The following is a 52,917-nucleotide window of genomic DNA, read 5'->3' on the forward strand; positions in this document are numbered from 1 at the left end:
GGCTTCATGTTTACATCTGTTTTCCGTGACACTGCAGCTGAATGAGTTGGATGTCCTGTCTCCGGGAGGAGGGGACTTCTGTCTGTAGCTAGTTTATGTCCTCCCACCCTTCATGAGTGCTTTTCAGTGATTTTTACATCAAAATACGCCCAGTGGATAACCAGAAAACCTAGCCAAAAAAAAAAAAAAGACCCAGAAAAAACAATTTCGTACAAGTACGTTAAACAGTGTCAGAGCTGGAAGAGACCTTCGAGATGTAGCCTCACTGCCTTTTATAGATCAGAAAACAGAGACCCAGAGAGGTGACCTAAGTCGCCTCCGGTCACACAGCCCAACTGAAGGATGCGGACCCGTGATCACATCTCATTTACAATCGCACTGGCGGCGTTCCCCCTAACATTTAACGTCTAAATGAGATCCAGCCGCGTCACCGCTTCTACCCCACCGTCCTTCTAGTATTCATTCCACGCCGGTCTTTCTCCAAGAGTCAAGTCGTTAAAATACCAAGTGGAGGTATTCCACAAACAGGTGTCCAGACCACGGCCACGCGGACACGGAGTCGGGGAATCTGGATCCCCACATGCCAGCCGACAACTCTCCAGCTCCCGCTTACAAAGTTTCCTCGCATGGTACGTTCATCTTTCCGATGCCCAGCTGCGAGGCCGAGATGCTTTCTGTTGTGGCCTCCGACGAAGTTCGGAGATGCCCTTTCCTTGCGCAAGCCGGGCCGGGGCGCGTCGGCCGCGGGGCCCGGCGTCCTAGGGCCTGGCGGGCGGCGAGGGAGCGCCGGGCGCCGAGCGGGGCGGCCCCTAGGCGCGCGCTGCCCGCCCGAGCTGCGAGAGCCGCGGGCCCGCGAGCCCCAGCGCGGAGAGAGAGGCGCGCGCGGGCCGTGGGGGCTGGGCCGAGGCGGAGCGCGAGGCGGCGGCGGCGGCGGCGGCGGGAGGCGCCGCGGGACTAGGCAGCGGCCCCCGCCCCCCGAAGCCCGTCCCCGCGCGGGGCTGGGGAGCTCAGGGCGGGGAAGCCGCGGGGCCGCGCCACGTCCCTCGCCCGCCCCAGAGCGGGTTTTGCAGGCGGCTCCAGTCTGGGGGCTTTTGTGTCTGCGACTCGAGAGCGGCGAGAGAGCAGACCTCCTCCTCAGAGGGCGCTGTGAGTGCGCCGCCAGGGCCGGGCCGCCCGCCTCCTGCCTCCCCTGTCGGCGGCTCCCGAGGCGGCGGCGGCGAAGAAGAAGGGGTGGGAGGCGGCGGCGGCGGCGCACTCGCCCTCAGCACATGCCGGCCCCGGGCGGGGGGCCGCCCCCAGGCCGCGCTCCCGGCCGCCGCCGCTGAGCCCCGCCGGTGCCCGCACGCCGCCCCGCAGCCTCGAGGCCTCGTCCTCCTCCCAAACTTTGCAAAGTCGGCCCGCGTCCCCGCCGCCCTCGGCCGTGCCTGGGCTCCGAGGCTCGCCTCGCAGCCGCAGCGGCCCCGCGAGGAGGAGGAGCCGCCGCCGCAGCATCAAAGAGACCGAATTCCCGCGGCCTGGGGGGGAGTCATGCTTCGCGGTCTGTAATGTCAGCAGAACAGGAGAAGGATCCCATTTCGCTGAAGAGAGTTCGAGGTAACCGAGCAGGGCGCCGGATTGGGGGGACCGGGGTGAATGAGGTACGCGGGGCCCCGTGCCCGGCCGCCGGGAGGCCATGGGGCTCTGTCCGGGCCTAACTCCGCGCAGCCCGCGTCCCGCCCGCGCCCCGGGGCCGAGGCTGAGATCCGAGCGCGCGGCCCGGGCGCCCGCTGGCCCCCTAGACACCCGCGCGGATCCCTCGCCTCCCGACTTTGTGTTCGGAGGCAGTTGGAGCCGCACACAGCATCCCTTCTTACCCCCTCCTCGCCCACCTCTCCTCGCTCTCGAGACACAGCACAATAGGCACCTCAAAGGGTGAAAAACAGGCACCCCCTAGCAGAGACCTCGAGCGATGCCCACCCCCTCCGAAAAGTAAGTTGGACTGCACCAGAGTTGATGCTCTTGAAGAAGGGCGCCTGGGCTTTCACGTCTCTCCTGGCCCCCTTCTCACCCCCCGGCAAGGGCAACAGATACTCAGTTTATTTTCCTTAGGTTTAAGAGGAGAAACTGTACAAATTCAAAAGGCATTTTCTCTGTTGGTTTATGGATAAGAAGTCATCTAAAATCAGTGTTACGCATGATTGGTTTTCTTCTTTCTTGCATACTGGTTAGGAATTTTCCTGTCGTCTTACTACTCTCTAAGAAAAATCAGAGGGAACCATGTGTCAAACAAAAGATAATGCATATAAGTTCACAAAAGTCAGATGCCACCCGGAAATTGGGGGACATCTTGTAGCTCTTAATAGAGTTAAGACTGAAAGTCCTAGAGTTGAAGTAATGCTCATTGTTCATTACGCAAATATTTATTAAGCATCTACTATGTGCTAGACACTGTTCTCGGTACTGGGATACAGCAGTGAAAAAGAGCAGATAGACGATCTTCACCCAGAAGGAGTTCACTCTCTTGTGGGGTAAACAGATGTTAAACAGTAGATACCGAATGTCAAATCGTAGGTGGTGTGGTGGACAAGAAAATAGGAAAAGAGGAGAGGAAATATGCGTGGGGGCGGGAGGTATGGATTGTATGGTGATGATGAAAGGGTTCACCTGGAAGATGATGTTTTAGCAAAGACCCAAAGGAAATGATAGAGCAGGGCCAGATGGATTCACGTGGGAAGAGCAAAAGCAACAGTAAATGCGAAGGCCCTGTGTCTGGAATATGCCCAGTGTATGCAATCAACAGCAAAGAAGCTCTTGTAACTGCAGCAAAGCGATCAAGGGAAGAGTCCTGTGACCGGAGCTGAGGGATGGGATGATTGTGTTATTAGAGGCCTGGTGTGCCATTTAAAACACTTTGGCTTTTACTGTGAGAAAAGGTCTGCAGAGTTTTGTCTGTAAGAGTGAATGATCTGATATTTTAAACGGTATCTTTGGCTGCTGTGCGGAGAATAGACTGTAGAGAAAAGGCGAAAACAGAGGAGACTAGTAAGGAAGCTATTGCGAACAGGTAAACGGGGTAAAATCAGTAAGTAGTAAAGTAAATTTCCGGCTTACTTAAGTGATGCAGAGATGAAGGACCACAAGGCATTCATTTTTGTTTTTGTTCAGTGTGACTACAAATTAAGCATGTATAGAACTGGCCTGTGACACACAATCCAAAAGATAACCACTCAAGAGTATTTTGGTAGAAAATGATTTTCTTAGTCATTGAAGCAAAAACATAATTTAGAGCAGAATATCGTCTTTACAGGCTCAATATCAGCACAGCCTTTCATTTGGTGAAATATTTTAATTGTCTTTTCTGTTTGTGGTTGTGGGTTGGCAAAGCCTTTAAGGAATACTTCCTGAGATACAACTATTCCCCTGATATTTTTGCTGTATAATTTTGCCTACTATTATAAATTGTTATGAGGTTGAAGGAAAAGAAAAAGCTATCAAGTTTATACCTTTGAACTGAATTATCAGTCCTAATCAAATGTTATTCTAAATAAAATAGATGAGTGTTTTATTGTGGATCAGGAGCACAGCTCTATCTTCATTTTGTTTCAACTGCTGCTTTTAAGTTCTATGCGTAGCTATTCGGGTTGGCTCAGGTGTCAGCTCAGTAATATCCTGAGAGTTAAGTACCAGAGTAAAAGACAAAACACTTTTTAAAATAAGTCAATATTTTTACGTCATGGAGAGGATTTTCATAATGCCGTTTTGTAATAATTAGAAAATTAATTTAAAAAACTATTTTTGGATTATTTTATAGTGTGCTCTTCTGAAGCACAATTCTGCCCAACCTCATTGCCTTGGAACTTTTTGTTATTCAATGTAATTTATGTCATGAAACTGCATGCAGGATGTGGTGCTTGCAGGGCATAAACTTCGGAGCAGTGCTTTTCAAACTGTTTCCCATCCACTGATGTAACAGAGACAGATCCTTTTAATGGTTGTGTATTATTTCCTATGTATTAAAACAAAAAAGTCATCTAATACCTTGCTTATGATAAGGCTAAGATACATATTTCTGTGTATATATTTACACATATAGCAATTTAAATGAATTAACACACATAGCAATTAAATGAATTACTAAGAAAATAATATTATAGGTGGACCTCAGATATGGTAAAATTATAACATGAATGAGTTAGGACTTTACAGTAGTATGCTCTACAGACCAAAAGCATCATAATCACTTGTGATGCTTCTTAAAATACAGATTTGTGTATCTTTGGAATCAGGACTTCTGGGATCCGCAGAATCAGACTTCTGCATCTTTAACAAGATCCCCAGGTGCTTCTTATGCATACCAAAGTTTGAGTACTGCTACTAATGGACCTAAATTACAAAGGTGAGTAGTAGACCAGAAGCAGCTGGCTGTAGACTTCCAAATTGTCCCTATATTTGAACGTTAGATTTAGAATTACTCTTAAGTGACATAGTATCTTACTCCTATTTTCTACCAGTTCTTAACACTTCACCCCAAACCTTCACCTTTTGATTATAAGACAGATCTGTGAGGACAGGCACTATGTCTTGATTATCTTATTTGGCTTGCTCATAGTAAATGTCGAATGAATGAATGAGTGAATACATGAATTACACTGTTTTTTGATAGTCTGTTGCCTGCCATACTACTTTTACTTGCCATTTTCCACTAAAATGTCAACCGTCATCCTTATTTTAACCAACATTCTCATTCTCCAGTATTCCTAGAACTCTTTTAGGCATTGATCTGATGGCAATATTCATTTATTCAATAAATATTTATTAAGCAGTCACAGTGCCGTGTAGTGGGATTACACTGATTAAGTTATGACTGTGGCTGGGTATCGTGGCTTATGCTTGTAATCCCAGCACGTTGGAAGACTGAGGCAGGTGGATTACTTGAGTCCAGGAGTTCAAGACCAGCCTGGGCAACAACCGGTCTCTACTAAAACTACAAAAAATTAGCTGGACATGGTGGCATGTGCCCATGGTCTTAGCTACTTGGGAGGCTGAGGTGGGAGCATCACCTGAGCCCAGGGAGATTGAGACTACAGTGAGCTGAGATCACACCACTGCACTCCTGCCTGGGCAACTAGAATGATACACTATCTCAGCAACAACAGCAAAAAAGGATATGATACCTATCTTCAAGAAATTGTTAAGTCTAGTACAGGACAATGACAAATAAATGGCTACAAATAGCATGATAAGGGTTGTGATTATTTATAGGAAATAAAGGAACTTACCTTTGCAAGAATTAAGGAAGTCCTCCTGGAGAAGAGTTCTAAGAAGCAATGAGTGTTCTTCTGTCTTAAGTGATATACAAAGAGCTGCAGAGGAGATAAAATGTGAGAAAGGGTCTAGAAGGTCTCTTGGGATTTTGAGAAGGCAGTTTTAGGAGGAAACCACATTTCAAAGTGTCGAAGATTAACGTGGGGCCAGGTGTGGTGGCTCGTGACTTTAATCCCAGCACTTTGGGAAGCTGAGGAGAGAGGATCTCTTGGGCCCAGGAGTTTGAGACGAGCCTGGGCAACTTATGGAGAACCCATCTATACAAAAAAATTTAAAAATTAGTGGTGGTGGGCACCTGTAGTCCAAGCAGCTCAGGAGGCTGAGGTAATGTGGTAAAAGATTAAATGATGAAGATGTGACTTAAAAGAAGTTTGGTGGTAGACAGAAAGACATAGGAGAAAATACGAGTCTTTTTTTTCTTCATTGGAAAAAGACTTAAACATATTTGTAGATTTACAGAAGAGCCCAATGTAGAAGGAGAGGGGAAAAACTGGAAAGGCATGAGAAAGAGAGGATAATTCATGAATTACTAAAGCATTCAATACATGTTTTAAAAATATCTGCCATGTGCTATACACTCATTATTCCAGTAGCTGGGGGATGAGACAGACAAGGTTCCTATTCTCATAAATCATGTCTTTGCAGATAAGGGAACAGGATTAGCATCAAGTATACACATGGAGGTTTAGACTTGGGGAAAAAAAGAGACAATGGAGAAAGAAAGAAATTTAGAGAAGGAAGTTGAGGTCATTTATTTAAGTGCTTTTAATCGGTTAGAAATAACATAGAAGGGATAAGGATGTATTTTAGAATGGAATGATAACAGAAATATGAAAGTTACTAAAAATGGACTTTACAAAAAAATGCAGACTGTCTTGATGGGATGCCTCTATGGAGGATTTGGATTAAGGTTGGAAAAGGAGCGTAATTTATGCAGTCACAAATTGGGGATTGGGGAAGAGGCTGTGAGAGAAAGTCTGAAGGAAAAGTTTTTTGTTTTTGTTTTTAAAATTGGTCCATGTAAGAGCTAGGCAGATTATCAGGAAAGTGAGTTTGGTTTTAGACTCATTGAATGAATGTCCTCCTGGGATATTCCAGTGTATGAAGTAGATGTACATGGTTTGGAACTGGGCTGAGTAGTCCAAGACAGAAGTAGAGATTTGAAAGCCGTCAGTAAACAGTTGAATACAAATTAATGCCTTGGGAGTAGATGAGCTCTCCCAAGAGAGAGTGACAAGTACAAAGAGAAAAGCCTTGAAAACACCAACTTTGGAAACACTAACATTTCAGAGACAAGCGGGGAAAGAGATCCTCAAAAGAAGACTCTGACGGAGTAGTCAGAGAGGTAGGAGAAAAACCATGAGAGAGTAGTGTTACACATAATGAAGGAAGAATGGGTTTATGAGGGCCAGATACATGAATTTTAACCTGTTGAATAAAAAGTTCCTATCCATGAGATGTCTTTGATGCTTTTTCTCCCATATTCCCTGTCTTGGGGAACATGGCCATCTTTATCCATCCCCTATTCCCACACAGCACTGTCCTAAGTCTTATTTTTTTTTTTTTTTTTCTTGAGACGGAGTTTCGCTCGTTACCCAGGCTGGAGTGCAATGGCGTGATCTTGGCTCACCGCAACCTCCGCCTCCTGGGTTCGGGCAATTCTCCTGCCTCAGCCTCCTGAGTAGCTGGGATTATAGGCACGCGCCACCATGCCCAGCTAATTTTTTTTTTTTTTTTTTGTATTTTTAGTAGAGACAGGGTTTCACCATGTTGACCAGGTTGGTCTCGATCTCTCGACCTTGTGATCCACCCGCCTCAGCCTCCCAAAGTGCTGGGATTACAGGCTTGAGCCACCGCGCCCGGCTGTCCTAAGTCTTAGAATTACTGTCTCCTTAATGTTTTGAACCCATTGACTTCTTGACCTTTCCACAGCCACTTCTTTAGGTTTTGCTTATCACTTTGATTATTATAGTAACCCTCTCTTTAGTTTCATGGTTTCCTGTTAGTCCCTCTTAATCCATTTCCACATTACCACTGATAGTGATGAATAACTTAGTACTTTGCTGAGTGTTTAAAATGGATCTTCCTGCTTAATCCTCTCAGTAAATCTGTGAATTAGATGTTATTATTTTTGGTTTATGGTTGAGGAATTGATGTTCAGAGAGGTTAAGTAGTATGTGCTTAAGTAACATACATGAGTTTTCCCAGTGAATAAATGGCAAAGCCAGAACTCAAAATCTAGGGCCCAAGATCTTAGCTACTGTCTGCATTGCCATAGTGTTCCCCAAACACAATTGAGTCACATAAAATTAATCTGTGGTTTCTCATTACCTTTAGAGTAAAAATCAACCTTTCTTATGTTGGCCCTTTTTTATTTGGCCCGCGTCTACCACTTAGTTCTCTCTTCTTCAGAATCCATGAAGTGCTTTGCCTGTTTCTTATGCTCCAGTCTTATAATATTCACTCTTCCTCTCTAAATGTTGTCGCGGTCTCTCTTGCTTTTAAAATTTCCTTTGCATATTCTGTCCCTTCTGCTAAGCGTGCTCCCTTTTTCTCCTACCTCTGGAAGATACTCATCCTCAAAGTTTCAGCACAGTTGAAATCTCCCAGGATGTTTTCCTGAGCTCCCCCTGCCCAGTCAAGATTAGGTGAGAGTTTGTTATGTTCCCTCAGTATCCTGTGCTCATCTCTATCAGTGTTGATCACATTAAATTTAAGAGATTCAAAAGAAAAAGATTATTTCCTATAGGTTATAAGATCCTTACAGGGAGGAATTACTACTTTTATTTCTTTTCTACTTCCATAAGCTCAACAGATGTTTTTGAAATCCATTTTGATGAACATTAATGATGAAGTTTTAGTAATTTTAAGGCATCAGTCTTCCTGGATTGCTTTTCCCAGGTGTGTAGAGAAGTTACCACTGGGGAACACAGTTCTCTCTTCCGACATTCTTACTCTAGGCAACCCGAGAGGTCTAAATCATCTTTAACATCAAAATTAGCCTTAAAATATGGTCAAGCATGATTTCAGATCTTTTTTTTTTTTTTTTTTTTTGAGATAGAGTCTTGCTCTATTGCCTAGGCTAGAGTGCAGTGTGGCGTGACCTTGGCTCACTGAAACCTCCGCCTCCCAGGGTCAAGCAGTGCTCCTGCCTCAGTCTCCCGAGTAGCTGGGATTACAGGCACCCGCCACTGCGCCTGGCTGATACTTGTATTTTTAGTAGAGACAGGGTTACACCACGTTGACCTGGCTGGTCTCAAACTCCTGACTTCGTGATCCATCCATCTCGGCCTCCCAAAGTGCTGGGATTACCACTGACCCCAGCTAGGTCTCCTTTTTTTTTTTTTTTTTTTTTTTTGAGGCGGAGTTTAACTCTTGTTACTCAGGCTGGAGTGCAATGGCGCGATCTCGGCTCACCGCAACCTCCATCTCCTGAGTTCAGGCAATTCTCCTGCCTCAGCCTCCTGAGTAGCTGGGATTACAGGCACGCGCCACCATGCCCAGCTAATGTTTTGTATTTTTAGTAGAGACGGGGTTTCACCATGTTGACTAGGATGGTCTCGATCTCTTGACCTTGTGATCCACCCGCCTCGGCCTCCCAAAGTGCTGACATTACAGGCGTGAGCCACCGCGCCCGGCCAGGTCTCCTTTTTTCATTCCTAATTTCTATAGCTGTGCTAACTGCAATAGTGAGAAACAGTACAGCATTGTAACTGTGAGCCTGACTGCCAAGGTTTTTATCCCTGCTCAGCCATTTGTTAGCTATATGGTTCTTGGCAAGTTACTTAACCTCTCTGCATCGGTTTCCTCAGCTGCAAAATGAGAATAATAATGGTACTTATCTCATGGAGTTGTTTGAAGGATTAAATTGGTTAATATGTATAAACCACTTAGAACACAGTCTTCTGCATTGTAAGTTATCTGTTTGCTATTAACATCAGAAATAGGTCTAAGATACACGTTCTGTTTAAGTGATGTGATCAACATTTACTTTTAGGTATATTTAATCAGTCAGACAATAAGTGTAAATAACCTACAGCAGATTACTTTGTTTACGAGTGGGTATGAAGAGAACAGAAATGTTTTCTTCCTACGTAAAGAAAACAGTGAACAAAAATGAAATTTTTAAAGCAGAAAACTCTGAGGTTTTACTGTTTTGTTGAAAAAGACAAATAGAAACTGTTTATTGAATAATATTTGTGAATATCTGCAGCTTTGTTCTCCATTTCTAAAAATTTGCCCGGCTTTGTTAAAGAAAGAAGTTCATTATCAGAGATATTATTGTATAGTTATCTTTGTATGTGAATACCATCCACCTATTCTCCTAAGCTTTACCTTTCTAAGCAATCTTAAAAACCATGGACCTCAGTAACACAAAGAGGCAAGTGGGAGACCAGTGGGAGTTTGAAGATTTGTTTTATGGAGGGAGATGTTAGATTCTTAGATATAAAATTAATACCATAAAACTCAATTTTCAAAAAAGAATTTTAGGGATTTTGCTCACAGATTGCTTGAAAATAAAGAATTTATTTAAATGATTCCAAGCCTCAGAGTTTTGCTGTATGGTAATTATAAGCAATTATTTGATTCTTGAAAAGTGAGCAAAGATGATAGATACCATTAAGAGTACATTTTGTCTGTTTTTAAATTATAGCATTTTAATTGTAAAATTACAGTTGTTCAGTAGTCTTCAGAATGCTGTGGGCTGGACTTGGTGGTTTATGCCTATAATACTAGCATTTTGAGAGGCTGAAGTAGTAAGATTGCTTGAACCCAGGAATTGAAGGCTGCAGTGAGCTGTGATGGTGCCACTGCACTCCAGCCTGCATGACAGAGCAAGACTCAGTCTCTTAAAAAATAAAAAAAACAATGCACCTGAACGCGGTGGCTCATGCCTGTAATCCCATCACTTTGGGAGGCCAATACGGGTGGATCACAAAGTCAAGAGATCGAAACCATCCTGGCCAACATGGTGAAACCCCGTCTCTACTAAAAAATACAAAAATTAGCTGGGTGTGGTGGTGTGTGCCTATAGTCCCAGCTACTCAGGAGGCTGAGGCAGGAGAATTGCTGGAACCCGGGAGGCAGAGGTTGCAGTGAGCCAAGTTTGCACCACTGCGCTCCAGCCTGGCTCCCATTGACAGAGCAAGACTGTCTCAAAAAAATAAAAATAAATAAATAAAGAATGCTATAATAATTTAGATGTCCTATATTAGATATTGGAGATGAATTTATTAATAATTGTTTTATTTTTAAGAATTACCTTTATACTTTTGTTAAAATGATATACTCATCACATGTTAGGAAAGACAGGACTTTGAAGTTTGGCACCTTTATTTATTTATATAACCACTTTATTATTTGACTGCCGTGGCCATTGCTAATTATTTTTCCATATTAGACTTATCACCATCTCAAGGTATTCAGATTCAGGGACATCACATTTCTCTATTCAGTATGTGGGTATATGCTGTTATAGAAAAACTGCATACAAGCTGGGCACGGTAGCTTGCCTATAATTCCAGCACTTTGGGAGGCTGAGGCAGGTGGAACACCTGAGTTCGGGAGTTCAAGACCAGCCTGACCAACATGTAGAAACCCCATCTCTACTTAAAGTACAAAATTAGCCAGGCGTGGTGGCACATACCTGTAACCCCAGCTATTTGGTAGGCTGAGGCAGGAGAATCGCTTGAACCCAGAAGGTGGAGGTTTCAGTGAGCTGAGATTGTGCCATTGCATTCTAGCCTAGGCAAAAAGAGTGAAAATCTGTCTCAAAAAAAAAAAAAAAGAAAAAATGAAAGCCGCCTGCAAATTATTAATCTGGAATCATCAGTTCATTTTATTTGGACTACTGAATAATTTTAAATTGGTGAAGATTTATTCAAACAATCAGATTTGAATAAAAATGACCTTAAGAAATGCACTGGCGCCTCCTGGGTTCAGGCAATTTTCCTGCCTCAGCCTCCTGAATTGCTGGGATTACAGGCACACACCACCATGCCCAGCTAATTTTTTGTATTTTTAGTAGAGACGGGGTTTCACCTTGTTGACCAGGATGGTCTCGATCTCTCGACCTCGTGATCCACCCGCCTCGGCCTCCCAAAGTGCTGGGATTACAGGCTTGAGCCACCGCGCCCGGCCCCCAGTTCTTTATTTATCATCTTCCCAAATGGGATTACCACATCAAATTAAAATATAGAAGTTCTTTTAATTTGAACTAGAAGTTTCCATTTTTGCCTTCTGTGAGTCACTGAGGAAGATTTAGTGTATGTGTAAGATTTTAGGGAGGCAACTACTATCTTAGAGGTAGATAAGCCTAGTTTTACTCAGTTAACCAAAGAAGAAATAGATAAATTGGACTTCATCAAAATTTTTAAATTATGAGTGTCAAAGGGTACTATCAGTAAAAAGACAACCCATGCAATGTAAGGACATGCTTGCAAATCTTGTAGCTATGAGTTTAGTATCCAGAATACATAAAGATTTTTGCAGTTTAATAACAAAATACAATCTAAGAAATGAATGGCCAAGGATTTGAATAGAAATTTCTCCAGAGAAAAGATATAAATTGTCCATAAGTACATAAAAAAGATGCTTGGCATCATTAGTCATTATGGAAATGCAAATCAAAACCACAATGAGATATCACTTTATATTCATTCACTAGGAGGCCGTATTAAAACAAAAACAGAAAAATGTTGGTGAGGATGTAGAGAAATTATAACCCTTATACCTTGCAGATGAAAATATAAAATGGTATAGCCACTGTGGAAAAAAGTTTGGCAGTTTCTCAGAGTTAAACATAAAATTGCTATATGACCCAGTGATTCCACCTCTAGATAGATAACCAAGAGGATTGAAAACATGCTCACACAAATACTTGTGCAGTAATGTTTATAGAAGCATTATCCATAATAGTCCAAAAAGTCTAAGTAACCCAAATGTCCATCAACTAGTGAATAAATAAACAAAATGTGGTATATTTATATATTGGAATGTGAATCAGCCATAAAATGGAATGAAATACTGATACATGCTACAACATGGATGAACCTTGAAAATGTTATGTTAAATCAAAGAGCCCATATACAAAAAGCTACATATTTTATGCTTCCATTTATATGAAATGTCCAGAATAGGCATATTCATACATAGAAAGTAGATTGTCTCCAGCGAGTGGATCACTTGAGGTCAGGAGTTTGAGACTAGCCTGGCCAACATGGTGAAACGCTGTTTCTACTACAAATACAAAAATTCACCAGGCGTGGTGGCAGCCACCTGTATTCCCAGCTGCTCGGGAGACTAAGGCAGAGGAATTGCTTGAACCTGAACCTGGGAGGCAGCGGAGGTTGCAGTGAGGCAAGATTGTGCCACTGCATTCCAACCTGGGTGACAGAGCAAGACTCTGTCTTAATAATAATAAAAAATAAGAGAGTTATTGTCAGGGGGAAGAGAAATGAAGAGTTACTGTTAATGAGATAGCGTTTCTTTTGGAAATGATGATAATGTTCTGGAATTAGATGGTGATGGTGGTTACATAACGAGGTGAGTAAAAATCACCGACTATACACTCAAAACCAAAACCTAGTTTTAGATTTCATTGCTTCATTGGACAGACTGTATTAGATGGGGATGGTTGTTACATAACCAGTTGAGTAAAAATCAGTGACTGTACGCTTAAAACAAAAACCTAGTTTTAGATTTCATTGCTTCTTTTGACCAATGGTATGACTGCTTTACATTTGTTTTTCTTAACTTTTAAAAAATTGGGGATGACTTGCTATGTGAACTCAAGTATCTGAGACAGATCCCAGTCAGTTTAGAAAGTTTATTTTGCCAAGGTTTAGGATGCATCCATGACAGCCTTAGGGGTTCCTGACATGTGCCCAAGGTGGTGGGGGATACAGCTTACTTTTATACAGTTTTAGGTAGACATGAGACATCAATCAATGTTGGCACATTGCTTTGGTCCAAAAGAAGCAGCGGGGTGAAGAGTGGGGAGACATCCAAGTCATAGGCAGATAGGAGACAAAAGGTTGCATTCTTTTTTTGAGACGGAGTTTTGCTCTTGTTACCCAGGCTGGAGTGCAATGGCGCCATCTCGGCTCACTGCAACCTCCACCTCCCGGGTTCAGGCAGTTCTCCTGCCTCAGCCTCCTAAGTAGCTGGGATTACAGGCACGCGCCACCATGCCCAGCTAGTTTTTTTGTATTTTTAGTAGAGACGGGGTTTCACCATGTTGACCAGGATGGTCTCCATCTCTCGACCTCGTAATCCACCGGCCTCGGCCTCCCAAAGTGCTGGGATTACAGGCTTGAGCCACCACGCCCAGCAAGGTTGCATTCTTTTGAGTCCTTGATGAGCCTTTCCTGAATACACAGTTTAGTCTGGCTCAGTGAATCTCCATTTTTACATAAACAACAGGGCAGATCAGTTGATCAGATAGGCCTTTGTGTCAGGTGAGCAGAGGGCTGAATTTCTGTCCGCCAAGATAAGCTGTCAGTTTACATTGCCAGGGTGAAATGCAACAGAACTATTCCTTGTGGGCAAATTGTGAGGGAGGTATGTAGCTTCCTTATCTTTGTTGCTATCTTACTTAGGAATAGAATGGGAGGCAGGTTTGCCTAGCTGTGTAGTTGTCAGCTTGGCTTTTCCCTTGGCTTAGTGATTTTGGGGTCCCGAGATTTTCACTTTCACACCTATCTCGTAGGTTTATGAAGGAAAAGAACATGGATGTGGTATCTAGCAGACTTCTAAGTTAAGATGATGGAACAAGCCTGCTTTACAGAATCTTTTTCCCACTTCTTTCTCTCTCTCTTTTTTTCCCCCAGTCTGGAGTACAGTGGTGCCATCTCAGCTCAAGGCAATCTCTGCCTCCCAGGTTCAAGCCATTCTCCTGTCTCAGCTTCCCGAGTAGCTGAGATTACAGGCATCTGCCACCATGCCATTTTGTATTTTTAGTAGAGACAAGGTTTTACCTTGTTGGCCAGGCTGGTCTCGAACTCCTGACATCAGGTGATCCGCTCACCTTAGTCTCCCAAAGTGCTTGGATTACAGGCATGAGCCACTGTGCGTGGCCTCTCTCTTTTTTAAATTAAAAAACCTTAACAGCTTTATTGATGTTAACAGTAATGATTGTTTCTGGCTGATGGGACTTGAAATGTTGCTTTTATACATTTTAGGTAGACAGGATAGAGTGATGTGTATGAACTTGAAATGTTGCTTTTATACATTTTAGGTAGACAGAGAGGATAGAGTGATGTGTATGAACAGGCACAGGGTGATTGATTTTTTTTCTTTGTTTGTATATGCAGTGCTTATACTTCTTTATAATTTATTTCCTATAGCCAGGATTTGGTCAGGAAACAGAAACCACACCAATTATTTTTAAGAAAGAATTTAATATAATATAAAGTATTGTTAACAGAAATTTAAGTAGCAAAAGTAAGATACTAAAGTTTTCACAGAGATAGCAACTGTGGGAACTAGCTACCATTCCTAAGTCTGTGGAACAAAGGAATGAGGTTGGAGTTATTAAATTATATAAACTCAGAGGGGGAGCCCTGTGGAGCATAAACTCAGATCTCTGAGAAGGAATACTGCTTAAGCTGGTCGTAATGCCTCTGGGCTTGGAAGAGCAGCTCTGTGGGCCTGGGACCCATACTCCTGGTGCAGGCGTCTCTGAGGAATGCACAAGGCTGTTTCTGCAAGTGTTGGAAATACTACAAACTGAATTTACTGCAACTGCTGTGACTGAAACAAACTGCCAATGCAGGGGAGTAGACATAAGGCCAGGGGTGCCATGGAGAGGAACAGAAGGAGCATATTCATTTCTCTCCTCCAGCCTTCCAGTCTCCCTGTAGCATCCCCTATTGGCACAGCCTAATAGAGATCAAGCAGAAAGGATAGAATGATGTGTATGAACAGGCACAGGGTGATTGATTTTTTTCTTTGTATTTATATGCATTGCTTATACATCTTTATAATGAGCATGTCTGTTTCCTACAAAAACAGTGATTTTTTTTTAAAAAAATGCTGACTACAGTATTTGTCATAAGGTTAAAAAGCAAAGTAGTGTAGCCTAGTGGGGGGAGAATTGTACATTGCTACTCATTGTGTAGTTGTTGACAGACCATCAACATCTATATTACCTGGGGATTGTTCGAAATCCAAGTTCATGGGCTTTATCCCAGAACTGCTCAATCAGAATCTCCGGGAGTGGGACTTAGAAATCTCTATTTTAACAAACTTTTGGAGTGATCTTTATGCATGCTAAAGTTTGAGAACCACTAATACATAGTTTAAAACTTCCTACATAGGCTTTTGAGTCAGAAAGACAGAACTTTGTAACCTTGGGCAAGTTAGTTAAATCTGAGCCTCTGTTTTCTCATCTATAAAATTGGTATAGCCATATAATTCTTTGAGGATCAGATGAAATAATGTATATGAAGTGCTTATCCCAGTATCTGACATACAGTAAACATTCACTAAATTGATATTATTTAATGGTAATCTTCTTCCCTTTAATTTTGTAACAATCTGGTGTTGCAGAAATTGTCTTAGTTTTTATCTTTTAATTGTCATATCAATTAACTCTTAAAATATACTATAGCAAATGAAGGAACAAAAAGACACTTGGACTCAACTTAATTCAACATTTATTGCCTATGAATAAGGTCATATACTGTGGGTAGATAAGAAATAAATGACATTAGCTGTCCTTATAAAGATATCATTATATATCATATATATAAACACACACATATACAGTATACCTTTGAACAACATGGGTTCAAACATGGAGGGTCCCCTTATATATGTGGATTTTTTTTTTTCAGTAAATATATTGGGAAATTTTTTGAAGAATTGTAACAAATTGAAAAAACTCAAAGATGAACCATGTAGCCTAGAAATATCAACAAATTAAGAAAAAGTTAAGTATGTCATGATTGCATAAAATACATGTAGATACTAGTCTAATTTGTTGTTTACTACCATAAAACTATACACATCTATTATAAAAAGTTAAAATTTATCAAAACTTACACAAGCATTTACAGACCCTACATGGCACCATTTGCAGTTGAGAGAAATGTAAACATTGATGCAGTATTAAATCATAACTGTATAAAATTATACTTACTGTATTACTGTAATAATTTCATAGCCATCTCCTATTGCTATTATGGTGAGGTCCAGTGTTGCAAGTAACTGCTTAAAATACCACATGGTGCTGATCATCTCTATGAAAGCAGTTCATCGCTCCAGTAAGTTGCACATCACAGTAAAAAGTAGTATCTTTTGGTTCTCACGTATTTTTCATTATCTTTAGTGCTGTACCAATAAACCTTAAATAACACTATGGGACCCATACAGAGTGCCACTGGTGATGCTGAAAGTGTTCCCAAGAAACAGAGAAAAGTCAGGACATTACCAGAAAAAGCTGAATTGCTTGATATGTACCATAGATTGAGGTCTTCAACTTCGGTTGCCTGCCATTTCAGACAGATGATTCATCCTTTAAATAATGAAAACATATAGTGTGATAAATACAGTACTATAAATGTATTTTCTCTTTCTTACATTTTTAAATTACTTTTCTGTAGCCTACTTTGTTGTAAAAACACAGTATGTAATATATAACATACAATATAAATGTTAATCAACTCTTTATGTTATCCATTAAGGCTTCCAGTCAACAGTAGGCTATTTTAGTAATTTAGTTTTGGGGGAATCAGAAGTTATATATGGACTTTTGACTGCACAGGGGATCAGAGCTTTTAACACCTGCATTGTTCAATAATCAACTATATCACAGTATATGTAGTTCAAGGATCAACTGTATCCATTCATTGTTGACAGATGCTTATGTTGTTTCCATGTCTTAGCTCTTGTGAATGCTGTTGCAACAAACATGGGAGTACACATAACTCTCTGAGGTACTGATTTTATTTCCTTGGGATGTATATCCAGAAGTTGATTTACTGGATTGTAAACTAGTTCTATTTTTAATTTCTTGAGGAACCTCCAAGCTTTTTTTTAATGGCGGTACCAATTTACATTCTCACCAGCAGTGCATGAGGCTTCCCTTTCCTCCACATCCTTGCCAACACTTAATATCTCTTGTCCTTTTTTTTGAGATAGAGTCTTGCTCTGTTGCCCAGGCTGGAGTGCAGTGGTGCGGTCTCAGTTCACTGCAAGCTTTGCCTCCTGGACTCAAGTTATCCTCCTTCCTCAGCCTCCCTAGTAGCTGGGATTACAGGTGCCTGCCACCACGCCCAACTAATTTTTTTGAATTTTTAGTAGAGATGGGATTTTGCCATGTTGGCCAGGCTGCTCTCAAACTCCTGACCTCGTGATCCACCTGCCTGGCCTCCCCAAGTGCTGGTGTTACAGGCATGTAATGTGCCTGTCCTTTTTTTCTTTTAAAGACAGGGTCTCACTATGTTGACCTGGCTGGTCTTGAACTCCTTACCTCAAGTGACCCTCCCACCTTGGCCTCCCAGTATGTTGGGATTACAGACATGAGCCACCACACCAGGCTTTTTTTTTTTTTTTTCCTTTTTGATAATACATCCTAACAAATGTGAGGTTATTTCTCATTGTGGTTTTGATTTGATTTCCCTGATGAGTAGTAATGTTGAGCACCTTTTCAGGTACGTTGGTCATTTTTATGTATTCTTTGGAAAAATACATATTTAGGCCCTTTCTCCATTGATTAAGCATTGTTTTTGTTTTTAGATGAGTACTGGTATATTTTGGGTATTAACACCTTATGAGATATATAATTTGCAAATATTTTCTCCCATTTTTGTAGGCTGCCTTTTCATTTTGTTTCCTTTTCTGTGCAGAAACTTTTTAGTTTGAGGTATTCCCACTTGTTTATTTTTGCTTTTGTTGCTTGTGCTTTGGGTCATATTCCAAAAATCATGGCCAAGTCCAGTGTCAAGGAAGTTATTTTGTCTGTTTTCTTACAGGAGTTTTACAATTTTAGGTCTACATGTAAATCTTTTTTTTTTTTTTTTTTTTTTGAGACGGAGTTTCGCTCTTGTTACCCAGGCTGGAGTGCAATGGCGTAATCTCGGCTCACCGCAACCTCCGCCTCCTGGGTTCAGGCAATTCTCCTGCCTCAGCCTCCTGAGTAGCTTGGATTACAGGTGTGTGCCACCATGCCCAGCTACTTTTTTGTATTTTTAGTAGAGACGGGGTTTCACCATGTTGACCAGGATGATCTCGATCTCTTGACCTTGTGATCCACCCGCCTCGGCCTCCCAAAGTGCTGGGATTACAGGCTTGAGCCACCGCGCCCGGCCTACATGTAAATCTTTAGTTGACTTCCAGTTAATTTTTGTGAGTAGTTTAAAATAGGGATCCAGTTATCATTCATCTACATGTGGATATTCAGTTTTTCAAGCACCATTTATTGGAGGGACTAGACTACCCTTTCTCTATTTTGTTCTCTTGCCAAATATTAGTCATATATTTGTTGGTTTATCTCTGGGTTCTTGATTGTGTTCCATGGTATGTGTGTTTTTATGCTGGTATTACTGTAGCTTTGTACTGTAGCATAAAATCAGAAAGTGATTTTTTTGCTCACTTGTTTCTCAAGATTGCTTTGGCTATTCTGGATCTTTTTTGGTTCTATATGAATTTTAGGATTTTTTTTTCTTTTTCTGTGGAAAATGCCATTGTAATTTTGATAGAGATTGTATTGAATCTGTAGATAAAAACTCTTTTAAAATCCTATTAAGGGACACAGAGAAAGACTTCTAATAAATGGAATAGTATTCCCTGTTGCGGCTAGCTGTCTGGGACAAAATAACATTTTTTTTTAACCTCACATATTATCCCAAAATAAATTCCAGATGGAGCAAAGATATAAAAATATGGTATATTTTGAAAAATAACTTGATAGTTCCTCTTAAAATTGAAAATAGGATGTATTAGTTCATTTTCATGCTGCTCATGAAGACATACCTGAGACTGGATGCTTTATAAATAAAAAGAGGTTTAATAGACTTACAGTTCCACATGGCTGGAGAGGTGTCACAATCATAGTGGAAAGTAAGGAGAAACAAGTTACATCTTACATGGATGGCAGCAGGCAAAGAGAGAGCTTGTGTAGGGAAACTCCTGTTTTTAAAACCATCAGATTTCATGAGATTTACTCACTATCATAAAAATCGCCTAGGAAAGAGCTTCCCCCATGATTCGGTTACCTCCCACCAGATCTCTTCTACAACATGTGGGAATTCAAGATGAGATTTGGGTGGGGACACAGTCAAACCGTTTCATAGGATATACTAGCCAACAATTTCACTTCTGTTTATATATCCAAAAGAGTTGAGAATAGAGTCTCAAAGAGACATTATAACATGTACGTTCCTAACAGCATTATTCACAACAGCTAAAAGGTAGAAACAACCAAGGTATCCATCTACAGATAAATAGATAAACAAAATGTAGTACAGGTATTGATCAACTTACGACCTATGCAACTTACGACCATTCAACTTTACGACCACAGTTGCTAGCCACGATTGCTGTGCGTCTGGCAGTGCAAACGTTGCCCAGCTGGGCGTACGACAGTGCGGACCAGCTTTTGGCAGCACTACCACCTCCGCGTGCACCATTTCAACTGTACATATAACCTACTCGATTTACAACCAAATCGTGTTACGACTGTTCCGTGGTCCCGACCATGGTCGTAAGTCGAGCACTAGCTGTATATATATACTATATATGGAACGTTATTCAGCCACAAAAAGGAAGAAAATTCTGACACATGCTACAGAAGCTTGAAGACATTATGCTTAATGAAGTAAGCCAGTCACAGAAAGACAAATACTGGATGATTCTACTTGTATAGGATATCTGGAGTAGTCAAATTCATAAAAACTGAAAGTAGATGGGGATCTCAGGGGATGGGGAAGTTGATGGGGATCATAGAGGATGGAGAAGGAGAAAATGAGGAGTTGTTGTTTGATGGATGTAGTTTCAGTTTTACAAGATGAAAGCATTCAGGACGTTGGTTGTGCAGCAATGTGAGTATACTTAATAGTACTGAATTATATACTTAAAATGATTAAGATGGTAAATTATATGTATTTTACTACAACTAAAAATTAAAATTAAAAAAATTAAGCCATAAAAACAAGAAAAAAACCTGAGAGAATTATTTTTATTCTCTAAAAATGGGGATCTCTCTTCTAAGCACAAGACAAAGCCCAGAATTAAAAAAATAAAATAATAATGCATCTTATTACATAAAATTATTTTTTGAAATTTTGGATAGCATTATGGAGGAAACTGGGTGTGGGGTATGTGCAAATTCTCTTTCCTATCACATTTTTATATATGTGAAAATCTAAAATTTTAAATGTATAAAAAATTTTATAACAAAACAATCTGATGAAAGTATTTACAGTTTAAATATGTTCAGTTTTTTTTTTTAGTGTATGAAGAGCTTCTACAAATCACTAAGAAAAGGATCAAACACTCACTAGAAAAATGGCAAGGAATATTAGCTCCCAGGGGATTCTAACATGCAGCCAAGACTGGAAATGACTGGTTTAGATATTTTTGATAAATCAGAGTAAAATTTGAAAAAAAAAAAATATTAAAAACAAAAGCAAGTTTCTTTTTGCTCAAGATGGCAGATTAGAAAGGCTTTTGGTGTGCCTCAGCCACCTGGAAATAGCAAGATAATACATGAAGATCAAATCTGTGAGCTTTAACTCAAAAAGAAAAATGAGTATCCACTGGAATTGTGAAGGACACCCTCGATCCCAGAGAGAATGCTGACCGACAGCCCTCATGATGAGATCCAGTTGATAAAAGTGAGTGAAGCCTAAGTATGTGAGAGAGGTAGAAGGCCCCTCTCTGTGACTCACCTTTCCCCTCGGGATCTGCGCAGCCCAGGCGGAGGGAAAGCATTTTGTTTCTCCCAATCCCTGGAGCTAATTTGGGGAATATCTTGGAGACACTGTGAGGGAAAAACACTGGGAAAAGCTGCAGGCATTTTCCCGGATCCTGATAGCAGGATGCCATTTTAAATGTGGGTTCATAAAAAAATCAGGAATTCCTTGGTGACCTCGCATTGTGGCTACATATTTTAGTCTCAGGCTAGAGATTGGAGTGCCCACTGTGGAGTGGTAGGTATGTCTACAGGACCCCGATAGCAGGCACAACCACCATCCATCAACCACAGAATATGCGTTCTTCTCATCTGCACGTGAACATACTCCAAGACTGACCACATGCTTGGCTGTAAAGCAAGTCTCAATAAATTAAAAAAAAAAACAAAACATCGAAATCATACCAAGCATACTCTTGGACCACGGTGGAATAAACCTAGAAAGAAGTATCAAGAAAATCTCCCAAAACCATATGTTTGCATGGAAATTAAACACCTTGCTCTTGAATGACTTTTGGGTAATGAAATGACAATTTGGGTAGTGAAATCAAGGCAGAAATTTTTAAAATTCTTTGAAGTAAATGAAAACAGACACAATATACCAGAATACCTGGGATACAGTGAAAACAGTATTAAAAGGAACATTTATAGCACTAAACACTACCTCAAAAAGTTAGATCTCAAATTAATGATCTAACACCACACCTGGAAGAACTAGAAAAACAAGAACAAACTAACCTGAAAGCTAGCAGAAGAAATGAAATAACTAAAATCAGAGCTGAACTGAACAAATTGAGACACCAAAATTCATACAGAGAATCAGTGAAATAATAACAACAACAAAAAGCTCAGGATCAGGTGAATTTATAGCCGAATTCTACCAGAAATTCAAAAAGAGAACAGCTGTTACCAATTCTACTGAAACTCTTCTAAAAAACTGAGGAGGAGGAACTCCTTCCTTATTCATTCTGTGAAGTCAGCATCATCACAATACCAAAACCTGGCAAGGACACAACGAAAAAAACCTACAGGCCTGATGAACATATATGTAAACATACTCTACAAAATATTAGCAAACCAAATTCAATAGCACATCAAAAAGTTAATTCACCATGATTAAGTAGGTTTCAGTACTGTGATGCAAGGTTGGTTCAGCATAAGCAAATCAGTAAGTGTGATTCACCACATAAACAGAATTAAACATAAAAATCATATAATCATCTTAATAAACATGAAAAAAGCTTTTGATAAAATCCAACGTCATTTCATGATAAAAACCCTCAGCAAACTAGGCATCAAAGGAACATACCTCCAAATAATAAGAGCCATCTATGACAAATCCACAACCAACATCATACTGAATAGGCAGAAAGTGGAAGCATTCCCCTTGAAAACTGGAACAAGGGAAGCATACCCAGTCTCACTACTCCTATTCAACATAGTACTTGTGTTAGCCAGAGCATTCAGGCAAGAGAAAGAAATAAAAGGCATTTAAATAGAAAAATAAGCTAAACTATTTCTCTTTGCTGACAGTATGATTCTATACTTACAACACCCTAAGGACTCCACCAAAAGGCTATTAGAACTTATAAACAATTTTAGCAAGGTTTCAGGATACAAAATCAACATTCAAAACCAGTAGCAGTTTGATATACCAGTAACATACAAGCTGAGAGCCACATCAAGAATACAATCCCATTTACACACACAAACACACATACACACAATATCTAGCAAATATGTGTAACCATTGAGGTGAAATATCTCTACAAGAAGAACTAAGAAACACTGCTGAAATAAATCATAGATAACAGAAACAAATGGAAAGACATTCCATGCTCATGAATTGAAGGAATCGGTATCGTTAAAGTAGTCACACTGCTCAAAGCAGTCTACACATTCAACACTATTTCTGTCAAGCTACAATGGAATTTTTCACAGAATTGGAAAAAACTGTTAAAATTCATATGGAACCGCAAAAGGGTCCAAATAGCCAAATCAATTCTAGGCAAAAAAAAACGAAGTTGGAGGCATCACATTACTTCAAATATAAGGTTGCATATCCAAAACAGCATGGTACTGGTACAAAAACAGACATTTAGGCCAATAGAACATAGTGAACCTAGAAATAAAGCCACATACCTATAACCATCTGATTTTCAACAGAATTGAGAAAAGCAAGCAATACTCAAAGGCCCAGTAAATGATGCTGGGATATCTGGCTAGCCATATGTAGAAAATGAAACTGGACCTCTGCCTATCTCCATATACAAAAATTAGCTCAAGATGGATTATATATTTAAATCTAAGACCTCAAACTATAAGAACCCTAGAACACCTACGAAACACCATTCTGGACATCAGCCTTGGGAAAGAATTTATGACTAAGTCTTGAAAGCAATTGCAACAAAAAACAAAAATTGTCAAGTACCACCTAATTAAACTAGAGAGCTTCTGCATAGCAAAAGAAACAACAGAGTAAACAACCTACTTACAGAATGGGAAAATATATTCACAAGCTGTGCATCTGACAAAGGTCTAATATCCAGAATCTATAAGTAACTTAAACCACTGAACAAGCCGAAAACAACCCCATTAAAAATTGGCAAAAAAAAAAGTTTGAGACCAGCTTGCGCAACAGAAAGAGACCCTGTCTCTACAAAAAAATTAAAAAAAAAAGTTAGGCAGGTGTGGTGGCACAAGCTGCCCAGATATGTGGGCAGCTGAGGCAGGAGACCAGGAGTTTGAGGCTGCAGCTAGCTGTCTTCACACCACTGCACCCAGCCTGGGTGACAGAGCCAGACCCTGTCTCAAAATAAGAAAAAAAGTGGGCAGAATATGTAATCAGACGTTTCTCAAAAGAAGCCATACAGGTGGCCAACAAACATGAAGCAATGCTCATCATCATTAATTATCAGAGAAATGCAAATCAAAACCACAATAAAATACCATCTCACGTCAGTTAGAGTGGCTATTTTCATAAAGTCAAAAAACTGCCTGGCATGGTGGCTCATACCTGTAATCCCAGCACTTTGGGAGGCTGAGGTGGGTAGATTGCTTTAGCCCAGGAGTTCAAGATCAGTCTGGACAACATGGAAAAACCCTGTCTCTATTCAAAATACAAAATACTAGCTGAACATGGTGGCCCACACCTATAGTTTCAGCAACCTGGTAGGCTGAGGTGAGAGGATCATCTCACCCCACGAGGGCAAGGCTGCAGTGAGCTGTGATCAGGCCACTGCACTCCAGCCTGGGCAATAGAGTGAGACCTTGTCTCAAAAAACAAACAGACAAAAAACTCCGTCAAAACCAGATGTCGATAAGGCTTGTGGAGAAAAGGGAATGCACATAGACTGTTAGTGAGATTGTTAATTAGTTTAGCCACCGTGGAAAGCAGTTTGGAGATTTCTCAAATAACTTAAAACAGAACTACTGTTCAACCCAGCTCTCCCATTACTGGATATATACCCCAAAGAAAACAAATCGTTCTACTAAAAAGACATAATTGTGCGTACATAGCACCACTATTCACAATCACAACAATATGGAATCAGCCCAGATGTCCATCAGTGGTGGATTGGATAAAGACTATGTGGTACATATACACTATGTAATATATATTCCTTTTTTTATTCCATAGTGTATATGTACCACATACAAAGAACATGTACATATATACTATGGAATAAAAAAAGGAATGAAATCATGGGATTTTTTTGTTTGTTTGTTTTGTTTTTTTTTTTTTTTGAGACAGAGTTTCGCTCTTGTTACCCAGGCTGGAGTGCAATGGCGCGATCTCGGCTCACCACAACCTCCGCCTCCTGGGTTCAGGCAATTCTCCTGCCTCAGCCTCCTGAGTAGCTGGGATTACAGGCACGCGCCGCCATGCCCAGCTAATTTTTTCGTATTTTTAGTAGAGACGGGGTTTCACCATGTTGACCAGGATGGTCTCGATCTCTTGACCTCGTGATCCACCCGCCTCAGCCTCCCAAAGTGCTGGGATTACAGGCTTGAGCCACCGCGCCCGGCTCGAAATCATGGTTTTTTTGTAGCAATATGAATGTAACTGGAGGCCATAATCCTAAGCAAATTAACATAGAAATAGAAAACCACATGTTCTCACTTGTAAATGAAAGCAAAACATTGGTTACTCATGGACATACAGATGCCAACAATAGACCCTGGGGACTGCTGAAGGGGAGTGCAGTGCAGGGCAGGGGTTGAAAAACTGTGCTCAGTACCTGAGTGAGAAGATCATTTCAGACCCCAAACCTCAGCATCATAAAATATACAATCATCAGTATACATCATAGGATATACCCAGGTAACATGTACTCCCTGAATGTGAAAAAAAGTTCAAAACAAAATGAAGAAAAAAATGACGACATAAATAGAAAAGGAAAAAAAAAATTTTTTTTTTTTGAGACTTGCTCTGTTGTCCAGACAGGAGTGCAGTGGCTCAATCTTGGCTTACTGCAAGCTCCATCTCCCGGGTTCAAGTGATTTTTGTGCCTCAGCTCCCAATTAGCTGGGACTGCAGGTGCCCACCACCAGCCCAGCTAATTTTTTTTCTGTTTTATATTTTTATTAGAGATGATGTTTCACCATGTTGGTCAGGCTGGTCTTGAACTCCTGACTTCAGGTGATCCACCTGCCTCCGCCTCCCAAAGTGATAGGATTACAGGTATGAGCCATTGCAGCCAGCAGAAAGACATAATTTTTAAATATACATTATAGAGAAATTAAAATTTAAATATACATTATAAGGTAAATGAAAGTGGATGAAAATATGACCATTTTGCATCCTCTGGTGAATCAGTGGATCTAGGCTTTGATTATCAGTGGTAGTTTATGTAGGGGCAGCATTCCATGGTGACCACCAAGGTGTCCCTGCTGTGTACCTCCCTGTGTAATGCTCAGTACTGTGAATTTGATGGATTTTAATCCTTTGATTGGGTTGTATCATATGGCACAGTTCTCCTGGAGATAGGGAGATTAACTGGGTGGACCTGATATAATTACATGAATCTTCTAGGAGCAAAGAGTTCTCTATGGCTCGTTCAAGAGGAAATCGGAGACGTGAAGCACAAGGATTTGATACCCATTGAAAGTTGAGTGAGTCATGAATCAAGAAATGTGGGTGTTTTCTAGGAGATTAGAGCCAACAGCCAGCAAGGAACGTAGGATGTTATTCCTACAACTACAGGGAACAGAATTTGGCTACAAACAAGAATGATGAACTTGGAAGTAAATTTCCCTCAGAGCCTCAAGATAAGAACTCACCCTACTGATACCTGGATATCAGAGAACCCAGCCCAATTTCTGATTTTTGAACTACAGACTGAGAGATTATATATAAATGGTTTTAGAGTTTATTTTTAATTCAGATAAAATTTACATAATATAAAATTTACCATTTAAACTATTTTAGGGTGTACATTTCAGTGGTTTTTAGTACTGTGCTTAAAAGTCACTACTTTCTTTGTTTTTCTCTTTTGCGACACCTGTGCCTTGTGTGGCCTGGGACAGACATGGCCCCCAGAACCTCTGGGCTGCAGAGCTGCTCCAGCTCTGTTCTGGCCACTAGGAGCAGAGAAGCTCTGAGCAGACAAAGCTTTAGAGGACTTAATCATTACTTTCCAATTCTGTATTACTTTCCATTGCCTCAAAAACATACCTCGTCACTCCCAGTTTCCTCCTTTTCCCAGTGATTTGGCAACTACTAATCTGTTTTTTGTCTCTAAAGATTTTCTCATTCTGGACATTTCCTATATATGGAATCATGCAACATTTGGCTTTTTGTGTCTGGCTTGTTTTATTAGTATAACTTTGTCAAGGTTCATCTATGTTATAGCATGTGTCAATATTTCATTCCTTTTTATGGCCTAGTAATGTTTCATTGTATAGGTATACCACATTTTGTTTATCCATTCACTTGTTGATGGATATTTTGTTTGCTTTCTACTTTTTTGGCTATTACAAATAATACTGCAATAAATGTTATACAAATTTTTGTGCAAAGAAATTTTCTGTTGTCTTGGGTATATACCTAGAAGAGGAATTACTGGATCATATAACTTTATGTTTTGCTTTTTGAGGAACTTCGAAACTGCTTTCCAGGATGGCTGTACCATTTTACATTCCCACCTGCAAAGTATGGGGGTTCCATTTTCTCTATATTTTTGCCAATGATTGTTATTATTTGTCTTTTTGATTACAGCCATCCCAGTGTTATCTCATTGTGGTTTTAGTTTGCATTTTTATAATCACTATTGATGCTGAGCATCTTTTCATGTGTTTCTTGGTCATTTGTATATTTCATTTGGAGAAATACCTGTTCAAAAACTTTTGGCTGGGTGAGGGAAAAAGACTACACATGGGGTACAGTGTACACTGCTTGGTTGATAGGTGCACCAAAATCTCAGAAGTCTCCACTGAAGGATTTATTCATGTAACCAAATACCATCTGCTCTGTAAAAACATACTGAAATAAAAAAATACATTTAGAAAAAAAAAAGAGAGACCAAAACAAAAAAACAAAACCTTTGGCCATTTTTCAGTTAGGTTGTTTTCTTTGAGTTGTAAGAACTAGTTATATTTTCTGGATGCTAGACTCTTACCAGAGTCTTACTGTTTGGAAATATTTTCTCACATTGTTTGGGTCATCTTTTCACTTTTGTAGTAGTGTTCTTTGATGTATCAAAGTTTTTAATTTTGATGAAGAGCAATTATGTTTTTTTTTTTTCTTCTGTTTCTTGTGCTTGGTGTTCTGATTAAGAAACTTGGCTAGGGCCGGGCGCGGTGGCTCACGCCTGTAATCCCAGCACTTTGGGAGGCCGAGGCGAGTGGATCACGAGGTCAGGAGATCGAGACCATCCTGGTCAACATGGTGAAACCCCGTCTCTACTAAACATACAAAAAATTAGCCGAGCACGGTGGCGCGTGCCTGTAGTCCCAGCTACTCGGGAGGCTGAGGCAGGAGAATTGTTTGAACCCAGGAGGCGGAGGTTGCAGTGAGCCAGATCGCGCCATTGCACTCCAGCCTGGGTAACAAGAGCGAAACTCCGTCTCAAAAAAAAAAAAGAAACTTGGCTAATCCAAAGTCATGAATATTTATTCCCTTTTTCATTCTAGGTGTTTTATAGATAATTGTAGTTTTTACATTTAGGTCTTCTATCCATTTGAAGTTAATTTTTATATATGTTGAATATCTACTTGTCTCAGCACCATTTGTTGTGGAAGTTATTATTTTCCCCACTGAATTGTCTTGGGATGTTTGTCAAAATCAATTTACCATAATTGTATGGGTTTATTTCTCTACTCTCAATTCCATGATAGTACATTGATCTATATATTGTTCCTTATGCCAGTACCACACTGTTTTGATTACTGGAGCTTTATAGTAAATTCTGAAATTAGGAAGTGTGAATCTTCCACATTTGTTCTTCTTTTTCAAGGTTGCTTAATTATTCTGTATCCCTTGTGATTTCCCTGTGAATTTTAGAATCAGCTGGTCCATTTTTACAAAAAAGACAGTAGAACTTTGATAAGAATTGCAATGAATTTGAAGAGTATTGCTATTTTAATCTTACAGTTCTTGAACACAGAAAGTCTTTCATTTAATTAGGTCTAATTTTTTTCAACAAAGGTTTGCACTTTGCAATGTAGAAGTCTTTCACCTCTATAGTTAAATTTATTCCTAAGTATTTTAATTTTTTTGATGTTATTGTAAATAAAATTATTTTCTTAATCTCATTTGCTGATTACTCATTGTTAGTTTATAGAAATACAATTAAATTTTTTTGTTTTTTTTGAGACGGAGTCTCTCCCTGTCACCCAGGCTGGAGTGCACTGGTGCAATCTTGGCTCACTGCAGCCTCCGCCTCCTAGGTTCAAGCAGTTCTCCCACCTCAACCTCCCAAGTAGTTGGGACAACAGGCGCATGCCACCATGCCCAGCTAATTTTTATAATTTTAGTAAAGATGGGGTTTCACCGTTTGGTCAAGCTAGTCTCAAACTCCTGACCTTGTGATCCACCTGCCTTGGCTTCCCAAAGTGCTGGATTATAGGCGTGAGCCACCGTACCCTGCCACAATTAATATTTTATATTGATCTGATCCTGTAACTTTGCAGAATTCATTTATTTGTCCTAATAGATTTTTTATCTATGAAATGCAAAATCATAACATCTGCAAATAGATATAATTTTCTTTCTTCCTTTCCAATCCAGATGCCTTGTATTTTTTTCTCTTGCTGAATTGTTCTGGCTAGAACTTCTAGAACAATGTTGAATATTAGATAACCTTACCTTCTTCCTGATCTTAGGGCTAAAGCTTTCAGTCTTTTACTTTGCAGCATGCTATTAGCTGTGGGATTTTCCTAGATGTCCTTTATCAGAACGAAGAACTTCCCATCTTTTTGTAATTCGTTGAGTGTTTTTTAAAAAATCGTGAAAAGGTATTGGATTTGTTTAAAATATCAGATCATAGATATATTTTTAATATATGGAAAGTGGAAACTCTAATCTTCTGAGTTAGAAGGTGACCCATACTGCCCTTTCTACTTAATCTTGTTTATCCTCAACTCTGAGGTACTTCTTCCTTTTTTCCTTCAACATTTATTTTAAGTTCTGGGTTACATGAGCAGGATGTGCAGGTTTGTTTCCTAGATAAATGTGTGCCATGGTGGTTTGCTGCACAGATCAACCAATCACCTAGGTATTAAGCCCAGCATTCATTAGCTATTCTTTCTGATGCTTTTCTTTCTGTTCTTTCCCTCCCCCTCTGACAGGTCCCAGTGTGTGTTGTTCCCCCCAATATGTCCATGTGTTCTGATTGTTCAGCTCCCGCTTACAAGTGAGAACATGTGGTGATTTGTTCTTGGTTTTCTTGAATTAGTTTGCTGAGGCTAATGGCTTCCAGCTTCATCCATGTCTCTGCAAAGGACATGTTCTCATTTCTTTTTTTGGCTGCACAGTATTGCATGGTATATATGTACCACATTTTCTTTTCCAGTCTACAATTGAGGGGTATTTGGATTGATTCCATGTCTTTGCTGTTGTGAATAGTGCTCCAATGAACATACACGTGGATTTTTTTTTTTTTTTTTTTTTTTTTTTTTGCGATGGAGTCTTGCTCTTTCACCCAGGCTGGAGGGCAGTGGTACAGTCTCTACCTTCCAGGTTCAAGTGATTCTTCCACCTTAGCTCACTGCAACCTTCACCTCCCAGGTTCAAGTGATTCTTCCACCTCAGCCTCCTGAGTAGCTGGGATTACAGGCACCTGCTACCATACCCAGTTAATTTTTGTAATTTCATAAAGACAGGGTTTCTCCATGTTGGTCAGGCTGGTCTTGAACTCCTGACCTCTGGTGATCTTCTCGCCTCAGCCTCCCAGATTGCTGAGATTACAGGCATGAGCTACTGTGCCCGGCCAATGTGGATGTATTTTCGTGGTAGAATGATTTATATTCCTTTGGGTATATACCCAGGAAAGAGGTTGCTGGGTCCAATGGTATTTCTGCTTCTAGTTCTTTGAGGAATCACCACAACTGTCTTCCACAATGCTTGAAGTAATTTATACCTCCACCAACAGTGTAAAAGCATTCCTTTTTCTCTGCAGCTTCGCCAGCATATGTTGTTTCTTGACTTTTTAATAATTGGCATTCTGACTGATGTGAGATGGTATCTCATTGTGGTTTTGATTTGCATTTCTCTAATGATCAGTGACGTTGAACTTTTTTTCATGTTTATTGGCTGCATAAATGTCTTCTTTTGAGAAGTGTCTGTTTCTGTCCTTTGCCCATTTTTTAATGGTGTTTTTGTTTGTTTGTTTTTTTGTTTTTGTAAATTTGTTTAAGTTTATTATAGACTCTGGATATTAGACCTTTGTCAGAAGGCAAAAATTTTTTCCATTCTGTAGTTTGTCTGTTCACTCTAATGATAGTTTATTTTGCTGTGCTTTAGTTTAATTAGATCTTATTTGTCAATTTTTGCATTTGTTGCAATTGCTTTTGGAGTTTTCCTCATGAAATCTTTGCCCATGCCTATGTCCTGAATGGTATTGCCTAGATTTTCTTTTAGGGTTTTTATCATTTTGGGTTTTACATTTAAATTTTTAATCCATCATGAGTTAATTTCTGTACAAGGTGTAAGGAAGGTGATGTGGTTTAGCTTTGTGTCCCCACACAAATCTCATTTGAATTGTAATCCCCAGGTGTTAAGGGAGGAACCTGATGGGAAGTAACTGGATTATGGGGTGGTTTCACCCATGCTATTTCTGTGATATGAGGCAGTTCTCAGGAAATATGATGGTTTTATAACTGTTTGGCAAGTTGTCCTTTACTCACCCTTCTCTCGCCTGCCACCTTGTGAAGAAAGTGCCTGCTTCCCCTTCAGCCATAATTGTAAGTTTCCTGAGGCCTCCATGGCCATGTGGAAATGTGAGTCAATTAAATCTCTTTCTTTTATAAATTACCCAGTTTCAGGGAAGTTCTTTATAGCAATGTGAGAATGGATTAATACAGAAGGGGTCCATTTTCAATTTTCTGCATATGGCTAGCCAGTTTTACCAGCACCATTTATTAAATAGTGAATCCTTTCCCTATTGCATGTTTTAGTCAGGTTCATTGAAGATCAGATGGTTGTAGGTGTGCAGTGTTATTTCTGAGTTCCCTATTCTGTTCCATTGTTCTGTGTGTCTGTTTTTATACCAGTACCATGCTATTTTGGTTACTATAGCCTTGTAGTGTAGTTTGAAGCTAGGTAATGTGATGCTTCTACCTTTGTTCTTTTTGCTTGGGATTGTCTTGGCTATTTGGGCTCTTTTCTGGTTCCATATGAATTTTTAAATAGTAGGTTTCTTTTGTTTTTGTGGGATTCTTTTTTGAGACAGAGTCTTGTTCTGTCAACCAGGCCAGAGTGCTGTGGCGTGATCTCACCTCACTGCAACTTCCACCTCCTGGATTCAGACAGTTCTGCCTCAGCCGCTGAGTAGCTGGGACTGCAGGCACGTACCACCACGCCTGGCTAATTTTTGTATTTTTTAGTAGAGATGGGGTTTCACTATGTTGGCTAGGCTTGTCTTGAACTCCACCTGCCTCTGCCTCCCAAAATGCTGAGATTGCAGTCATGAGCCACCACGCCTAGCCAGTAGTGTTTTCTAATTCAGTGAAGAATGGCAATGGTAGTTTGATGGGAATAGCATTGAATTTATAAATTGCTTTGGGCGATATGGCCATTTTCACAATATTGATTCTTCCTATCTATGAGGATGAAATGTTTTTCCATTTGTTGGTGTCCTATCTTATTTCTTTGAGCAGTGGTTTGTAGTACTCCTTGAAGGAGTCCTTCACGTCACTTGTTAGCTGTATTCCTAGGTATTTTGTTCTCTTTGTAACAATCGTGAATGGGAGTTCATTCGTGATTGCATTCTCTGCTTGCTTATTGGTGGTGTATAGTAATGCCAGCAAGTTTTGCACATTGATTTTATATCCTGAGACTTTGCTGAAGTTGCTTATCAGCTTAGGAAGCTTTTGGACTGAGACGATGGGGTTTTCTAGATATAGGATCATGTCATCTGCAAACAAAGATAATTTGACTTATTCTTTTCCGATTTGAATACACTTAATTTTTTGCTCTTGCCTGATTGCCCTGACCAGAACTTTCAATACTATCTTTTAGAGGAGTGGTTAGAGAAAGCATCCTTATCTCGTGCCAGTTTTACAAGGGGAATAATTTCAGCTTTTGCCTATTCAGTATTATATTGGCTGTGGGTTTGTCATATATGGCTATTATTGTTTTGAGGCATGTTTGTTCACCTGGTTTACTGAGAGTTTTTGACATGAAGGGGTATTAAATTTTATCAAAGGCCTTTTCTGCATCTACTGAGATAATCATGTGGTTTTTGTCTTAGTTCTGTTTATGAATTACATTTATTGATGTGCATCTGTTGAACCAAACTTGCATTCTCAAAGAGTAAGCCAGATTGATCGTGGTGGGTAAGCATTTTGATGTGCTGCTGGATTTGGTTTGCCAGTATTTTATTGACCGTTTTTGCATCGATGTTCATCAGGGATATTAGCCTAAAGTTTTCCCTTTTTGTTGTATCTCTGCCAGGTTTTGTTATGAGGATGATGCTAGCCTCATAAAATGAGTTAGGGAGGAGTCCCTCCTTTCACTTGTTTGTAGTAGTTTCAGTAGAAAATAAATCCATCTGGTCCTGAACTTCTTTGGGTTGGTAAGCTACTTATTACTGCCTCAATTTCAGAACTCATTACTATTCTGTTCAGGGATTTAATTTTTTCCTGGTTCAGTCTTGGGAGGGTGCATGTGCCCAGGAATTTATATATTGATTCTAGATTTTTCAGTATATGTGCATAGAGGTGCTTATAATATTCCTTGATGTTTGTATTTCTGTGGGGTCAGTAGTGATATCCCTCTTTTCATTTCTGATTGTGTCTATTTGTCTATTTGATTATTTTTTCTTCTTTATTAGTCTAGCTAGCAGTCTATTTTATTAAAGTTTTTAAAATACAAATGTATTGATTTTTTTGAAGGGTTTTGTGTGTGTGTGTCTCTAACTCTTTCAGTTCTGCTCTGATTTTGCTTATTTCTTTTATCCTGCTAGCTTTGGGGTTTGTTTGCTGTTGGTTCTCTAGTTCATTTAGTAGTGATGTTAGTTGTGATGTGTGTTAGCTAAAAAGATGTTTTAGCTTTTTGATGTGGGCATTTAGTGCTACAAATGTCCCTCTTAACACTGCTTTAACTGTGTCCCAGAGATTCTGGTATGTTTGTTCTCATTAGTTTCAAAGAACATCTTGATTTCTGCCTTAATTTCATTATTTACCCAGGAGTCATTCAGGAGCAGATTGTTCAATTTTCATGTAGTTGTGGGTTTTCAGTGAATTTCTTAGTCTTGAGTTCTAATTTGATTGTGCTGTGGTCTCAGAGACTGTTATGATTTCAGTTCTTTTGCATTTGCTGGGTATTTTACTTCTGATTGTGATCAATTTTAGAATAAGTGCCATGTGACGATGAAAAGAATGTATATTCTTTTGTTTGGGGGTGGAAAATTCTGTATTTATCTTTCAGGTTATCTTGATCGAGAGCTGAGTTCAGATCCTGTGAGTTAATTTTCTGTCTCAGTGATCTCTCTAATATTTTCATTGGGGTGTTAAAGTCTCCCAGTATTATTGTGTGGCAGTCTGAGTGTCTTTATAGGTCTCTAAGGACTTGCTTTATGAATCTGGGTATTCCTGTGTTGGGTGCATGTATATTTAGGATAGTTAGCTATTCTTGTTGAATTGAACCTTTTACCGTTATGTAATGCTCTTGTCTTTTTTGATCTGTGTTGGTTTGAAGTCTGTTTTGTCAGGAACAAGGATTGCAACCCCTGATTTTTCCTATTTTTCATTTGCTCAATAAAATTTTCCTTCAGCCTTTTATTTTGAGCCTATGTGTGTTTTTGCACGTAAGATAGGGGTCTCTTGAAGACAGCCTAGTGATGGGTCTTAACTCTTAATCCAGCTTGCCATTCTGTGTCTTTTAATTGGGGCATTTATGCCATTTACATTTAAGGTTAATATTATTATATGTGAATTTGATCCTGTCATCATGATGCTAGCTCGTTATTTTGCAGGCTTGTTCATGTGATTACTTCATAGTATCATTGGTTTGTTTGTGTACCTCAGTGCGCTTTTGTATTGACTGGTAACAGTTTTTCCTTTCCATATTTAGTTCTTCCTTTAGGAACTCTTTCAAGGCAGGCCCAATGGTGATGAATTCCCTCAGCATTTGCTTATCTGAAAATGATATTATTTCTCCTTTGCCTTTAAAGCTTAGTTTGGCTGGATATGAAATTCTTGGTGAGAATTTTTTTTTTTTTTTTTTTTAAGAATGTTGAACATTGGCCCCCAATCCTTTGTGGCTTGTATGGTTTCTACTGAGAGATCTGCTGTTACTCTGATTGGTTTTCCTTTGTAGGTGACCTGGCCTTTCTCTCTGTCCACACTAAACTTTTTTTTTTTTTTTTTTTTTTTTTCATTTTGACCTCGCACAATCTGATGATTATGTGTTTTGGGGTTGATCTCTTGTGCAGTATCTTATTGGGGTTCTCTGGATTTCCTGAATTTGAATGTTGACCTGTCTTGCCAGGTTGGGAATGTCCTCCTGGATATTATCCTGAAGTATGTTTTCCAACTTAGTTCCATTCTCCCCTTCTTTTTCAGGGACACCAATGAGTTGGAGATTTATTCTCCTTACATAATTCCATATTCTTTGGAGATTTAGTTCATTCCTTTTCATTATTTCTTCTCTGTTCTTGCCTGCCTCTCTTACTTCAAAATGATTATCTTCAAGCTCTGAGATTCTTTCCTTCAGTTGGTCTGTTCTGCTATTGCTACTTGTGATTGCATTGTGAGGTTCTCATGTTGTGTTATTCAGCTTCATCATTGTCAGTTATATTCCTCTTTAAACTGGTTATTCTACTTATCAGCACCTGTATTGTTTTATCATGATTCTTAGCTTCTTTGCAATGGATTACAGCATGCTCCTTTAGCTCAGTGAAGTTCCATATTACTAATCTTCTGACGCCTACTTCTGCCAATTCAGCCATCTCAGCCTCAGCCCAGTTCTGTGCCCTTTCTGGAGAAGTGTTGTGATCATTAAGAGGATAAAAGGCACTCTGTTTGCTTTTGAGTTTTCAGCATTTTTGCATTGAGTCTTTCTCATCTTTTTGGGCTTATCTATCTTTGATATTTGAGATTGCTGACTTTTGGAAGGGGTTTTTGTGGGGTCTTTTTTGTTGATGTTGTTGTCTTTGCTTTCTGTCTTTTTTTTTTTTTGGTTTGTCTTTTAACATTCAGGCCACTCTTCTGTAGGGCTGTGGCAGTTTTCTGGGGGATTGCTCCAGACCCTAGCTGCCTCAGTTTTTTCTGTACATGGAGGTATCATCAGTGAAGGCTGTGTAACAGCAAAGGTGGCAGCCTGCTCCTTCCTCTGGGAGCTCCATCCCAGGGCGGTACAGACCTGTTGCTGGCTTGAATTCTTCTATAGGAGGTGTCCGGAGGCCCCTGTTCAGAGGTTTTACCACATTCTGAGGGCTGGGTGCAGTGGCTCATGCCTGTAACCCCAGTACTCTTGGAGGCCGAGGTGAGTGGATCACTTGAGGTCAGGAGTTTGAGACCAATCTGGCCAACATGGTGAAACCCTGTCTGTATTAAAAAATAATAATAATAATTAGCTGGGCGTGGTGGCAAGTGCCTGTAATCCCAGCCACTCAGGAGGCTAAGGCAGGAGGATAGCTTGAGCCCAGGAGGCAGAGGTTGCAGTGAGCCGAGAGCACGCCACTGTACTCCAGGCTGGGCAACAGAATGAGACTGCATCTCAAAAAAAAAGCAGTATGCCCGCTTTTTAGTAGAGCAGGTGTGCTGCACTGGGGGAACCCTTCTTTTACCTAGACTCTTCAGAGCCAGCAGGCAGGAAAGACTGAGTTGACTGAACTGCAGAGACAGCAGCTGCCCATTTCCCCAGGGGCTCCGTCCTGGGGAGAGATCAGAATTCTGCCTGTATAACCCTGCCTGGAGTTGCTGAAATTCCCGCAGGGAGGCCCAGCCCTGTGAGAAGGGATGGATCAGGGTCCCACTTAAAGAATTAGTCTGGCCATGATCTGGCATAGCAGCTGTGCTGCATTGTAGAGGACTCGTCCAGACTGCCTGAACTCCCTAGACCCAGCAGGCTAGAACAGTTGAGTCAACCGAACTGCAGAGATGGTGGCCACACCTCCCTCAGGAACTTGCTCTGTCTCAGCCAGTCTCCCATCTGTTGGTGCAGGGTGTCTGGAATTCCAAGTCAGTGGATCTTAACTTGGGAGGTGCCATAGAGGTGGGTTCTGCAGAACAATGCTGCCTGGCTCCCATGGATTCAGCCACCTTCCTAGGGAATGTATGGGTGGACTTCCTGCCTTGCAGGATTCTTTTTTTAAATCATCTTTACAGGGATTTCTGGGGCCAAAGTATGTCAAACTCCTGGGTCTGTGTGTGTGCCTGAGTGGCTGCTCTGTTAAGACTCTGCATACACAGCTCTGTATATCGGACCTAAGGCCCTGGTGGTATGGGCTCATGAGGGAATCTCCTGATGCATGGGTTGCAAAGATCCATGGTAATAGCGTGGTTTCCTGGATGGGGTCACGCAATCACTCACTAATTCCCTTGGCTGGAGGTGGGTTGTTTTTTTTTTTGGGCTCTGTGCCGCTCCTGGGTGGGCAGTTGCCCTACCTCATTTTTCTTCATTCTCTGGGGGTCAAGTTGTTCACCTGGTCAGTCGCAATGTGAGAAGCTAGGTATTTCAGTTGAAGGTGCTTAATTGACTCGCCATTTTCATTCTCCCTGAGAGCCATGGTCCACAGCTTCCTCCTCTTTTTTTTTTTTTTTTTTTCAAGACAGAGTCTCTCTCTGTTACCCAGGCTGCAGTGCAGTGGCATGATTTCAGCTCACTGTAACCTCTGTCTCCTAGGTTCAAGCAATTCTCCCTGCTTCAGCTTCCCAAGTAGCTGGGATTACAGGTGCCCGCCATTATACCTGGTTAATTTTTGTTTTTTTAGCAGAGACAGAATTTTGCCATGTTGGCCAGGCTGGTCTCAAACCCGTGACCTCAAGTGATTTGCCCATCTTGGCCTCCTAAAGTGCTGGGATTACTGGTGTGAGCCACTGTGCCTGGCCCGCAGCTGGTTCTTATCAGCCACTTAGGCCCTACCTTGGTAATAGAGTTTGTCAAATGCTTTTCTGCATCTATTGAAATGATCATGTGTATTTCTCTTTATTATAGCATATTAAGTTGATTTAATATGTTGAATCAACCTTCCATTTCTGGGAAATGTCATGATGTATTATTTTTTTAATATTCTGCTGAATTTGTTTTGCTAGTATTTTGTTGAGAATTTTTGCATCTTTGTTCCTTTTTTTGGATAGAATCTTGCTCTGTTGCCCCGGCTGGATTGCAGTGGCATGTTCACAGCTCACCGCAGCCTCCAACTTCTGAGCTCAAGATATCCTCCCAGGGCCGGGCGCGGTGGCTCAAGCCTGTAATCCCAGCACTTTGGGAGGCCAAGGTGGGTGGATCACGAGGTCAAGAGATCGAGACCATCCTGGTCAACAAGGTGAAACCCCATCTCTACTAAAAATACAAAAAATTAGCTGAGCATGGTGGTGCGTGCCTGTAATCCCAGCTACTCAGGAGGCTGAGGTAGGAGAATTGCCTGAACCCAGGAGGCGGAGTTTGTGGTGAGCCAAGATCGCGCCATTGGACTCCAACCTGGGTAACAAGAGTAAAAACTCCGCCTCAAAAAAAAAAAAAAAAGATATCCTCCCACCTCAGCCTTCTGAGTAGCTGGGACTACAGGCATGTGCCACCATACCTGGCTATTTTTTTTAAGTTTAAATTTTTAAATGTTAACATAGAGATGGGATCTCACTGTTTTCTGGGCTGGTCTCAAACTCTTGGGCTCAAGCAGTCCCTTGCCTCAGCCTCTTACAGTGTTGGGATTATAGGCATGAGCCACCACACTTGGCCGCATCTGTATTCTTAAGAGATGTTAGTCTGTAGTTTTTTTGTTTGTTTTTTTTCTTTGTGATCTCTTTGTCTAGCTTTGGTATCAGGGTAATATTGGCATAATAGAATGATTTAGGAGGTGTTCATTCTACTTCTGTTTAAGTGGACAGCGGTTTAAGTGACCAAATATGTGGTAATTTGTTATACAACAATAGAAAACTAATATAACTGCTAAAAAAAATCAACCAGAAATTTTGTGCCTTCTAATGAAAAAACAGATCATCACCTATGGAGCAGCCTTGCAAAAAACAGAAATCTGAATCTGATCAAGCCTGTAGTCTAGACCAGGGTTCCTCAACCCCTGGGCCACGGATTGGTACAAGTCCATGGCCTGTTAGGAGCCAGGCCACACAACAGAAAGTGAGTGGCTGGTGAGTTAGCATTCCTGCCTGAGCTCTGCCTCCTGTCAGATCAGTCTCAGCATTAGATTATCATTGGAGGATAAACCCTATTGTGAAATGCGCATGTGAGGGATCTAGGTTTTGTGCCCTTTATGCGAATCTAGTATTTGATTATCTGAGGTGGAACAGTTTCATCCCAAAACCATCCCCACCTCCCACCCCCAACCACTGGCCCCTGGTGTCAAGAAGGTTGGGGACCGCTGGTCTAGACCCAGTACCAATTTATAAGAAATAAGGACCATGTTAAACTATATCAAGGGCATACAATCAGCAAAATCCAGATATATCATTCTAGGCTAGAAAACATAAATCACACTCACAATTTAATGTAATATAAATTTGTAATGTAATTTTATATAAGAAATTAAGCGGCCGGGCGCGGTGGCTCAAGCCTGTAATCCCAGCACTTTGGGAGGCCGAGGCGGGTGGATCACAACGTCGAGAGATCGAGACCATCCTGGTCAACATGGTGAAACCCCGTCTCTACTAAAAATACAAAAAATTAGCTGGGCATGGTGGTGCGTGCCTGTAATCCCAGCTACTCAGGAGGCTGGGGCAGAATTGCTTGAACCCAGGAGGCGGAGGTTGCGGTGAGCCGAGATCGCGCCATTGCACTCCAGCCTGGGTAACAAGAGCGAAACTCCGTCTCAAAAAAAAAAAAAAAAAGAAATTAAGCAAGTATTAAGCAAAGAAATTAAGCAAAAAGAAAAAAAGCAAAGTGAGGTAGCATGGAAAAATAACTGCAGGAAGCAACTTCTGCGTGTGGGACTTAGTAAACAAAGAAATGAAGTTGGCGTTATGAGAACCTAGAGGCTTGGAATATAGATTCTGTAGAGCTTGGAGTCAGACTTGGAGATTGAGGTGCTGCCCAGCTGGTACTAATACGTCTGAGAAGACATGTTTAAGCTGGTTTGGGATGAACTACCAGTGCCAGAGAGAAGTCCTGTTGGGACGATAGAGATAGGAAAAGCAAGCAGACAGGAGGAGCAGACATTCTCTGTCACCTCCCCTGGCCTTCAAGTATCCCTCTAGAGCTGTGAGAAAAGTCTAGTGAAAGAAAAATGTAATTTGTAAAGTCCCAGTCCCAGTGTCACTAAAAGGGGTTGGAGCTAAAAGATGATAGCATAATAATTGGAACAATAATCAACCTGCTTCTTTCAATTAATACACTGCAAGAAAAAAAAGTGTAATGAAGGGAAATCCATCAATTAAAAGACATGTCAACCAGTTGTAATCTATGGACCATATTTCGATTCTCATCTAAACAAACTATACAGATACTATGAGATATTGGGATTGGGTATGAAATTATATGAAGGATTATTGTTAATTTCTCTAGTGGTGAGAGTGGCATTGTATTTTGGGTTTTTTTTTTTTTTTTTTTTGAGACAGAGTTTCGCTCTTGTTACCCAGGCTGGAGTGCAATGGCGCGATCTTGGCTCACCGCAACCTCCGCCTCCTAGGTTCAAGCAATTCTCCTGCCTCAGCCTCCTGAGTAGCTTGGATTACAGGCACGTGCCACCATGCCCAGCTAATTTTTTGTATTTTTAGTAGAGACGGGGTTTCACCATGTTAACCAGGATGGTCTCTATCTCTCAACCTCGTGATCCACCTGCCTCGGCCTCCCAAAGTGCTGGGATTACAGGCTTGAGCCACCGCGCCTGGCCGGGTTTTTTTTTTTTAAGTTCTTAGTTTTTTGAAATACATCTAAAATATTTCCAAATAAAATGATGTCTGAAATTTTTTTCAAAGTCATATTGGATGGAGAGAGGTGTAGGTGGTGTTGAAACACAAGATTGTTCCTTGAGGAATCTATCTGCACATGTACCCTAGAACTTTAAATAAATAGAAAACACAAGATTGAATGTGACTGGATGGTTATTAGGGCTCAGTGATAGGTATATGGGGTTAATTTTATTCCTCTATCCATGTTGTATATGTTCAGAATTCTCCATAATAAAAATTTTTTTTAAAACTGGAAAAATTCCTTTCATAAACTTTTTTAACCTCTTAGATTGATAGCCAAGCTTTTGCTTTCCTTGATCTTATACTGTTGAGAAAACAATAATTGGAAACATTGTTGCATTTAAACAGTATCTGTAAGAATTAAAAGGCACATACTTTTGATGCCATAATAATAGGAACTACTTGTAAATCTCTCTAAAGGCATTTATACATGGATTTTTATTGCAGCTACAGCAGAGGTTTGGAAACACGCATTCATCAATACAGAGGGTACTAGTTTAATGAATCATGGTGTAGTCACACTATAGAATACTACTCAGTTATTAGAAAATGAGGCAGTTCTAAATGTAGTGATATGGAATAATCTTCAACTAAGAAAGCAAGGTACACACCAGTGTATGTCTATTATTTGTGTCCTTCCCGCCAAAAAAAAAAAAAATATGCTTGAATATATCTAGGTTATCTTTGGAAACGTAGACCAGAAACTGGTAATAGTGGTGGCCTCTGAAACAGGAAACTAGATTACTAAAGGTTTGAGAGTGAGAGAGAGACTTTCTTTTTCTCTGAAAGAATAATAAATATGGGAGCAGTAATGAAATGGCTATTTCTGGCTGAAACTATGGGAAAGACTTTTTGGAAAATAAAGGTAATGAAAGCTTAGTATTGCTCTTGTCTAACAAAAATAGAAAACATTAACAGGTAAATATAATAGGTATTACTTTGAGATACAAAAAATAACTTGACTTATAAGTGGAAAATATCTGAATTTGTTTTTTAGGTGGTGATAGTGGACTGGATGGGTTAGGAGGACCAGGTGTACAACTAGGAAGCCCAGATAAGAAAAAACGCAAGGCAAATACACAGGTAAATTGACATTTTCTTTAATAATCATTTTTCTTTGCTTGCATGATTAGGCTGTTGAGGTAAATTTAAACTTGGTCATAAGTTTTGTTTCATATCCGCATTCAGATCCATTAGTGAATTCTGCAGTGATTATACTTTTTTTTTTAAGTCTGTAACTAGTGGCTATTATCACACAGTAGGCATACAGTAGATTTAACAAAAAGGAAGTGTGAGTGGACAAATTAAAATGCTTGTCCAGGCGCAGTGGCTCGTGCCTATAATCCCAGTACTTTGGGAGGCCGAGGTGGGCGGATCACCTGAGGTCGGGAGTTCGAGACCAGCTTGACCAACATGGAGAAACTGTGTCTCTACTAAAAATACGCACACCCAAAAAATTAGCTAGGTGTGATGGTGGACACCTGTAATCCCAGCTACTCGGGAGGCTGAGGCAGGAGAATCACTTGAATCTGGGAGGCAGAGGTTGTAGTGAGCCGAGATTGTGCCATTGCACTCCAGCCTGGGCAACAAGAGTAAAACTTCATCTCATTAATTAATTAATTAATTAAATGCTTGTTCTTAGACTGGGTGTGGGGGCTAACGCCTGTAATCCCAGCACTTTGGGAGGCCGAGGTGGGTGGATCACTTGAGGCCTGGAGTTTGAGACCAGACTGGCCAACCTGGGGAAACCCTGTCTCTACTAAAAATACAATAAATAGCTGAGTGTGGTGGAACACTCTTACAGCTATTCGGTAGGCTATGACATGAGAATTGCTTGAACCTGGAAAGTGGAGGTTGCAGTGAGCTGAGATCGCACCACTGCACTCCAGCCTGGGTGACAGCACGAGACTGTCTCAAACAAATTAAAATGCTTGTTCTTAAACCTAATTTAAAAGTTTTTAAAGGGTACGAATGCCTATAGTTGTATAAAATATTTAAAAATATATAGTAACAATTCTAACATGAAGTAACTGTTCAACTATAATGGTAATTCAGTATTACGTGCCTATCATGAAGCAGTCATGATGGAGGCCTCTTTTTGCTATAACTTGTGATTTTAACAAGCAATTATATATATAGCCTTTCACAGTTTTATTCTTTATAAATTTGAAGTACTTTTTTTATGGTAAAGGCTACTGGTAAGTATGTGTGTACAGATTACTGACCTTTTTATCACTTTGACCACCATCTGTTAAACTTGGAGTATGACTAAAACGGCAGTTCATTTTTTCAGTCTGAGGCCCAGAGCTTAATGTTTTGAGAATACTTTAATTGTATCTCCCTGAAGTTAAGCTAGGGGAAAACTTTAGATTCTGATTGTTGTTATTTAATTAATTTATTTATTTATTTTTATTTTTATTTTTTTTGAGACGGAGTTTCGCTCTTGTTGCCCAGGCTGGAGTGCAATGGCGCGATCTCGGCTCACCGCAACCTCCGCCTCCTGGGTTCAGGCAATTCTCCTGCCTCAGCCTCCTGAGTAGCTGGGATTACAGGCACACGCCACCATGCCCAGCTAATTTTTAGTATTTTTTTAGTAGAGACGGGGTTTCACCATGTTGACCAGGATGGTCTCGATCTCTTGACCTCGTGATCCACCCGCCTCGGCCTCCCAAAGTGCTGGGATTACAGGCTTGAGCCACCGCGCCGGCCTGTTATTTAATTTTATGACTATTTGGTGTATAAAAGATATTTTAGGTTAGACTGCTTTAGTATATAAGTGAAAGATTGTAGTTATAGGTAAGCATATTAAATGAAAATTAGGATAATGAAGCTTCTTTTGAAAGTTAAATACTTTTGGGGTCTGGAGTTACAATGGATTTGAGCTCAGAAAATCATACCTTATTTTCTTTCATAAATGAAATAAACCTAAATATTTTTATCAGCAAGTATAATTAAATACAAACATTAGTCATAATTGAAAGGTCAAGTGAAGATAATAAATGTTTGTAACACTGCAGGAGAAATTTGACTAAAACTAGATTCACAGGTATTAAGGTAACAGGACAATTTTAATAATGTATTTGATCAAAAACATGTATTTTACTTTACATTCTCATTTCAGGGACCGTCTTTTCCTCCATTGTCTGAGTATGCTCCACCACCGAATCCAAACTCTGACCATCTAGTGGCTGCTAATCCGTTTGATGACAACTATAATACTATTTCCTATAAACCATTACCGTCGTCAAATCCATATCTTGGCCCTGGTTATCCTGGCTTTGGAGGTTATAGCACATTCAGAATGCCACCTCACGTTCCGCCAAGAATGTCTTCCCCATACTGTGGTCCTTACGCACTCAGGAACCAGCCACACCCATTTCCTCAGAATCCTCTGGGCATGGGTTTTAATCGACCTCATGCTTTTAACTTTGGGCCACATGATAATTCAAGTTTTGGTAATCCATCTTATAATAATGCACTAAGTCAGAATGTCAACATGCCTAATCAACATTTTAGACAAAATCCTGCTGAAAATTTCAATCAGATTCCTCCACAGAATATTAGCCAAGTTTCTAACCCTGATTTGGCATCTAATTTTGTTCCCGGAAACAGTTCAAATTTTACTTCTCCATTAGAATCTAATCATTCTTTTATTCCTCCCCCAAACACTTTTGGGGGTCAAGCAAAAGCACCAGCCCCAAAACAAGACTTTACTCAAGGAGCAACCAAAAATGCTAATCAAAATTCCTCTGCTCATCCACCTCACTTGAATATGGATGACACAGTGAATCAGAGTAATATTGAATTAAAAAATGTTAATCGAAACAATGCAGTAAATCAAGAGAACAGCCGTTCAAGTAGCACTGAAGCAACAAACAATAACCATGCAAATGGGACGCAGAATAAGCCACGACAACCAAGAGGTGCAGCCGATGCCTGCACCACTGAGAAAAGCAATAAATCTTCTCTTCACCCAAGCCGTCATGGCCATTCATCTTCTGACCCAGTGTATCCTTGTGGAATTTGTACAAATGAGGTAAACGATGATCAGGATGCCATCTTATGTGAGGCCTCTTGTCAGAAATGGTTTCATCGGATCTGTACTGGAATGACTGAAACAGCCTATGGCCTCTTAACTGCAGAAGCATCTGCAGTGTGGGGCTGTGATACCTGTATGGCTGACAAAGATGTCCAGTTAATGCGTACTAGAGAAACTTTTGGTCCATCTGCAGTGGGCAGTGATGCTTAATCACAGGTATTACCTAAAGTGGGTTTATTTTCCTGTGCATTACAGAAGTTCAGTGACACAAGATTTTAATGTTTTACATTATTTTTTTAAATGCACACACAAAAATATTATTTACATGTAAGTTTTTACTAATAATTCATTTCATTACTAGAGCAAATTTTGTATTGTCTTTGCCTGCTATCTAAAATGAGAATCATGTATATGGCGGTGCTTTAGAAACATTTATAAATATATGTTAGTTGTTATTTATCACAAACAAAAGCCTCTTGAAGCTTCAAAGTAGTATATAACAAATGTAGGCAAGTTTTAACTTTTAAAAGTTAAAATCATTGAAAAATGGATATTTAGTGCTGAACTTTGGTTGTACCATATTAAAGATTTAGTTCAAAAAGTTTATCTAGGATCCACTTAACATGTCTTCACAACATAATATATGTAACTGTAACATGGGGGAAAGTATACATTTTTATGGATTAAAAAAATAATAGTATGACACCAGATTTTTCCTTCACTAGGGTCTTTGGAATTAATTTCATATTTTCAAGTGAGTTTTCAGGATATCTGTACAGATACGAGACAGATCTTAGCATATAGTAAATTCTCAGTATTTGTTGATTAACTTGTGGATGCTACCACATGAAATTGCTAATATTAGATCAGTTGAAAATTGACTGCAATTAGTAAAATTGGCATAACGTATTTTTCCAGTTGTGCTATTTGTAGTATTATGCTCCTGATTTTCTTTGATATTGAGTTGTTTTGTTATTGTTTATTATTTACCAGAGAAATAAATACTATAGTATCCATAGAAGAATTGTGAATACTTTTTGTATAATTTTGAACTGGGACATAATACAAATGAGGAAGGAAGAAATATCAATTTGGCCTTAAAGGGCTCTGCTAGCAAAAGCACTACCCAGTGTTCATTTGAAAAATCTTGTTCCGGGGATCTGAATTTCAAAAATGAACTTTAGGGGAGATCAAAATCCATTTTAAACAAAGATCAATTAAGAGCCAAAGTGAAATTGAACTCAAAAACAACAAATTGAAGGCTTGCAGCAGACTTAAGAAGTTTCCGCTGGCTCTGGGGTAAAGTATAAAAATGGACCTGAGTACCCTCTTGAGGGATGATCAAGCATGGAGACAGTTGGAAGTGTGCTCATTAAGATTCAAAACAGCGGAAATCCATTTTTGGAGCAGATCATAACCTGTGGCCAAAAAAAAAAGTGTACTGCTTGACAACTAATGGCCATTTATACAATCGCTGGAGGCTGGTATCCCTGATGTGTTGCCACCATTATCATTGCAACCAAAAAAATTCTGAAGGGTGTTTGATGATCTACAAAGGAGATAATTATTATTATTTAAACCCAAGTGAAACAATGATGGCAGCAGTGTATTATCAAGAAATTTAAATTATGCATGAAAAATGTGATTTAAAAACAATGTCCTTTGGTTAGCACAAGAAGCTACAGTTTTACAGACAAGGTCTCAACCTCACATGTCACAAGCCACTGAAGCAAAGTTAAGTGACTTGGGCTATGAAATTTTGTCATGTCCTTTTTAGTCACTGGACCTTTATCCAATAGACTACTATCTTTATCGTTTGGAGCTTTTTCTAAGAAACAACGCATCCCCCAATTGAGTTGCAGTAACTAGAAGATGTGAACAATTTTTATGGTCTAACCAATGATGAATTTTATAAAACTTAAACCTTTAATATTCTGTTGGAAGAAAACTGTGCTCCTGATGCATATTTTGATTGAATAAAAGTTATTTTTTTAACTACAGTGTTTTAATTTTGACCTACAAAAACAGCAATTTCATATGGTACAAGCTAATAATAGAAGGTTTTCTCCATTTACCCTTGACTAGTTAGAGGTGAATACAAAATATTTTCTGTAGTTGTAAAATATTTATCTTTACAATTTTAGGAAACAAAATGATATAAACTATACTTCTAGGTACTCCATGTGCGAAAACTTTACCAGTTGAAGCAGGTTAAAATGTTAGACATATATCTCTCAATGTTTAAGGACCTAGTTATGTTTTTCCTGAAAGTTAATGAGTGCTGATTCTTAATAAATGATGCACTGCATGCTCTATGCCTAGTCATAGCATCAGATCATGATTTATTATTACTCTGAATAGGGCTAGACAGATATTTTGAGTAGAACTTACCAATGTTCTCAGGAGTTAACACTACATGGTAGTACTTGAGTTGTGATCATTACTAAAACTGATTATGCAGTTTCTTAAACCCTTTGTCTCTTTAAGTTTCAGTAGTTAGCTGTTTTTGTGAAAATGAAATAACCTCTCCCAAGCTAGTCTAAAGGTGTTTGTTATGTAATGTGATTCATTTTCTGTTTCCACATAGTTGTTTTTAAAAACCTGCAAACAGGTCAATTTTTATTCAGGTGTTTAGGTCTTCAAAGCACCTTACTTTAAATAAGAATCTGGAAATATTCAACAGAAAAACTGTCATTCTGACAGTGAATCATAGCCAAACTACACCCATAGTTGATAAAAAGTGTTCATGTGTTTGAGTTCATTTTCTTACAAGTTCTACATTTGTGTCTACATAACGCTAAGTCAAAAGTTATATAGATGCTTTTAGATGGAAAAAGTGATTAATTATAAGAATAGCCAGATGATAATTTGTCTGAAGGAAGGCTGTTATACAAACTGAAATGACTTCTTAAGGACAAATGATAAACTGCCTTCAACTTTAAAAATATGCAGTGATGGAAAAAAACACAGGTGGAATTGTACCTTTTTTGGTGTAATCCTTTTCCTTCACTGAAAGTCCTCAACACACACACACACACACACACACACATACACACACACACACACACACACACACATACACACACACACACACACACACACACACACACACACACCAGTTTCTCCTACATCCTTGAGTTTTGCTGAAGTTGAACCCGGGTAACTATCAGTATCACCAAAGCCAGGTTGTTGACAGAAAGGTGGGTTTTGTTTTGTTTTGGTTTGGTTTGGTTTGGTTTGGTTTGGTTTGGTTTGGTTTGGTTTGGTTTGGTTTGGTTTGGTTTGAGACAGAGTCTTGCACTGTCACCTGGGCTGGGGCGCTGTGGCATCATCTCGGCTCAGTGCAGCCTCCACCTCCCAGTTCCAGTAATTCTCCTGCCTCAGCCTCCGGAGTAGCTGGGATTGCAGGTTCCCACCACCACACCCAGCTAAATTTTCTATTTATAGTAAAGACAGCGATCACCATGTTGGCCAGGCTGGTCTCAAACTCCTAACCTCAAGTGATCTGCCTGCCTCAGTCTCCCCAAGTGCTGGGATTACAGGCGTAAGCTATCACACCCAGGCAGACAGAAAATTTTAAAAAGCGTCAGTTTCTTTCTCAGAACTTGATTTGCTCATGCACTAGACAGTTTCTGGTCCACAGGCTTCTAGGTGTTACTTGACTCACTAATACTGAAACAGCTTAGCTTGTGAAAGATAAATTATTCTTCAGATAGAGTGCTTAGAATTAGATTTGTGATCAGTGTTTTCCTTTTGTGTGAAATACTTTAGAGTACTTCTATTATCATTCTTGTTACTCAGATTAGAAGGTTATATACATAAAACTGAAGATTTTCTTGTACGAGTGCTTATGCTTCATAGATAAACACAATGTAAAAAAATCTAGTGTTTTGGTGGTTTGTTTTAGAGTCCTAACTCTGCCTAGTTGCAGAAAAAAAACCCTCTTAATAGTATGGGTCATCATGAAATCTGCCAACTTCAATCCAAGTAAGTATCAAGAGTCTTCATTCAATATTCTTTCAAACTTGTTTGTCTTGAACAAATTAGGGTTTTAGCACTTACTGTTCAGTGTACTATAGTAACTGTATTTAGTAGTAAGAAAATATATAAGCAATGATTTTTTAAAAGGGAGTTCTCAAGAGTTTTGCATTTCTTTCTGCAGTATATAGAGCTTTCATATGCATGAACATTTGTGCTGTTTTATATTTTTTTCAATTAAAAAAATGTTTAAAAGTGTCCAGGATCCCAAAGTTCATTTGTAAATAGTGGCTTGGAACTCTACGAAATAGGGAAGCTCCTAAAGGCTCATTTAAACTATAATCTAGTTAATAGTATCGTGCTGAGCTCTCAGTTTTCTCTAGGAAACCTATCAATCAATGTAGGAGGGAGAAAGAAACAGAGGTCTTGTCTTTTTCCTGATGTGATTAGGAAGTTATTTGTTATGGGTTTCTTTGCATTTGCCCTCTTACCATGCTAAACTCTGGTGAAATGTATAAGCAGGCTTGTCTTTTCCCCTCCTGGATGCGCGGTGCTTCAACGTTTTAAATTTTTCCTCCCCTCAGAAATCCTATGTCTTTGTGTGACAGTAATAGGCTAGACTTTAAGAGAAAAGCATTTTCTACTAAGGTATGAATGAAGATAGTGAGAAAAGTGTCATTAAATTTCTTTTTTCAAAAAGGATGTTTATTAAGAATGCGTTTTTACTTTCTAGCATTTCAGACAATATGACCACATTTCAGATACTGTGGAAAGCAGTACTTTTAGTGAATTAGATGGTACTGTCTGAGGGTACTTTCCATTTCCTTTAGGTTGTTGTGACTTTTCACTGCTTCCTCTCCTCTAATTCTAAACTTTGAGATTTTCTTCTCATTTCTAACTTTTAGTAACTTATTCTATTCAGTAGAGCATTACAAAAGTCACATCTGCATCTTCCAACTTGTGGTACAGTGATGGAAATTTGAAAGCACCCCTGGAGCTTTCAATTAAAAAAGGCTAGGGATAGCATTAACATATCCCAAGACAAGTGATGTAGGGGAAATAAAGGAAAGACTGTGGCCAGGTATATGCCAGGCATTAATACACCAGAGATTGCCTGTATTTAATTTAAAACTTTCAATGAAACTCAATGGATAAGCGTCATCTTTGTCATATTTTATCAATAATACTTTACTTGCAATTATATTAAAACTTAAATACTTGTACCTTTATTGTTCTGTAGATGTGTAGATGATGTTGCTTGTTTGTCAAAATATTATCTTTTATAAAAGAAAGTCCTGCTTCTTATCATGATGTATGTGACTTAAATGATTGTTTCATATTAAAACTATTTCTTCCTTATGTACTGTTTACATATACCTCTTTTTGGGATATTAGTTCAGTACTTTTATACAAATCTGAGTGTGTTCCACATTGGTGACATGTATTTTTGCAGTAATTTTTTGTTTTGTTCTTAGAGCATGTCTAAAGTAACACATGCACTAGTGCTGTGGTCTGTGGCAAAATTACTGTAATTCAAATTGGAAAAAAAAATGTTTCCAGACTTTGTCCAACATTTATTCCTATGGCAAAGGAAATTACTATGTAATACTAATTACTTCTTATGCTGGTATGTTTTAAGCTACTCTATGAAGTATGTGAAACATCATTATTTATGGATTAATAGATGGCCTGATGTCTTTCAAATGGGAGAGGGGTAAATTATGGTGTTATCAGCTCATGACATTTGTAATACAATAAATCTTAAAATTTTTATCTTCGACTTACAGGTAAAATTTACGAAATAATTATCTTAAATGGCAGTATGTATTAGGATTTTTTAGCCCATACTACTAAAATTATATAGTAAACTTTGAACTTATGCTGATTATCTTCTAACCAAAAAAGACATCATTCACTTCATCATAACCAAAATAAGTCATGCTGTGATATTTATCTTCATTTATTAAGACTTTATTAAGATACCATAAGACTCCTCTAATTTACCTGGAATTTTTAACCATTGGTTCAAAGACTTGAATGCTGTTTACTTTGTACTAAATGATGAAAGGATTTGGTAATAAAGGTTATCATCAGGATTTTAAAGAAAAATGTTTAATCTTGAAGACAAATTTTTAAACTTTATTTTAGAGGTGTTAAGAATAATAATTTTAAAACATTATCTTGTCATTAAGACAAATACTCAAAAGCATTGTAATAAGTAAAACTTGGCCAATGCAAATTTGTGTATTTGAAATTATATGCTTGAAAGAAAAAAAATGAATGCTTGTGAGTGCTTAAACGGCCTATCTTTTTAAAAATTCAAGTTTTAGACATATCAGTTTAAATTATCCTGAATTAATAAGGTTTTACTATATCAATGATGTATATTACGAAGTGTCTACATATGTTAATGATATCTCTGTACTGCACCATATTCGGCATGGTTATGGTATATTTTGTACTTTTGATTGTTGACTATTGATAGGATTCATATAGCAATAAATCTGACTCAATATTTTTTAAAATGCAGATACCATACTGTATCATAATCCTATTATATTTGACTTGAATGCCCAAAATTTTCATAGGTCTAGATGTTAAAAATTTAGTATTACATGTTAGGGATTTATTTTTGTCTTCTGTTTTCACATACAATTAGAACTAGGTTTGTTTCAATTTAGATCATAGAAATTTAAAGAAGTATTATTCATGAATTGCATTGTGGAAAAATTTAAATAAAGTATGAAATGACTAGATTACCCCAAATTGTTTTTTTTTTAATGTGGTTAATGACCAGGTTACAATTTTCAGACGAATAAAATTGGCTTGGTAAGTGATTGAATATAGTAGATAATGGATGTTTGACTCTTTAAGGGCTTCCAAGTGTTAAACAAATACATTCTCAATTCTTAATTACGTCATAGTAACTACTTAAATAATGGTAAGCCAATTCTCCTTTTTGAGATATTTAACACAATTTGCCTCTTCTGATCCCATTCCCTTCTTCCCTAAAAACCATGCTAGAATTTAAAATTGGAAGTGTTTCATTTGTCATCTACATTTTAGTTTTTTTATTCTATAGATAAGTAATAAGACAAGTAGAGGTTCTGCTGTCAAGACAGTCTGTGTTATTGTTGGCCATTCTTTTCAGGGATAATGCTTAATGTCATTTGTGCATTGTATAAGGAATGTTGTTTATCAGTATATAGACCTACCATTAGTAGAAGTGATGTATGGCAGGCTTTCTTGAATAATATGTATTGTAAGTTTGTTTCCTATAGTGTTATTATGCGTCAGATTCTTTTAAATAAAGCTAGTTTTTAAAGAGAAAAAGAACTTTTTTAAGTGTTTGACTTTCATCAGGACAAGTAGATGTGAGAATCTTGGCTATGGGTGAGAGATGCCCAATGTAACATCAACCAGGGAATAGCCTACAATTTACCAGTGTAATTTTATACCGAGGAGGGAATCAGAATTTTTAGTCAGGCCTTGGTGTATACATATTTTTCCTGTGAAGTTTATTCATAAAACCGAATCCTGGATTTCCTTATAAAATTGTGAGTATGACATACCTACTTTGTTTTTAACAATTTGGGACTTTAGTTGTGTTAATAAAAATTATTTGCAAAAGAATTTTACAACTTCAGCAGCTTAATGATCCCTGGGACAGAGACACCATTGTAACAAATACTAAGAACAAACTTGTGGCTGGACACGGTGGCTCGGGCCTTTAAGCATAGCACTTTGGGAGGCCAAGGTAGGTGGATCACCTGAGGTCAGGAGTTTGAGACCAGCCTAGCCAATATGGTGAAACCCTGTCTCTACTAAAAATACAAAAATCAGCCAGGCATGGTGGTACCTGCCTGTAATTGCAGCTATTTAGGAGGCTGAGGCTTGAGAATCGCTTGAACCCAGGAGGTGGAGGTTG

General features: G+C 39.4%; 1 protein-coding gene across 2 annotated transcripts; it reads left to right on the forward strand.

The window, feature by feature from the left end:
* Positions 1-427: 427 nt before the first annotated feature.
* On the forward strand, positions 428-52,325 carry PYGO1 (pygopus family PHD finger 1). 2 transcript variants are annotated; one of them, XM_074394215.1, is made up of 3 exons: positions 428-629; positions 41,970-42,055; positions 44,094-52,325. In XM_074394215.1, the coding sequence occupies exons 1-3, from the start codon at positions 581-583 to the stop codon at positions 45,219-45,221; spliced, it is 1,263 nt and encodes a 420-aa protein (XP_074250316.1). In that variant the 5' UTR covers positions 428-580; the 3' UTR covers positions 45,222-52,325. The 2 variants fall into 2 exon arrangements, with proteins under 2 accessions (XP_074250316.1, XP_039318903.1); XM_039462969.2 differs by lacking the exon at positions 428-629 and adding an exon at positions 1,456-1,593.
* Positions 52,326-52,917: the final 592 nt, after the last annotated feature.

Source organism: Saimiri boliviensis, chromosome 2 (assembly GCF_048565385.1).
Source record: "Saimiri boliviensis isolate mSaiBol1 chromosome 2, mSaiBol1.pri, whole genome shotgun sequence".
Taxonomy (NCBI): domain Eukaryota; kingdom Metazoa; phylum Chordata; class Mammalia; order Primates; family Cebidae; genus Saimiri; species Saimiri boliviensis.

What these genes read in the sequence shown, in the direction of transcription:
- PYGO1 (XM_074394215.1), top strand. Translation starts at nt 581, where the DNA reads ATGCCAGCCGACAACTCTCCAGCTCCCGCTTACAAAGTTTCCTCGCAT. An exon ending in TTACAAAGTTTCCTCGCATG is followed by an intron (nt 630 to 41,969) that starts GTACGTTCATCT and finishes TTTGTTTTTTAG; the next exon opens with GTGGTGATAGTGGACTGGAT. An exon ending in AACGCAAGGCAAATACACAG is followed by an intron (nt 42,056 to 44,093) that starts GTAAATTGACAT and finishes TTCTCATTTCAG; the next exon opens with GGACCGTCTTTTCCTCCATT.